Source organism: Xenopus tropicalis, chromosome 5 (genome assembly GCF_000004195.4).
Source record: "Xenopus tropicalis strain Nigerian chromosome 5, UCB_Xtro_10.0, whole genome shotgun sequence".
Lineage (NCBI taxonomy): Eukaryota > Metazoa > Chordata > Amphibia > Anura > Pipidae > Xenopus > Xenopus tropicalis.
In genome coordinates this window covers 44,376,009-44,439,538 of record NC_030681.2, presented here as the reverse complement: position 1 = coordinate 44,439,538, position 63,530 = coordinate 44,376,009, and the positions used below count along the sequence as shown (strand labels likewise).

Genomic DNA, 63,530 nt, shown 5'->3' with positions numbered 1-63,530 from the left:
TTAAATTATATATATATAATTTATTTTATATAATTACATATATACTATGTTTCTTATTGGCTGCTCCCAGTTAAAAAGTCAGCCTCCCCTACTATAATAAAATATGTGCAATAATTCTGCACTTTTAGCTTCTGCATAACAGCGATTACTCTCTCCCACTCTGCGCTCAGAACTTTAGCATCGGAGTGGGTCCAGAGGGGCTTCATCGTATTGCGCTCTCTGCACTAGTAGAGACAAATCTTCGTTTAAAAAAGAAAATTCAGCTATTAAAGTTACCAGAGGTGGCTTTTTTGTCGCTCCTGGTAATTGGCAGCTCACTGCTGCCTGAGGCAAGGTTCGTTTAAAATCGAACCTTGCCTCATGGCAGGAGCGGCCCTACATTAACCTGCTCCACTTTTCATCTGTGGTGTTGGAGTTGGTCATGGGCAGAAGAAGCTCTGTGCACAATGTGTTTTTTCTGTTTAAGATAAAGCAACAGAATCTGTTTTATGGTGGAAACCCAGACTTCCTTCCATACCTTCATTACATGATTTTTAAAAGTGATGTTTAATAGTTAAATGTAGGCGGTTGTAATTGCTTATATTGACCACTAGATGACAGTTTTATTTTAATTGTGGCCTTTTCAGGAAAGGCTCTTCTCCCTCCCTGTGATGTCAAGACCCCACCTCCCTTCCCCACCCCCTGTAAGATCTTTTAAAAGGCAGAAAGATTGCTGAGGTGCATAAGCCTAGCGTCAGTGTTCATTATAGACTGGTGAGTTGACAGTCTCTGCATGAAATAATAGTCAATGTTTGATATGATAAGAGACTGAGAATTTTGGTGGCATTTTTGTTGATAAACAGTCATATTTTTACAATATTCCATAGGTGAAAGTGGCATGATCTAATAAGTGAATGGATAAGAGGAGTGAATGACAGGGCAGAAACAAGAAACCAAGCCTTATCTGTCTATAATCCCCTCTAATATACTTGTACAGAGTAATCATGTCCCCTCGCAAGCGCCTCTTTTCTAGAGAAAACCTCGACAGTCTAACCTTATAGCTTAAATCTTCCATCCCCGATACCAGTTTCGTTGCAGTCTCTGCACTCTCTCCAGCTCATTAATATCCTTCTTAAGGACTGGAGCCCAAAACTGCGCTGCATACTCAAGGTGAGGCCTTACCAGCGACCTATAAAGAGGCAAAATTATGTTTTCATCCCTTGAGTCAATGCCCTTTTTTATACAAGACAGTACTTTATTTGCTTTAGTAGCCACAGAATGACATAGTCAATGTTGTGTATCTGTGCCAGTGTTATAGTGCCAGGGCCTGAATATCTGCCATCAGTACCCACTGCTCCTCATGGCATATAATGTGCTGGTTTTTTACATACAGACTGCGTCTCACTGTATATAATGTGCTTGTTTTGTATATAAAGACTGCGTCTCACTGTATAACGTGCCTGGGATGTCACTACCCACTGCCTCTCTCTCTATAAAGCTAACTTAAACACATCTAAAGGGGTGGTTCACTTTTAAGTTAACTTGTAGTATGTTATAGAATGGCCTATTCGTAGCAACTTTGCAATTGGTCTTCCTAGTTAATTTTTTATAGTTTTTGAATAATTTGCCTTTCGCTTCTGCCTCTTTCCAGCTTTCAAATGAGGGTCACTGACCAAAAAGTATTGCTCTGTGAGGCTACAGTTTTATTTTTCCATGCAGGCCCCTTAACTATTCATATTCCCATCTTTTGTTTAAACCACTACATGGTAAATAAGACCCTAGCAACCAGATAGCTGCTGAAATTCAAAATGGAGAGCTGCTGAACAATAAGCTAAATAATCAATTAAAACATCATATTAAAAGTTAATTTAAAGGTGAACTACCCCTTGAAGCTAACTAACTCACAAACACAAATGTATAGAGAACCCCTAACAGAAGTGCACGTATGAATGCTTTTACATCCTAAGCATTTTAGGGTTAAAAAAAGCACCCCCACCCGCACTTTTCCACAGTATCCCTGGGAGTCAGTGGGAACGGCAAGAGGTAGTTGGGAGGTTAATTTTTTACAACAGCAGCGAATCCACTAAGTCTCACATTAGCTTTAGGTCAGTCTATATATGGCCCATATTTAGCCTCCCCAAACAAAAAAGTCACCCTTCACCTATGTATAGGCTTGATGAGAACCTATGAGTAGCGGTGGCCGAAATAACTTGGCAGGCATTGATTCACGGCGAATTTCCGCATTTCACCATCTTGGGTACTATATGGTAGGTCACCACAGAGAACCAAGGGGAGGTTTACATTGAGAGGTGACTCCCTGTATGGTCCGGGAGGCTTTAGGAAAGAGGAATGCTGTGTGAGGAACAGAGATAGAGAGAGAGAGAGAATCTGCAGAAATATTGTGCATTGTGTAACTATATCTTTGTGTCAGTTTTTAGAGGGGAGGGGTGCAAAGAGATAAAATAAGATTAGATTTATTTTATTATTGTAAAAAGTTAGGCAATGTTCAGGTCCAGCCAGCAGGTAGCGCCAAACCCCCTTGTGGAGTACGCATCCAGTGCCCTAGTCTGTAACCTGCCTCCCTGAAAGAAGCTGTTAATAAAGAGTTCCTGGTTCATCACAACTTTGTTTATCTGCCTGCTTCTTATAGTAAAGGCCATTCACACATATCTGACTGTAATGGGTGTCTGCCAGTCAGGGGTAGCCTTGTTGCAGGCTATCTTGTCATATATTAGTAAATCATGCCCTTCCCGGGAGTTGCATGATTGAGGCAAGTTACAGTGGCTTGCAAAATTATTCGGCCCCCTTGAACTTTTCCACATTTTGTCACATTACAGCCACAAACATGAATCAATTTTATTGGAATTCCACGTGAAAGACCAATACAAAGTGGTGTACACGTGAGAAGTGGAACGAAAATCATACATGATTCCAAACATTTTTTACAAATAAATAACTGCAAAGTGGGGTGTGCGTAATTATTCAGCCCCCAATACTTTGTAGAACCACCTTTTGCTGCAATTACAGCTGCCAGTCTTTTAGGGTATGTCTCTACCAGCTTTGCACATCTAGCGTTTGGGAACAGCAGTTTTCAGATCTTGCCACAGATTCTCCATTGGATTTAGATCTGGACTTTGACTGGGCCATTCTAACACATGGATATGTTTTGTTTTAAACCATTCCATTGTTGCCCTGTCTTTATGTTTAGGGTCGTTGTCCTGCTGGAAGGTGAACCTCCGCCCCAGTCTCAAGTCTTTTGCAGACTCCAAGAGGTTTTCTTCCAAGATTGCCCTGTATTTGGCTCCATCCATCTTCCCATCAACTCTGACCAGCTTCCCTGTCCCTGCTGAAGAGAAGCACCCCCAGAGCATGATGCTGCCACCACCATATTTGACAGTGGGGATGGTGTGTTCAGAGTGATGTGCAGTGTTAGTTTTCCGCCACACATAGCGTTTTGCATTTTGGCCAAAAAGTTCCATTTTGGTCTCATCTGACCAGAGCACCTTCTTCCACATGTTTGCTGTGTCCCCCACATGGCTTGTGGCAAACTGCAAACGGGACTTCTTATGGTTTTCTGTTAACAATGGCTTTCTTCTTGCCACTCTTCCATAAAGGCCAACTTTGTGCAGTGCACGACTAACAGTTGCCCTATGGACAGATTCCCCCACCTGAGCTGTAGATCTCTGCAGCTCGTCCAGAGTCACCATGGGCCTCTTGGCTGCATTTCTGATCAGCGCTCTCCTTGTTCGGCCTGTGAGTTTAGGTGGACGGCCTTGCCTTGGTAGGTTTACAGTTGTGCCATACTCCTTCCATTTCTGAATGATCGCTTGAACAGTGCTCCGTGGGATGTTCAAGGCTTTGGAAATCTTTTTGTAGCCTAAGCCTGCTTTAAATTTCTCAATAACTTTATCCCTGACCTGTCTGGTGTGTTCTTTGGACTTCATGGTGTTGTTGCTCCCAATATTCTCTTAGACACCCTCTGAGGCCGTCACAGAGCAGCTGTATTTGTACTGACATTAGATTACACACAGGTGCACTCTATTTAGTCATTAGCACTCATCAGGCAATGTCTATGGGCAACTGACTGCACTCAGACCAAAGGGGGCTGAATAATTACGCACACCCCACTTTGCAGTTATTTATTTGTAAAAAATGTTTGGAATCATGTATGATTTTCGTTCCACTTCTCACGTGTACACCACTTTGTATTGGTCTTTCACGTGGAATTCCAATAAAATTGATTCATGTTTGTTGCTGTAATGTGACAAAATGTGGAAAAAAAAAGCTGAATACTTTTGCAAGCCACTGTATTTAATTCTAACCTTAGTGGAAGTCATGTGATTTAAAGGGGAACTATTGTGAAAATTAAAATATAATATAAGAGGTGTCTTGTGAAAATGTGAAACTTTCTAAATATAATCAATAAAAAATTCTGTACATTTTCTAAAATAAATGTTACTCTTAACTATCCCCCTTCAAAGCAACCTGTCTTTCTTCATTCCTCATGCAGACATCTGGGTCAGATTTTGATTGACAGGTAGGTCTAATACATCTTTTGGGGAGGGGGCATCCCTTCCTAGCACATGTGTTAGTAATAACTCGAATAACTGACTCCAGCACAAACAAAATAACTGACACATGCTACATGTACAGAAATAGGATTTTTCTAAGAGCTCTAACACCTCTTCTAAGTAAAGGGTGCAACCCCCCCACCAAGAAGATGTATTAGACCTAACTGCAAATCAAAACCTGACTCCACCTGCTGCATAAATAGAGAATAAAGAGAGACAGATGATAGGGGGTGGCGAGTTAAGGTGTCCCTCAACAGGACAGAGTTTTTAATTCATTGTATTTAGAAAAATTCCCCTAAAAGGGATTTTGTCATCTCATTGCATTGTGCCTGAGTCTGTGCTTTCAGAAGGAGCCAGCGCTACACATTAGAACTGCTTTCAGGTAACCTATGATTTCTCCTACTCCCATGTAACTGGAGGAGTCCCAAGCCAGACTTGGATTTCTTCCTATTGAGTGCTGTTATATCTATTACTTTTAGCAATGCAGGTGCCAGGGAGCTGCTATCTTGCTACCTTCCCATTGTTCTGCTGATCGGCTGCAGGGGGGGGGGATATCACTCCAACTTGCAGCTCAGCAGTAAAGTATGACTGAAGTTTATCAGAGCACAGGTCACATGGCTGTGGCACCCTGGGAAATGAAGAACATAGCTAGCCCTATATGAAATTATAATATTAAATATTAAAAAATCTGTTTATGCTTTTGAAAAACAGATTTCAATGCACAATTCAGATGGAGAAGCTCTATTAACTGATGCATTTTGAAAAAAACATATTTTCCTTTAATAATAATGTCATCACCTTCTTTGCCTTGCAAAAGTAAGGGGACCCCAGTTGTACTGATATGTCCTTCATACATTGCCCACTCTCACAGGCATAGATCTGCTGTTATAAATCTCTTCAGTTTTATTTGTATTACCTGCAAACTATACTCATTGTTTGGTCACTGATGGGAATGCATGGTTCCTATGTCGGTATTTCTTCCTGTTCCTTTAGCAATGAGGTGGAGTTCCCAATATGAAGCTGTTACTCTACAAAAATCAATAAAGGCTAGAAATCTGGGTGCCTAATACATTGTACATTATACACAGACCAACCCTGCTGTTTCAAAGAGAACCTATCTTTGCTTTTCCTGGTATGAGAAGGCATGACTCAAACCCAATCAGTTTCATATAAAAACCTTTAACACAAAGGTCCAATGCCAGACAATGAAACAACATCCACAGGATAATAAGGGATAATACATTCTAAAGTAACTCAATATACCTTTATTTTTTTTTAATCTAAGCAGCAGACATCATATGTTGAGTTGAGTACATATTCAATAATCTTGCTTTTATAATCATTTCTCAAGTGTAATTGTCCATTCAACTGAAAAAAAGTCACAAGGAAGCTGGGAGAATTTATTAATTAAGGTACACGCTTCAGTGAAAGTAAAAGGCAAGCTGATGTCATCTGTTTAGTGTAGCACCTAGCTCTCAACATTCCTAAAGTTAATAAAGTTACAGGCTGATGAGCTGGGGAATGACTTGAGTAGAAATTCTATTTGCACTAAAGAGTTATCCCCTATTGAGTATCTTATAGCGTTACACATATTTAATTTTGTATCATCAAGAAATCTGTGAGTCAATTTAAGGCCAACTTGGGATCCTGGGAAATTCTATTCATTGTCCTGCCGATATGCTGAATTATGCTTTTGATGTCTGTTCCATTTGTTGAGAATACAAAGGAAGAATCATTAAAAGGAAATACAAGAAGAAAATCACCTACTCGGGAAGGAGGCCTTTTGTCGAGATCAGAAATAAAGTATAAGGGAAACAAAGGATATTTAGGCCTCTGGTGTGAAGATTGTAACATACAATTGAAATCCATTTTAGAGCTTAAAGGACTTAGCATTGAATGTGTTTTAGAAATAACTTTTGATGCAGGTAACTTCTGGGATATATTTATTCTCTCTCTAAGTCTAGATGTCAGTGTCTTTCGAGGATGAGCACTTGGTTTGCCATTTGGCATAACTTCCTTTTTATAGCACATCTCAGCAACTTCATTATCACTTCCTTTTGACTTGTTGCTTCGATCCATTTCAGGAGAATTTTGAGATGTGTTGTTGCTGCTTGCAAGCTGAATAGAGAATGGTTCTATCGAGCTGTTATCTTTTGCAGGCATATTGGTCATATAGCCATTATCACAAATGAATGTCCGTGGAGCAGGAAGATTTAGGGGTTGTGCTATTAAATTTGTCTTTTTGCATCTTCTTGTATCTTTTTGACAATCAGAAGTCTTGAAGTTAAGAAGCTCTATTATGTCATGAATGAGATTTTTCTTCACAGTGACATCATGAGAGCAGTCTAAAGACAAGGCAGGGCTGTAATTAACTTCTAAAAGCCAGGGCTTCAAGGTGTCATCAATAAGGATGTCAAAACCAAAGAGTTCAAAACAGTTAGGTGTGGGTGGTATATATGGTGCAATGGCCAATAGGGTCATAGTCACTATATTATAGATCTTTTGCCAAAGCAGAACATCATCCACATCTAAACCATGGAGATACGACCGGAATTGACCGAGTGTCCACTTACAGCCACTTCCAACTCTCTCTTTTTCTGTGTTGTACGATGCGCTGTATTTATTAATGCTAGTATTGGTTAGATGAGAAAAAACATTATCAAGGGAACTAAGGTCAAATTTTTCAGTTGCAAATCTTACCAAGCCTTCTTGGTAAACGTAGACAGTTAAAGGACAAAAACTGGTTACGCAGACATATATACGGAGGTCAAATTTGTAGCCAGAGATTAGTAAAGGGTTCGTTATATATTTCTGCACAATAACAGCACAGTCATAGGCTAGGTCCTTGATGTCCTGAAAAATAAATATTCCCCTTCCCCTGGATAAGTCAGTTGGTTTACAGATCCAATAGCTTGATTTTTTATCACGCCTCTCCTTAGTGTACTGAGCTACAAACGCTGTGTACTCATTTGGTAAGATAAAGGCTACTGGGCTGAACTCATAATAGGATGGACCATAAATTCCTTTCATTCTTTTTAAATGCCTTGCCAAGCAATCCTTCTTTATCATCTGTGAAGTCCTTGGATGATGATTGAGTCGCTGCCATGGCTTTATGCTGTCATGGTCAGATGAACAGAATGCTGACGATCTCCACTGCAGATTCCATGCAGTTTTCGCTTGATCACTCTCATCAAATTCTTCCCAGCCACGTTCAAGCAGCACATCCCGTACCACCTGGGGAGTGCTATCATGAAGACGAAACACAAGAGGGCTTGATGTTTTATCATCTTCATCTCCATCTGCCATGGTGCAGTCAACTTCCTAAAACACCTTGTTAAGTACAGAGAAAGAAAACACATCATTCTGACTTGTAATATACTTTTCAAGAACATTTTAGAAAGCAAATTATATTTATGAAAATTCACAAGTTATGAAAACCTTGAATTATGGTATAAGGCATAATAATACACAGTGTATACACATGACATAGCAGAAGCTCATACTCTAAAGGAATGATTTCTGAAAGCAGTTTGATGTGCAAAGTATAAAATTTTGGATGCTACCAGGGATAAATATAATGTGCATAAGGACAAAGTACCGTATATACTCAAGTATGTGCTGAAAAAGGAACCCTCGGCTTATACTCGAGTCAATTACTAAGGGCAGCAGTGGATTACTTGTCCAACCGGCCCCATGCGTTGCGCAAACCCCCCCCTCCCACATGCGCATGTGCGCTCTGCACATTCACAATGTCTTGCCTCCTCCAACATATGCAGGGCTCAGACACAGCTCACATTTGCAATCCTGCTGAGCTATTCTGTAAACTGGAATATCCCTGCCACCAAACAGTGTACCTTGTTTCACAATGACAGCACATAGGTAATGGATTTCAAAGAAAAAGAGATATATTGTATGAAAGGAGATATATTTCTAGGGCTTTGTTTGTTCCTGCAGAGAAAATACATTGATCTTTTTGCTTTTCTGGGAATTCCTATTTTAAATGTCTCACAGGCTGATTAAAAAAACTCTGTTTATCTCTTTGCCAGTACCTCTCTGAATGTGTCATTGCTCTGTTTTGGGGATTACAAATTATTTTAGCAGTGTACATTTAGGGAGGGCTGGCATATGGGGCACTGTCCCTGCCCACACATTGTACAGGTATGGGACCTGTTATCCAGAATGCTCGAGACCTGGTATTTTTCAGATAAGCGATCTTTCCATAATTTGGATCTCCATTTCTTAAATCTGCTAGAAAATCATTTAAATATTGTTTACTTACTCGTCTAGCTAGGGCTACATCAGTCTGGGACTAAAATAAGCTAGTGCAGGGGTATTTCTTTACTACATGTAACTCCATTCAGCCTGGAAATTTTCAAGCTGCTAGTAATTGTGCTTAGAAAGGTTAGCGCTCATTGCCTTCTCATTTTCATGTAACATTAATATAAATATATTTGTTAACACATAAGTGTTCTGGAGATATATATTATATACATTATATATTTATGTAGCATTCACAGGGGGTCAGGCTGAGTGTCCTTTTATTAATTATTTGATTATTGAAACTTAGCAGTAGCTGCTGCATTTCCCACCATAGGATTATACTCGAGTCAATAAGTTTTTGCAGTTTTCTTAGGTAAAATTAGGTACCTCGGCTTATATTCGGATCGGCTTATACTCAAGTATATACAGTAAGTTGCTCATGCAAGCTACATGTACATTGGCAGTGTGCCTCTCTATTTCTAAAGCACTTACCTACTTTGCTAGGTAAAGTGGCTGTATTTCAAACAAGTGGATCATGCATCCTTGAATAGGTGTGACTTTATCAGTTAATGGTAACTCAGATAATTAATGTCTGTTTGCAAACCTCACAACAAACCTCACAGCATGCATATAATCTTTCATCAAAATACCCGACTTAATCTCATAGGTGCAGTTTCCATCATTCCAAACACAGACGAGTAGGTGGAAAATTGCTGGTCACTGGGTTCTAACATTACACTAGCTTCTGTGGTTGGTCCCATTGGAGACTATTGATTACAGTTTGGGAAAGTTGCCCGTCTAGCCCTAAAAGGATACGTCATTTTGAAGCATGAGTCACTGCTTATTTCAACTGTGTTCTGAAAATTATATGTTTCTAACTGGCACTGTTGGGGGTCCTTGAATGCTTTTTTAAAGGGCCAGTAACTGAAGTTGCCCTAAAATAATACCAGTACCCCCTCTGATTTGTGTCATTCCTGTGCTTGTTTCCTCTTGCGATGGGTAACTTTTTTTTCAAGTGATAAGAATGCTGGCAGTGTTAGTTCCATTGATGTCTGAGGCCCTTCCAGCAACGCCAGAGAACACCTGTCTTTCCTGCCACGAGGCAAGGTGGATAGCAAAAAGTTACCAGGGGCGGCAAAACGGCCTGTGCTTTTAATGACAAGCATTATATTCACTCCCGTCACTTTGCATAGACAACAGATGTGCTTTTTTCATGTGTTCCATAAGCCTAATAATTACTAGGGTTTGGCTGGGTTAAAGTAATGCCCTGGATAAAAGTAATTCTAAATAGTTTAAAAGAAAATAAGCAGTGAAAAAAACAAAACTTATGGTGTCCTCCTTATGGTTTTGGAAAATATACAATTGTGACCAGTTGTTGTGGCCGCTAGGAAATATGTCATCACTGCTCTCTAGTAATCCTATTGCCTCAATTTGAATAAGTGAATCAATGAATTTTGGCCATCCTTGTGACCAAGTCAGTTGATTTGATTCTGTTTAAATCAGCCTAGGTTCTTGCCACTGAGAAGACATTTGCTATAAGGGCCGTGACACACGGGGAGATTAGTTGCACCACGATAAATCTCCATTGTTGCGGGCGACTAATCTCCCCACAATGCCATTCCACTGGCTAGAATATAAATCGCTGGTGGGATGGCATACGCGGTGCACGATTTGCCGAAGTCACCAAAGTCTGGTGCTAAAATAGCCATTACTGTGCCTAGAGAGTGCTTTTGGTCCCTTTCATTTAATGACATTTGCTTTTTTTTGCTAGTTCTAGATTTTATTTTAAAAGCAGCAAATATTTCTATAATTTAAATTTTATGTCTATCTGTAACAACTGTGTATTTACAGTGTAATATATAAAGTGTGGAAGAAGGCTGTGGAAGCAGCCGAAACGTTAGATGCACGTTTGAAATAAACAACTTTGTTTTTCAACTAAGTCCTGAGAGTGCGATATTTTCTCCAGCTTTGTCCTATACTATTTGTTGAATACTGCACCCAGGCTCCCTTCTATTGATATACACGTGAGTGCCTGATAACTACTGACTTTTATTTTATATATATATATATATATATATTATATTATATATATATTATATATATATATATAATATATATTAATATATAATACACAAGAGCCATGAATATCCTGTGCATTCTATCCTTATAAATTATGCTTTAGTGATCAGTTGTCATCAGTTATAATCTGTGCTTAGTAATGTAATCAGTTATAATCTGTGCTTATATAAGGATAATAGTATAAAGATACTATAAGTCATTTAGAAAAGCATAAGGCTGTAGTGCTTTTATATAGGTCATGGACCTCAAGGTGACTTCAAATATCCTCATATCTTACAGTTGAACAGCTTTTATCTATTTAAACTCTTTTGTATATTTTATATAAATTGCAGTTTGGGTAGCGACATGTTCCTCCCTATTATTTCTTATTTTAAAAAAGCACTTATGCTAAGAGTTTTGAGTGTTATAGTTTAACAGCAGCCTGAGGGACTTTTTATTCATTAAAGCACAGTGTATTGGTTAAATTGAGAGCCCTCTCTCTGTAATGTGTAGGTATCTGTCTATTCCCAGACCCACCACTTCTAGCATTCAGGCAGCCCCCAAACCTAAAAAGATTAATAACAAGAAGTGCATTAATACAACCCAACAAAAATGAAACTTATCCCTATGGCAAAAAACAATGCAAAACCTGCCCACACATCTGTAAATGTATTATTCATTCATGTATGTGATACTGGTATTCCAGAGACTGAGATCTATGTATTTAAGAATGTTTTTTTCCGTAGGGGGCCATAACTGTTTTTGAGACCCCAGATTCAATGGTTTAACCTGAAACTATTATGCTTTTTTCCTCCTGCACTTAAACAAATTAAATCTGTATTATTTATCCCTGTTGTCTGGAATACAAATGGCAAGTGCTTTGGCTTAACTCATGTGTTACACCTATATACCATGCCTATACATACTGTATGTGTAAGCAGGTACAGAGAACATAGGGAAAATCAAAAAAGCTCCCAGGCTTGAACCTGGTCCCCCCTGAATAATAGGGACTAGGCAAAGAATATCACTTATTATTGTGTTATGTATAGTGCAACACATTCTCATGATCTGCACTCTGTACTCAAAAAGTACCCCCTAGTTACACAATTATGGAAGCTGTGAGTGACTCTGGGCTTAGCCTATAATTAATTTCCTACAAAGCTAGCATTAGTATCTGTATACAGGCTTAGTCTAGAAAAACAGGTTGCCTTTGGTTGAAGACTTTGCCCTCCCCTGGAAAATTTTCTCTGGATGCCCACGGCATTGGCATCAGCAAAACCTTAACATAATAATATAACATAATAATAGTTTTACCCAACTAATTTATATAAAACTTTCACAACATTCACACAGATCCTTTTTATTGACCAAAGTTTACACAGGCAACAGTTGCCCAGCAACTTTACTTACTATGATTGGCAAGCATTAATTTACAGGTATTTAGTATGGATAAAGCAACTGGGAAACCAAGGTTGCTTTTTGTGTATCCATTAAATAGGTATTGTAATGAACTCTTCACTGAACTTGCAGCAGGTATAGACACTACAGGTTGCTAAGGGCAAAACAGTATAGACAACAAACCATACAGCTGCTACAGGACCAAACAGTACAAGGCCAATGACAGACGAGATTAGTTGCCTCTAGCGGTGGCAACTAATCTCCTCAAATGCTTTCCTACCGGTGAGAATGTGAATCGCCGGAAGGAAAACATATATGTCACTTCAGCTTTCCGAAGTCGCCTGAAGTTTTGAAAAGCTGAAGCGACATATGTGACTAATTTCCTTGTCCGTCATCACTCTAAAATGTGAAGAGGGCCCCAGGGTTATAAGCAAACACAATTTGAGAGGGCTGTGTTGTTCTGTACCATTATTATGCTCACTTTATACTCTTAGCGATATGCCAGCTATATAAAATAATTAGGTGGATGCTGTAGGACTGGATCTGCTCTACCACAATAAGCAGCAGAATTTTCATATTGCTATAAATACAAGGGGTCATTTATTAACCACACCAAACATTCAAAGTACAATTTTGGATGCAATTTGTGACATTTTCCCCCTATTTCCAAAATGTACTCAGTTGTGCTTGACATTAAACAGACGCAATTGCTCTGAAAAGTCCAGTTGTCTTTATTAGTGATGAGCAAAATTAACGGTTATGTAACAGGTACGTATTTGTGAGAAAATTCTGCATTTCACCATCAAAAAATATTTTCACAAGAAAAAAAAAAAAAATAGCTGTGAAAATCTTCACCACAAAAAATGTCCATAGACTCCAATGTATTCTGCACGGAAAAAGTCAATGTGGAAAAAGTTGCAGCTAAAATAAAGTTGCCATGAAAAAAGCCTCTAGACTCCAATCTGTTTAACATAGAAAAAGTATTATTTTAGCTTTTGTACAAGCAAAGGAGCTTGCAGCAGGAACCACAAAACATTTTTAGGTATTTCATAAATGACCTCATATCAGTAGATATTATGTGCAACTGGAACTCTAGGGATAAATATTTCCCGCTAAAAAAAGAAATGGAACTATAATTACTGATTTAGATTAAAAAAACATAGCTTTACAGTCACTTCAAAGTTTATAGAATGCTGTGTTTTACAAGTCAATAGAAATGTAAATTTAATCCATTATCCAGAACGCTACAAATTACGGGACGGCCATCTCCCTTAGGCTTCATTTTATCAGATAATTCAAATTTTAAAAAATGATTACCCTTTTCTCTGTAACAATAAAACAGGACCTTTTACTTGAGCCCAACTAAGATATAATTAATCTTTATGGGAGGCAAAAAGTCGTAATGGGTTTATTAAATGTTGAAATCATTTTTTAAAGTATGGTGATTCAAATTACAGAAAGATCCCTTATCCAGAAAACATCAGGTGCCAAGCATTCAGGATAACAGGTTCCATACATGTATTTGGATGGATAGCATGGTTTGTATTAGAGATGTACCAAATACAGGATTTAGGTTGGGATACAGCTAATATTTCGATTAATATGAATCCAAACCCTTAATGTCATGTGACTTGAAAGTGCCGGACGACTCAAGGCAACAAATGTTTGCCTAAACATTATGTGGGTTTTCCTGTTTTAATCTATATGTAAATTAGGCTTCAGGTTAGTGAGGTATTTGGATGAACCTTTTGGTTAACCAATATACTGTACACTTGTAAATGTAAATGCTATTTGAAAGTGATATTTTTCTAGCTGTTTATATTCTCTGTAATACCAGTTCTGACTCAGTGTACACTGAGACAGTGTAGCAGAAACTGGCTCCTTCTAAATTTTTTCAATATTCAGAAGCAAAGAGCAAAAAGGGGTAAAGAATACTACAGGTATGGGATCCCTTATCCGGAAACCCGTTATCCAGAAAGTTCCGAATTACGGAAAGGCCATCTCCCATAAATTCCATTATAAGCAAATAATTAAAATTTTAAAAAATGATTTCCTTTTTCTCTGCAATAATAAAACAGTACCTTGTACTTGATCCAAACTAAGATATAATTTATCCTTATAGGAGCCAAAACAATCCTATTGGGTTTATTCAGTATTTAATTGATTTTTTTAGCAAACTTAAGTTATGGAGATCTAAATTACGGAAAGATCCCTTATCCGGAAAACCCCTGGTCCCGAGCATTTTGGATAACGGGTCCCATACCTCTACTTCCAATTGTAATTACATATTTAAATTCCCTTTAAACCAGAGAGAATGTTGAATTCATCTATACTGGAAATGTTTCCTTTCATTATACAAGAAACTGTTTTTGGGTGACATCCTCTGTAACTAACAACATGATATTCATGGCAATAGTTGTACACTGCAGTCACGCTTAAGGCTTAAATGGTTAAAAATGTAGATTTCAGGAATAAAACTCCAAGTTATGGTAAAAATCCTAATACAGAAACCTTCAGTTCTCAAGCATTCTGTATAACTGACTGTAGGATGCACATAAAGTTCCATGGGTGCAGAGAAAGGCTGAAATGGAAAATGATTATTGTGAAACTGTGCATAGGACAGCATGGTCAAGCTAATAATATATCCCCATTAATGTACAGATATATCTATTATTTTAGCTATGCTACATTTAAGTTGCTATTGTCTCAGTAGTGTAATAATAATATACATGTTGTGGTCTCTCACCTGAATACAGAACGTCTTTGCCTTGCTTCCTTGGTGTTCTCTGTCCCCATAGCACCTATTGACCTGCTATATGTTAGCAGCAACTCTATAAATTCTTGCTGATCCTCTTTAAGTGCCACCCTCTTGCACGACACCAGACAGGTTGCTATGAAACTCTGTCTCACCACAAGTGACAAAGGGTTCTGGATTTCAAAGAAAACTGCTGACGGTAAAAAGAAAAAAAAAGTACATCCCAGTGACTCATTATGGGAAAATAAAATCAGTAAATACAAGTGTTATTATGTTATATTGACTCAAGGTTTACATGGTCAGTTGTTCACTTTCACTCTCAATGTAAAAAATGTATGCATGCACATATTGTCAAAAAGGTTCTTCACACTTTACACTAATGTTCCTGAATGGCTGATTTAATAGCATAATTACCTTTGTATGGTGGTGGTATAAAAGGGGCAACCCCAAGCCTGCTCCCCTGCCTGGGCCGAATCTCCACACATTAAAGCCTCAGTGGCTTTAACGTGGTTGCAGCCCCAATGTCCCCAAAGCTCCAGTCCAACACTGACTGTACGGCAGAAGCAGTAGCAGTGCACTGTTACCCCACCAGAATCAGATTTTTCAACTGCCCTCTACCTTCTAAAGGGGTAGTTTACCTTCAAGTTGAATGAAGTTGAATGTAGACTTTTAGTATGTTATAGAATGGTCAATTCTTAGTGACTTTTTAGTTGGTCTTTATTTCTTACTTTTTATCATTTTTGAACTATTTGCCTTCCTCTTCTGTGTCCAACTTTTAACCAACCCTGGCAGCAAGAAAACTATTGTTTTGTGAGGTTACAATTGTATGGTTACTGTTACTTTTTATTAATACACTTTCTATTTAGGCCCTCTCATATTCATATTCCAGACTCTTATTCAAACAACAGCCTGGTTGCTAGGGTAATTTGGACCCTAGATACCACATAGCTGCTGAAATTCCAAACCAAAGAGCTGTTGCCCAAAACGCTAAATATAAAATCACAAATAAAAATGAAGACCAACTGCAAATATTCTCAGAATATTACTCTCTATATTTCATACTAAAAGTTAATTTTAAGGTGAACAGCATTGCAAGATGAGCTTTAACAAGGCTAAAATGAGTGTGGAAATAAGGAATACAAAGATGAATGGACAGTATCAATAATATTTTACATATACAACAGCCCTTCTTATGATATATGGCTCAAACAAGTTTGGCAAGCAACATTTTATGTTAACCTTGGGTCACTAAGCTCATTTACAAAGATTCCCTTTCTGCATTTAGAGCTTGATACTACTGCCATCTTGTGGTTCCACACAATTTGCAAACAATATTGATAGATTAACTAAACCCACACCAAATTTTTTAATCAACCCAGGGGCCCCCTTCCCAATCTCATCACTGGCCAGGAGTTTAAGTCCAGCCCCCCCCCCCCCATTCTAACTATTTAATAGCAGATGCCAACAGGGTTTGCAGCTGCTATCTTCATCCACTTGTCCAGTGTCATTTTAAAGTGATACTGACACCAGAAATTAAATCTTTTTTTTACATCTATCATAACATTGTCTTTGCAAGAACTTTATTATTTTGCCATAAAAGTATTTGCCTGATGTGTTTACATTACCTGTCTGATTCCCTATGTTCTTCTATAAGGGGGTGGCCATATTTGTCCGTTTGCATTGGAAGCTGTAACTGACAGGCTAAGAAGGGACAGTCAGGTTGGCAAAACAGTCAGGTTTAGGAACTTCAAGTAACAATTACTTACAAAAGCAAACCTGTCAGCGGAAAACCGTCAACATGACTTATAGGTAACTTTTTATGTAGATTCAGATTTTGAAAGGCAGTTTTTTTGTGTCAGTATCACTTTAATAAGAATTTTTCTGCCAAAATAATCTGGTCCTAGCGACCACTGCACATGGTCCTGGTCTGTGATTGCTGCCAAGGAGGCATACATGGGATGTGACGTATCCAAACATGGCAACCACCAGCACTGCTGATTATCGAGGGACCCTAAACCTAGCAATTAGGTTGGAAAGGGGGTTGAGGTCTCTTTGCATGGGCGGAGGGGTGTTCTGGTTAAAAACAGAGGGTGAGTGATTTATTTCTCCTTTAATACAGAAGGTAAATTTAGCAAAAAATAAAAGGTTATCAAAACATCAGTGTAATAACGATGCACCAGGCCCCCATACAGAAAGATAAATCTTCAGAGGGGCCCGGCCCTCCATCCAACTGCCTGCCCATATCTCCATCTCTCTTACCTACTCAGCATGTGTATAGGTGAGATCTGGGATGGAGACTTCTTAGATCTATAGTGGACTGCTTTCACTATAGTTATGCCCCTGTGTCGAAAGGATTATAAAGTTCTGATGCAGTATCCTGTCAATTAATAAACCAGAAAGAGATTCAAAATAAAAAGCCCAGATCTTATGGTATAAGCAGAACTCTTTACAAATATCAGTGAGTTTGCATTTACTATTAAGACCACAGGTCTTCTTAAAAATCTTTGAAGGGAAAAGACCAAGGAGAACCGTTATAGGCTCCACAGACCTTCAGTTGAAAGGTTTAATGAAAGGTTTAACTTTTTTAATTTTCTCTTTCCTGCAGTGCATTCCTTCCTGCCTTGAGAGGCAAAAAAGGAGAAAACCAATATAGGTTCTATTGACTTTCAGGTCAATAGAACAAGAGATCTGCAGTGCATCAGGTCCTGCTTTGAAAGGCGAAGAGAGAAGAGAACCAGTATAGGTTGTATAGACTGTCAGCTGAAGGTAAAGAAACATTCTATTGAAAAGCTGTTAGGAATAGAGGGTTGTCTAACAGTTCACTTCCAAGAACATACAGGCAGGTCAATTGGCCTAATATCGCCCAGCCATATTTATATATAGGCACTCGAGGGCCTGTGCCTAGGGTGCCTACATATAGGGGCTGATTTACTAACCCACGAATCCAAATGGGAAAAATTCCGATTGGAAAAGGAACATTTTGCGACTTTTTTCGTATTTTTGCGACTTTTTCGTCGCCGTTGCGACTTTTCGTAAATTGTCGCGACTTTTTCGTAACCATTACGAATTGCGCAAATTGTTGCGACTTTTTCATAGCTGTTACGATTTGCTCGTATCTTGTCACGACTTTTTCGTATTGAGCGCTCGTAAACTGCGGGCAAAACTTTCAGACTTAGCATGATTTTGGAAGCCTCCCATAGGACTCAATGGCACTCTGCAGCTCCAACCTGGCCCAAGAAAAGTCACGATACTGAAGCTTGAATGAATCCGAAACTTTTGTACTCGGCGCAAAGGCTACGAAAAAGTCGCGACAATTCGCGCAAGTCGTAACACTACGAAAAAGTCGCGACATTTTGCGAAACAGTCGTAACGGCTACGAAAAAGTCGCGACAATTTACGAAAAAAACGCGAAATACCGATCATTACGAAAAAAACGCATTCGGATGCCTTCGGACCATTCGTGGATTAGTAAATCAGCCCCATAGTGGGGTGACCCTCAGGTGCCTATTTAAATACATTTTAAAAATTCCTCCAGCCGCTGCTTGAGAGTTCCTGCATAATCCAGTGACAAAGCTGGGGGTGCAGAGCTGTCAGATCAGTAGATTAAATTCATGTGGGCTCCATGACATGCATGTGCACAGCCACACATTTTCAAAACCTGGAAGTGATGTCACTGCTCATGCACATTATTATTATAAAGCGCCAACATATTCCGCAGCGCTGTACAATAAGTACGCACATAAACTGTTCTGGATCTGCTGGACCCACATTGCGCACAGCACACCTTTAACAACGGGAAATGTTTATGTGCATACATACACTAGATTTTTTGTGCAGGACAGCTGGAAAAGTGGGGGAAAGCTAGAAAATAGAGGGAGTGATGGGACACTGGGGCAGGGAGTCAGAAATCGGTTAATTCCTGAGAAAATAAGGGGGGTTGACAGGTCACTCGCAACAGAAGGTGTCAGTGAGGTCAGCGCTGTATAGACCTAAATACAGAGTGTGAGCACCCCATTGCCAAACAGGCGTAATATTTATAATAATAACATCTAAATGTGGTTAAAAGGAAGGATATCATCACTGGTGTTGTTTCAGCTCGCACTTCAGCAAAGGTGGCAAAAAACCATCTCTGGTAAATGTAAGAGCTAAACTTTGTACCAATACACAGATGCACCTCACTTGCATCATAAATTAACCCCTTTGTATATATTGGAATAACTTATTATTCAGGATCCCCAATTTACACTCATAATTGCCTAATAACTGCTGGGTCTCCTGTTGTTAGTGTTGCACTGAGCCTCAGTCGACTCACAATTGCACTGATAGAGAAGACTTGGGCCAGTTTTTAGTCACTTGCAGCCAGGCACACACTGGGATTCAAACCAGGCCCTGGCATTTCAAGTACAGAGAGGCCTAAACGGCCCCCACCAGCCCACTAAATCATCTTACAGAAGCCCCTCTGGCATTTGACAGAATCCACAGATTGCCAAACTGCTGCTTAACTTCAACTCTCAACATCCCTTGCAGCTATATCGGTAACATCTAATTCAGAGCTGTCAATTTATGTCTAGGGGGAATCCTGCGGCACTCAACGTCACTTCCATAGGCATGCGCAACTGTCTCATTGAAGCCACCATATGACACCCATGCATTAGCAATTGCATAGTATGACATCTTCAAATGCTTACTTCGCATAAGTGCCCAGAAATTTGAGCAAAACTTCAGGAGACTGGGCAAAATGGGGAGAATGCCATGGGGTGATGGGAGACCAGGGGAGAGGAGCCTAAATTGGGTAAGGGGGGTGACAGAACTGCCAATGTGCACATCCAGTACACTGTCATTTACACAAATACTTATAGGATACTTAAATGCAGAAAAAAAAATAATCACCCACTAAAATCTACATTGGAAAGTCCCATACACATGGAAGAAGCACAAAGTGAGCCATGTAGATCAATCTCTATGTGTCTGTGCGGTATATGGGTATTGGAAGCTATTGTAGCAAATTACAAACCAACACATGCAGCCAGCTGGGAAACTGCAGGGGGTGCCAATCAATAATTCACTGACCCTTTCTCATAAGCAGCTGGCAGTCTCCAAGGGACAAACAGCTTAGCTGCACACACAGCACCAATTTGTGCTCCTTTATATTGAAAGGTTGATTTCTGAATGTAAAAATAACCCTTAATATACAGCATCCTATAACTAAGAGCGACCCAGTGTTGTATAAAAATCGCGCCAATCAACATTTACGCCAGTCACTCCCAGAAATGCCAGCTCACGATACGCAGGTCAGTTTGTTACATGACTCAGTCGCTCTGCCCCACTGGTTCAACTGCAACTTTCAGTATCCTGGAACAGTAATAGCTGAGCAATCATGCGAACTGTAGCACAACTTGCTGCTCGGCTTCCCCAACCTGTCAGACGCAAGCGGGCGGGGCTATCGGAAGAGCTGAAGCGTAAATAAGTGGGCGTGGTTTTGTGGGCGATGTCACTCCGGAGAGGTGGGCGGAGCTGTAGCTCACTGTTCCCGGTGTTATGGCTGTGGGCCCCGTGAATGAATTCTCCGGGCGGAAGAAACAACAAGAAGAAACCGGTGACCCCAGCGGCGGAGACTGGTCCCGGCCCGCCGACGCCTCCTCCTCCTCCAGCAGAGACGCAGGTCCTGCTCGCCCCGCCCTCACTGCATAAGCGGAACCTTTACCTGTTCTCCTATCCCCTGCTCGCCGCTTTCTCCCTGCTACGCTTCCTGGCTTTTCAGCTGGGGCTGCTGTTCGTTTGGTTTTGTGAGCGGCTTTCCCGTAGGGTCATGGCGGACAAAGGGAGTACGGCGGCCCGCACAGCAGCGGCTCCAGCTCAGGACAGGCCCCAGGAGCCTGAGGTAGTGAGGAGCTATCACCAGCAGGCCTTCCAGTACATCTCTATGGCGCTGCGCATCGACGAGGAGGAGAAAGGTGAGTATTCTGCATGTTTAGAACATTACATGCACCAAGACTGATCAGGGGCTGTACTGGGAGGGTCACAGCTGGAGTTATGGCTTAGTGGCAATTGGCTGCCTGTCAAAGTCACTGTTATAGTCTGTATACAGCCAAGCACCTGTGTGTACATCATTACATGGAGCTGCTACAGAACCTTTTGTACTCTGGGGGGCAGTATAAACTGCACAGCCTATTCTGCTGTGGTGGGACAGGGTTAGTAATGGAACCCTTTGTACTCTGGGGCAGTAGCTGCTATGGAACCTTTTGTAAGCTAGGGGGCAAAATAAGATGCACAACCTATTGCACTCTGGGTGGGCATTAATAGTTCTAGAACCCAGGTCTCAACGGGCCTTCAAAATAGGCTCTGGCGTTTGAAGTGCACAGAGGCCCAAACAGCCCCCACCAGCCCAATAACTAGTAACTGTCTATGGCATCTTACAGCAGCCCCTCTGGCATTTGTCAGAATCTACAGATTGGCATTCCAAGCTTGATAGAACATTTTCAACTCTGGGACAGTAGCTGCTACAGAACCCTTTGTTCTCTGGTGGGGCAGTAGAACCTTTTTAGGAACACCTACTACCAATTATAGCAATAAGTTGGTACTACAGTCAGTTTTGCAGTTTCCCTGCTAGATCAGATTAGGTTGAACAGACCAGAACCTTATATGTGTCAGATTATTCAGCCTGCCCAATGTCAGAGTGGAAGATGGGTTCTAGAGTATGACTGTTGTGCAAATTCGCAGCACTATTATAGGACTATTATAAAGGATTCTTTATTGTAAAAATGACAGCCCCTACAGGCATCAATAGAACAGTTTTATAAGATTTTTGGGACATGTAAAGTGGCTCCCCTATTAATGGATATTGGATATGGGTTCTCGCATTTGACATGCTGGATAATTTTATTTGCATGCACCATATCTGTCACATAACAGTATGGCATATTAGCAGGTAAGGAAGCAAAGTGGGTCCACAGCTCTTCTGTTCTTGCTGTTTTGATACTTGTATAGTTTACTATGTAAAGTAAAAGTGATTATGACTGTGGCATAGAGGTGTGTTATATAGGTATGGATGTTTAGGGGAAAAAAATATTTTATGTTTAATAATAAAAGGACTTATATACTTTTTTTGTTTGGGTGACAGGTCCCTTTTAATAATCAGAGAGGGGATTTAATGCTTTTTGTGGCTCTCTAGGTGAGAGACAAAAGGCCCCAAATTGCCCCTTTATTAACTTTGACTTGATAGTACTGTTATTGAAATTTCAGATACAGTAAGTTGTTTGAGGTACATTGGTAAGATTTATTTGACACATATGTGGGTTCTTAACAAAGCCAAAAGTCAGAACTACAGAACAAAAAAAACCACAGGGTTTTAATAGACTTTTTGACATAGTAGCATACATCATAAGAAACGTATGCGCATAAGCATTGCCAGTTTACCAAAATATCTGTTTCTACGCTCCTTGTTTTCTACAGCATAGAAAACAAGGAGCTGCTCTTTGCCAAATGTGGTTCTGACCCAATGCCATACTAGACATAACTAAGGCTAGATGGCAAGGTATTTTCTGGCATTTTGTAGCAACAAAAGGCACCATGTCATCGGATCCAACACGGTGCAATTCGCCAGACATGGTCTATTAAAAGTGAAATTCAAAAATAATTATAGTGTATGGTGAGGGTCTCTAGTGGATTGTGGTCCAATAGACACTAGTGTTACAAAAATCTATTGCCAATTACAGGTATTGAACCCTTTATCCATAATGCTCAGTACCTGTGGATTTCCAGATAAGGGCTTTCTGTAATTTGGATCTCCATACCTTGAGTCTACAGGTAGGGAATCCCTTATCTGTAAATCCTTTATCCAGAAAGTTCCGAATTACGGAAAGGCCAGCTCCCATAGATTCCATTATAAACAAATAATTCTAATTAAAAATTATGTCCTTTTTCTCTGTAATTATAAAACAGTACCTTGTACCTCATCCCAACAAAGATATACTTAATCCTTACTGAAGGCAAAACAAGCCTATTACGTTTATTCAATATTTAAATGATTTTTAGAACACACAATTTATGAAGATCCAAATTACGGAAAGATCCCTTATCCGAAAAATCCCAGGTCCCAAGCATTCTGGATAACAGGTCCCATACCTGTACTAAAAAAAATAATTTAAACATTACATAAACCCCAAAAGATTGTTTTACCTCTAGTAGGGATTAATTATACCTTAGTTGGGATCAAGTACAAGGTACTGTTTTATTAGTACTAAGAAAAAGGAAATTGTTATTAAAAAATAGAATTATTTGCTTAGAATTAAGTCTACAGAAGACGGTCTTCCCGTAATTTGGAACTTTCTGGATAACGGGTTTCCTGATAACCAAGCCAATGTCTGTAATGAGTAATTATACTTTTTTTGTTCCTTCCTATTCTTTTAAGTGTAGCAGATGTTGAATGCTCTGAATTACCCCAGGGAACAAAATGGAACCTATTTACTGCATGAATTAAGGCACATTAGAACACCAATTAGTACAGTAAGACCTTTTGTGCCTTAGTGTCTTAAGGAAGGCCCTTTTTTGGCAGCTTGCCTATTCTAGGCTGCCCCAAGCTCTGCTGGTGTAAGTAAGTGCTGGTAAGTCACATTAGGTGATTATCGATTTTGACTAGGACCAGACAGGCCCTAGTCAAAATTGGCACTGGCGACTAATCCTCTCCAAATGCTTTTAAACCCACAGTAATGTTAATAATAATTATGTAAGTAATAATGCAGTAATGTAATTTAGGCAACTTTTGAAAGCCAAAGCAACTTGTATGTAAATTAAAAGATGTGTTAGGTGACAGAACTATAACTAGTGCACTGTTGTACATGTTTCTGGTTGCTAGCGCAACCGTTCTAGTTAGTTATAGCATTTTAATGTGTAAATGATGTCAATTAGAATATTGGAAAAGCAGCCCACACCAATAACCTTTCTTTTTTTAGTTAGCATTTCTTTGTGCCTAGAATTGACCGTGGGGCCAATGAGTCAGAGAGGAGATTAGCCCAAGTATGGCTGCATTCAGGCAATGTACAGTTTTCTTTGTACAGCAGTCTCAAGTAAATATATGCTTGGATCCATACTAAGTATGAATTTAACTCTGGTGACACAAGCCATGTTTGTCTTTTTAGTACCTTGACTATTATAGTCTTTTGACAAGCATTCTGTGTGACAAATAGCCAGTGTCTGCTCTTTCTAGAAATTTCTTCCATTCATACTAATAGAAAAAAGTATGCAGTTATACTGTGTTAGGGATCCTGGCAAGAATAACCTGTCTCTTTTTTTTTTTTATAGAAAAATAAAATGAATGTAAACAGCCTATAAAGGCTGTATTTTTCCCATTAGCCCATTTATGCACATTGTATTTGAAGAATTTTTAGTCAACTTAAGTAAAACTCAATTTTTCCCCCTGTGAATACATTTTTTTATATGATTTCAAAGTTAATGGAGTCTACTTTTTGGTTTGTTGTTCCTGGATGTCATTTAAAACAGGTAAGAAGAATCCGTTTTTGCCAGATTAGATGGAATTTATTGAAAGGTAGAAATGCATCTGGTTTGTGTTTTTCCTACCGTAACTGTAAACATTGAAATATGAAACCTATAAAGTATTTGTTTTTCACGTACTTCTAAATAAAACGACCATTGTATATTTTGGTGACATATTTTAGTAAGTGATTGCATTTTGTGTTTAAAAATATATTGTATATTGCCCATATGTAGAGCACAGTTTTACAGCCTTTTAATGAAAATTATATTTTTCTTATAGTATGTGCTATTGGCTAATTGCATATTTAAACCATTTTAAGTCCATCCTTCTGACCCTTAGGAGACACTGTCCTCACACAGAAACCAGGGGCACGCCTACATACTAGGTTACATCAACCAATGAATAAACAGGCTTTTACCCACTCTTCTTCCTGTTATAATTTGCATTGTTCCCTGCAAGGGCATCTGTGAGTAACAGACGGAACACAAAAAGGTGGTTCGAGTCAACAGATGTAAAAAGGGAAATATTTACTGATATGTATAAAGCTATTGGATAAGGATTACTTATTACAATATCCATTTATCTGTTGGTTATATTTTTGTTCAGAATGTATAGTTCTCGTTTAAAATGTGTGTAGTAAAGTTTTACATCCCAAGTATGAGATAACAAATACCTTAATATTTCATTTCAACTCCAAAAATAATACTGACAAACTATAAGGTTGAACTGATATATCTGCCGTTATTTATCTTTTTATGTATATTTTTCAGTCTTATGGTCTGTGTAGAGTTGTTAGTTCAGTTCTTTATAGAAACCCTGAGCCTTTGTATAATGCTGTGAATTCTAAAATAGATTGAGATAATTGCACATGAATGCCTTGTCACAAGACATTGGCTCAGTATGTACCGTAAGCCATATAGAACAGCCTGAAGCCTCTTGCTGCCCAGACTGATGACGTGCTGTTTTTTTTTTTCTTTCTTGTTCCCTCCCTCCTTTGTTAAAGATATATTGTACAGTCAGGAAGAACCTAGATAACAGATGTCAACCAAAAAACTGAACAGTCAGCCAATATGAAGTCTAATTAAACCTAACGTATAGCTTTAATACTTCTAGTTATGTAGATATATAATGCATGATGCAAAACCTATTACTGCTAATGTTGATTGGGTTGAAACAGAGACAGAAATATGAATAGAGGAGGGCCTAAATAGAAAGATAAGTATAGAAAAAAATAAATTTAGAGCCTCACAGAGCAATAGTTTTTTGGCTGCTGGGATCAGTGACCCCTATTTAAAAGCTGGAAGAGTTAGATTAGTGAGGCAATTTAAAAACTATAAAAAACTGAAGAAAAGTAAATAAGAATAGGCTATTCTATAACATACTAAACGTTATCCAGATGGTAAACCACCCCTTAATAAAGTATCAATTAATTTTGACACAATCATGAATTATTGTTACTATAGTATAATTCACCTGCAAATTGTAGCATCCAATAAACTTATGTCACATGTTTTCTTAGCTGGCACAAAACTGCAAAGAAAACATCAATGCAAATTGATCTGCACCCTGTTCAGTAAGTACTGAAAAGCCTTACACGGGGGTTGATTTCGTGTCAAAAATGCACTCTTGCATTTCAGGGCCCAAATCCTCCTCCTGTGAGAATTGGCAAGTGGATGCAGTGCTTCTGAACAGGCTGTGGTGAAGAGAGTATTGTGAGAAATTATACATCTGATATTAAATTGTGAAATACAATGTTATAATGATCCTTCTGGGTTGCAGGATTACACAGCTTGGTTACAAAAAACATTTCATTATGAATTGGGAAATTAAAGTCTCTGTAAACGCAAACATTTGTGTGTTTTATCTAGTATAAATAAATCTAGAGCAAGTCCAGTTGCTTAATATTTATTTATACAGGTATGGAACCTGTTATCCAGAATGCTTAGGACCTGGGGTTTTCCGGATAAGGGATCTTTCTGTAATTTGGATCGCCATAACTAAAGTCTGCTAAAAATCATTTAAATATGAAATAAACCTAATAGACTTGTTTTGCCTCCAATAAGGATTAATTATACCTTAGTTAGGATCAAGGTACTGTTTTATAATTACAGAGAAAAAGGAAATCATTTTTAAAAATTTGGCAGATGGCCTTTCTGTAATTCTGAACTTTCTGTATAACGGGTTTCCGAATAAGGGATCCCATACCTGTACTAGATATACTATGACCTGGATGAATGACAGTCTTCATAGTCATAGTCATTTGTGAGTTTTGCTGTGGCGCTATTATTATTGTTATTTTGATTTAAAACACTAAAGCCTTAAACTTATGTTTGCTGTTTCAGCCAAAAAAAAGTGTTAAAGATGTTTATAAATATAATGTGCTGTTTCCCTGCACTGGTAAATAAACTGTACTTACAGAAACACAAGTAGAGTTTATATAAATAAGCTCAATAGAATACAACAATGGGTTATTTAAATGCCATGCATGGCTCTCTACAGGACTACTGACTAGCGTTTCTCATGTTAAATACAACACTTAACGGATGCAAACTTTAAATGTAAATACAGTGAAACCTTGGTTGTATATACCCTGATTTTAAGTTTTCCCACATTTTACAACATTTTTTTGTATTCCCTGAATTCACAGACCAAGTTCTTACTCTCCTGTACAAGGTTTGTGGCTCATATGTGGAGGAAATCCCGTATGCAAGCAGGCTTCATCCATTATTTATCCTATTGTCGTGCCTCAACTCTGCCTTGTCAAAGGCTAAACAGGAGTACTGCAATACCCTTATAAACAATAATAAATCCAACCCGCAACACCTGTTTTCTATATTCAATACCCTTCTCCATCCCTCATCAGCCAATCACTTAACTTTATGCACTCTCGCCAAGACTTTGCTAATTTCTTCAAAAGCAAAGTCTATCGGTAGTCAGATTCCCACCTCTACTAACACCAACCCACTCCTCCTTCCTGATCCCACGGGGCAGGGACCTCCATCCTCTTGTCTCTTAGATTCTTAACTTATTGCGACTGTACCTTGTATTTATTATCATCCTTTATATTTATCTATTATTTTAATAACCCCTGTTGTATTAAATTATTATTATACTGTACAGTGCTGTGTACATAAATAGGGATTTATAAATAAAGACATACATACATTCGTACATATTAAAACAGGTGAGTAGATGGGTCTGGAAATGTAAAACCATACCTTAATATCTTTATAGCTTTAAGTTTTTCAGAGTGAGTGGAGCTCCCATGGTGACCAATTTTCCAAAAATTGAGTTGTTGGTTCTGAATAAGAGCAATATTGTATTCGAAGCATTTATTGCTTTCTATTTTGTGGTAAATCTCTGACCATGAAAGAATAATGTTTCATTTCCATAAAGAAGCTATGGATATACGAATTTTGAGTTCGCTTGGGGTTCCCTTCAAAGGGTTTACCTAGTAAGAAGGTAATAGTGTCCAATTGAATGGTATTATCAATGGTATTATCAGTGAGCTGTTTTTATCTCTTGCCATAAAGGTTGTTTATAAGGACAGTTCCAGAATATGTGCGGCAGGGTACCAAGCACATTACAACACTTCTAACAAAGTGGTGAGACTTCAGGAACATTTTACTGGATTTTAGACCATTTTCTTTTGGTTGCCTGAGAAGCTTAAAAGGGGGGTTCTACTATACAGTATTTTAACTTTTTACTGGTCTTTTAAGTAATTGATATTCTGATGTTGTTTTTTTTTAAAGATCAAAAGGAGCAAGCCATTCAGTGGTACAAGAAGGGTATTGAGGAACTGGAGAAAGGAATAGCTGTAACTATAACTGGCAAAGGTAGGCAATATTTTTAGTAATATTTACTGTTTGGACTGCCTTTGTCAAGTTCTGTCTGTAATAAATATGTCTGTTTAATATCCATCTGGAAAATTTTATAGAAATGTTATATATTAGTTATTGACATAACAATGGAAATTAAGTTAAAATAGCAATTAACTTTCATGCACATGAATACTGTTGATTCGTAGCACAAATTCCCTTGACAAATCGTTTCATATCAGTAAATGTTTATTTTCTTTGGACCTAGCAGTTTGGAAGCTGCCATAAGTTAATCTGTTTGCACATTTTTTTGTATAGAACAAATCATTTTGCTAATATAGGTATGGGAGCCATTATCTGGAAACCCATTATCCAGAAAGCTCTGAATTATGGGAAGGCCATGTCCCATAGACCCCATTTTAATCAAAAATCAAAATAAATTTTTTTTAAAATGATTTCCTTTTTCTATGTAAAAGTGAAATAGTACCTTATATTTGATCCCAACTATTATATCATTATTCCTTATTGTAGGTAAAATATTGGGTTTATTTAATGCATAAATTATTTTTTTGTAGAATAAAAGTATGGGGAAAGATCCCTTATCCAAAAAAGCACATAGGTCCTGAGTATTCTGGATAACAGGTCCCATTCTTTTGTAGCCGCCTGAACATTATTGCCCTATTTACATATTGACTGCTACCCCTTTTCAGAAAGCAGTGAACAACCTGACTGGAAGGGCTTCTATAAGAGTGAGAGAGTCAGTTTTTATGGGTGCACCCCTGAAAATCCTTTGTTAATAAAAAAAAAATTATATCCCCAGGAAATCTGATGCTGAGGGTGACAGACATTGTTTAAGTTGCTAGTAAGGGACAGCTTACTTCCTTTTTAACTTAAGTTTTATGAATAGGACTTATATTGAACATACATTTTAGCAGTTGTTTTAATGAAAAATAAAATATATATTATATATATTTCCCCTGATGAAGACAATTATGGTCGCATTGCTATGTATCTTTTGCAGTAATAAAAAAATGTTTCTGCTTTTTTTTAACTTTGGTTTTGAGTGTGCTATCCCTTTTGATGTATTTATCTATGTATTTGGGATCATTTTATTTACTGATTCCTGTGGAATAGCGCCTAACTTATTGTTTGATTTGAATGTGCGCCTCCCACTTCTAACAATTCAGTCCTGATTAGCTCAAGAAATAAAAAAAGCCATATATTTTTTCTAATTATACTAATATGCAAATGTATGTTCAGCACAATCTCTATTCACTGAACTCATATTGAACAAGGGGATATATTGCCCCTTTAGGGGTTACTCCCATAAAGAACATAAATGCCAATGTGGAGAGAGAGTTTCTGTGTACCTACACTACATTCCTGCACTCTAAGGCTAGTTCTGCACTACACAGGCCAAAATATTACCCATCCACTTAGAGTGGTTTTTAAAGCAAAAATGCATACTTGCCCATTTTTGCCCTGAACTCTGCTCCTTTAGTCTGCACCCAGAAGGACACAGTGCCTGTCCAGGGAAAGGCGCATAAACGGACGTGAGTAGGAGGGAGTTTAAGCAGAATAGCAGCCTCTTGCAGCATTAGCCTAAGGGAAATTTAAATGGGACAGGGAGTTGATGTACCTTACAGAAACAGATTTATCTGGTGACTCCACTAAACAGTCATTAGACAGGTGGCATCTACGGAAAAAGTGATATTTATACCCTCTATTCCAACAGTATCCTTTTGATATTTAATATTTTACATTTGTTGGCAGCATTCATCATTTTATTTTATTCTTACATTTATAGGTGAACAATATGACAGAGCCCGTCGTTTACAAGCTAAAATGTCAACAAACTTGTTAATGGCAAAGGATCGCTTACAGCTACTAGGTATACCTTTAAGACATTTTACATTATTGTTACTATAGTTATAATTGCTATTATTTAGTAGTTTGTCATATTGGCCAGGAAGGACCAATTTGTCTTCAATCCCCTAAATATAAAAATTCCTTTATTAATGTCAGAGATATTTCATTGGCCAGTCTCCATTTTTGTCACATCTCATAACTGCAGAGTTTTTCTCGTATACTAGTGGTGAAATTTTTTTTTATGTAGTGTTAAACCTCAAGTACTTGGTACTTTGTTTTAAAGCTGGCTTGTTTTAAAATTCTGCTAAAAAATCATAACATGGAAAAATAACCTGTTGTAATGTTCTATATTTTCCTGTTAAAATTGAGTATATTTGTATAAAAATAAGTAATATCTGCATTTTCCCTGTTTTTTTCACCTGCTGTGTTGGTGAGATGAATTAAAGTAAACATAATTAAAGTAAACATAAATAAGAAATGTTCCTTATGTTCTGTATTATACTCTAATATATTTACAAGAGACGGTTAACTTTCATGCATGGTGTTTTAGAAGAAATATCTAGAGAAAGTGGCAACTAAAATTGAATCCAAATCCAAAACTTTTGCTTGTAACCAACTGACTTTTCTTTTGTATGCTTTTTTTTCCCATATGCATAGTATTTCATACTGCATGACTATTGGCTTTTGATCTTTAATGCTTTAATCCACTTTAAGTGCTTATCCATTTTTATACTTAATACCTATTGTATCTTCCATTAAGTTTAGAGATATTTAACCCACGGCCCTCCAGTTGTTTTGAATAACAGGAGGAAATGGGACATCCTTCTTGTAATCCACTTGAGAGCATGTGATTTTGTGCTGCATTTATAATTTCATGCTTCTAATCATGCACTGAATTGCTTCAGCCACTAAAGCTTTTTGTTCCCATAAACATAGGCTAGATGTTACTAACTGCAAACTCATTGGAGGGATAAATATTGGAATGAGTGTTCATACAAAAACATAAAAGAAAATTTAGCCCCTGCCGAACCATGACTTTAACACAGGCCAATATTAAGAGAGAAACAAAATCGAAACTGAGATGACTGAAGTTTTATTAAACAGCCTCAATATTAAATTAAGGCCCGAAACCTACTAACTGACTTTGACCTCCAGACGATTTCTATGCCTGGTTCCCCCCTTTCCCCCCACCCTCCCCAGGTAAAATGACACAATCCAGCACCAAATTACCCGGACAACAGACAGACATTCTCTGATGCCTCTTATTTTTGAATTGTATAAGGCTATATCACAAACAATACATAATGTTAATAATTTGCAATACTGTATGACATGCCTTTATATTCCTGTAAACCTTATTCAGATAATATCTTGTCATAAATGTTGGATTGTCACAAAACTCAATAAAAATGTTAAAAATTAAAAGAAAATTTAGCACTCCTAATGAGGCATGATGGTGGTACAGTTCTCACTGCAGCTATTGTATCATCAAGTTATAAAACTATATGTTAGGTTGTGTTTGAAATATACAACTCTTGTGTTATAGTAGATATTTTGACTTTCAGTGGTGACTTTACTCTACTTTGGTTCTCTGTATATAGCTATGATGTATAAATTCATGTAATTGTTCATATAAGAAGCTTACTGAGGTTTTGCTTCTGTTTGTATTTATACATTGTAACCCATAGAACACACTTTATATTTTGTGGAACCCCAATAACAAAAATGTATCCCTTATATTAGATTCTGCTTTGGTTTTAGTGGCCAAGTTGCCTCAGTCTTGGATTTGCTTCACTGCTCACCACACACACATGACTCCTATGTTTACAAACATTAGAGCTCATGTGGAAGGGAGAATGAGCTATCCCCAGCATAGTTTAATTGGTACCATATTCGTATACAGTGCACAGTGTGCTTGTAACAATATAAGCAAACTCAACCTATAGCATTATAATTTACAGGCACCTACTTCCCAGTAGGAGGAAGATTAATGATATGCTGCCCTTTAAAAAGGTCTGCTTCATCATTCACGCTTTCTTTGCAGGATTGCATAATACTAAACTTTTTGTATGTGTTAGGTTATAAGTGCATGTAGGATCCAATGCTGCTAAACTTGCTTATTCATAAAAATGGTACAGACATTTACTCCACCTTTCATTACTTCTATACTTGAGAGTGAAACAGAGCCAAAGATTTGCTTTTAGGCTGTATGTGCCATATGGTGGTTACCCCACTCCTGCTGTTTTGTCAGCTGTCAGATTGCTCTGAATACACCATTGTTTTGCTTATGGCCTTGCCTCACCACCTTCCCCTGCTCTTAAATAAATGGAGTGGGCATAGTAGAGTCTCTGACAGCAAATTCTGCACCAGGGTAATCTACTCTACTAGCTACGTTAGCAATATTTTTTGTGCTTTTAAAATAAAATTCTTAATTTTATGGACATTGTAGCATAAGCCTTCTTATTTCAATGCACATAAGACATGGAAAAAGGTTGTGCACCATTAATTACAGTACTATTATGTAAATCCATTAAAATTTAGTGGATACCTCGTTTCCACAAATTAGTTATATTTTAGATGATAACTTTTAATCTATAAATGGTTCATTAGTGTCCTTTTGCAACCTAATGCTTTGATCCTACTGCCAACATCTCAACCATGCTGTCAGTAGTGCATTACTGACCCTGGGTGAAATTGGACAATTATAGCAGGGCAACGTTATCAAAGTTTGATAGCACAAGTGTGTTGGTTGCAGCCAAGGAAAAAATGTTATATAGTTGATATAAACACCTGAAAGAAAAATAATACAGATGTATGGAGCAAAATTATTAAAGACTCACTTTAGTTTATTTTTGATAGTAACCCTAAGGCCAGTTTTAAAGCTGTTAATTGTAACAGGCAGCATGCCTATCTAATTTTTCCAGAAAACCAGGCTGGACCAGCTTATCCTGAGCTGTGCATACTAGAGCACCTACAATTTAGCATAGGCTTACTTTGATTTTGGGTTTCACAAGGCCAATCTATATTAAAGGGTTTGTCATATTGAAAGGGTCATAATAGATTTCCCTTCAAAGAATAAGGACAATTGTGCATGCTTTTTTCTTTCTTGCTAGCATGTGCCTTCTCTAACCTGCTTTGCTTGCTGCAGTTCTTGTGTACATCATTTTGATGTCTCCTAATTTAACTTTCTGCATATGCAAAAAAACAAAGAAAAGCTACCTTCTCTATCCTAAGTCCAGCGTTGGACTGGGCTGCCAGGGCACTGGGAAAAAAACCCAGTGGGGCCCCGCGGCCCAGACCTGATCCCTGCAGGGCACTCCACCGCCGCTATATTATAGGAACAAAACCATGCTGCTCTAGTAAACTTGCAAATGAACTGGCATAGTATCATTTTAAAAAGACATGCTTCTTATTTCTATAACTTTTCTTTTCAGTTTAACTGGCTATTGTGAATATTACTGGGAAAATTTGACTAAATTAATAATTTTAAGGAAACAAGATTGTCCTATTCTGACAACAATATAATTTGTTGGGGATGACAAATGTGGGTCAGAAGAATAAATTTAATAAATGCTCAGTGCTTTAGTCATTGATATTTTCAGTTTTATCCAGGCTTTTGGCTCAGTGGCCTGTGTGTTAATTGCACATACAGGCATTATCTCCACTGAGATTCCTCTCTGTTTATTGCTTGTAGTCTAAAGTTTAATAAACACAAGGCATAACAAAATAATTTCATGCCGAAAATATTTCTAGGCATCTGTCCTTCATTTTGAATCTGCATTACTGTAAGGATAATTGTCACAGGGTGGAGAAAATGTCAATATGGTGCCCTGTGTGTGCAGTAACTAAGATGAATGCCATCCTCCTGTCTATCTGATTTGGATTTTGATCTCAAAATGCTGTATGGTCTGAGTAATCTGACTTATTCCTGATGGGCAATGTTTAGGTCCATGTTTGACCATTTTGGGATATAGTCTTCAAAACTCTCAGTAATACAGGGCTGGCTCCAATTCAGTACATTGTTGCTCCTGTGGCAGAAAGGTTATTTTTCCTCTGAACCCTGGAGCCATGTTGAAGTGGAAAATTGTTTTTTTCCCAAGGTATGAATGCCTATACAGGTATGGGATCCCTTATCTGGAAACCTATTATCCAGAAAGTTCCAAATTAAGGACATCTCCCATAGATTCCATTTTAAACAAATTATTCTGATTTTTAGAAATTATTTCCTTTTTCTCTGTAATAATAAAACAGTAACTTGTACTTGATCTTAACTAAGGTATAAGTAATCCTTACTGGAGGCAAAACAAGCCTATTGGGTTTATTTAGTATTTAAATTATTTTTAGCAGACTTAAATTGTGGAAATCCAAATTACAGAAAGATCCCTTATCAGGAAAACCCCAGGTCCCAAGCATTCTGGATAACAGGTCCCATACCTGTAGTAGTGTAATACTAGTGGGGGGTTTTGTTTTTCTGGCATCACCTGTTTTGAGACAGATGATGCCATAAAGAACTGTTTTAGTTTGATATCACTAAGCATTCTTTATAAAGTTATGATTAACTGGTTGTTATTTGGTGTATTTTATATGAATTATTAGTGATGAGCACATTTTTTCGCCAGGCATGGATTCACAGCGAAATTCTGCATTTCACCATTGGGAAATCAAAGTTGTGTTGGTAGCTGCATTTTGCAAATTTTTTGCTGTTTCGCTCAGCACTATAAATTATACACGCTTAGGTGACAGGTTTATTGCATATATTCTGCTGTTAATAGGACGCAAACCTCTGTGTAAGTTTTAATAAATTTGCTTAGCAGAAGGCTCTGTTTTTTGTATATATCAGCTGTTTTAGTAACAATAAATAGCTAAACATTCAAAAGCCCATGTGTTTAAAAGAAACAGGTTTAATTTTGTAGACAGTGGGTAGTCTGCTATCGCACTGCTTGCATTTGGAGCCACTTGCGATTTTTGTTTATTGAAGCTAATAGGTTATCAGTAACAAGCTGCTTGGTGAGATAATCTCCCTTTTGCATTGTGCACACAGCAAGGGGCTTGTCCCTTCACAGTAAGTTTTTTAGCTTTTTAAACAAGTTTGGGGAAAAGATAAATTCTGTATATATACTTGCAATATATAAAAACAAAATTGCTCTTTAGTTCATTTGTGAGCTCTCTTGGCCATCTCTGCTCACTCAAGAAGAGATAGACCTGGCAATTTTCTCTTTAATTTATGCAATAGACACAGCACATCAAGAATTGGGTAGCCGCCATTTGATGACCTACATTATAAATGAGGGTTGAAGGTGTTATCCTGAGTTTTAAAATTAGGCTAAGTGTCCCATAGGCAACACGTGCATGTACTTTTTGTCAACAAAGCAAAGGTGAGATTGTTAAAGGGGAACTCCAGCTTCTGAACCAAAATTTGTTAAAGAGCCCCACACAACACAGAAACCCCTAATATAACTATCACTGTAATCTGTTCCTCCAAAAAGTATCAATAAACACCATTTTTTATGTGCTGAAATCCTGGAGGGGAGGAGGAATGTTGATGTTACAAATTGTAAAAACTTTTCCACAGCTTACAGACAGCATTATTATTATTAACATTTATTTATAGGGCGCTACCATATTCCTCAGCGCTGTACAATAAGTGGGTTTCATACATTGGATATACAGAGTAACATATAAAGCAACCAATAACTGATACAAGAGGTGAAGAGGGCAACCAGATAGCTGCTGAAATTCCAAACTGGAAAGCTATCAAACAAAAATTGAAATAATCCAAAAACAACAAACAATAAAACATGAAGACCATTCGAAAATTGTCTTAGAATGTATGTATGTACGTATGTATAACTTTATTTATAAAGCGCCACAAGGGTACGCAGCGCTGTACAGTCTTACAGAATACAAAATTACACACAGGAAGGACAAGTGATATAATAAATAAATACAATAAATATATATATATATATATATATATATATATATATATATATATATATATATATATATATATATATATATATATATATATATATATATATATATATATATTATATAAAGTGCCATGTGGTATGAGACACAGTAGGAAGGAGGTCCCTGCCCCGTAGAGCTTACAATCTGAGTGGTTGGGTGACATACAAGCACAAACTGGAAGGTAAGAGTGCATCAGGTATGGGCATTTGCCCTTAAGCGCAGGACTGGGCAAAATAATGTCTTAGTGCTCCAGAAGGTAACAGGTGAGTTTTTTCTTAAAGAGAGTGGGTGAGTTTTCCCTACGGAGGGATTCAGGGATAGAGTTCCAGAGGTAAGGAGCAGCGAGATAGAAAGGTTTAAGACGAGAGAGCGCAGTGGGTGTGGATGGTGTAAAGAGACGGAGGCTCTGAGAGGAGCGGAGGAGACGGCCAGGAACATGTAGGGAGACCAGTGAAGAAATGTAGTGAGGAGCAGAGGAGTGAAGGGCTTTGAATGTTAGCAGAAGGATTTTGTAAGCTATCCTTTGCTTGACAGGCAGCCATGCTAGTGAGCTTAATTGAGGGTGAGCTGGATCCCTCTTAGGAGAGAGCAGGAGGATCCTGGCAGCAGAGTTTAAGATTGATTGCAGGGGAGAGAGGTGGGAGTCTGGGAGGCCGGTTAGTAGGAGATTGCAGTAGTCTAAGCGGGAAAGGATAAGGGCATAGAGTAGTGTTTTAGCTGTTGCTTGTGAAAGAAAGGGGCGTATCTTGGCAATATTACGGAGGAAAAAGCGGCAGGTTTTGGCAGTGTTATTAATATGGTTAGAGAAGGAGAGAGACTGGAGAATAACACTCTCTAGATCATATGTAAAGTTAATTTAATGGTGAAGAGCCCCTTTATCAAATCATGAAAAACCTGCATATTTTTCAACTGGATGCATATAAGTTGTGTTTGGATAGAGTTCCCCTTTAATGGAGGCATGTCATGCACTATATGCTGCAGAGAAATTATTAGCATCTGCTTGCAAGTAGTACACAGACACGTATAATTCTCTCAAAGAATCGGTGATTAAACATGTTCTTTCATTCATCTTTTTTGTTTGGCTTCATGTTTTTTTTGTTTCCTTCCCCTTTTCCTCTGTTTGCGTAGCAAAGCTGAAAGCAGATATACAAGGTCAGCACTCGCAAATGGAGGTCTGTAGTGACAATACTAACTTACCATGCCGCAATGGACTTCTCAAGCCAGGTGGGTTTAGTTCCATGAATGCCTTCTTTGATTGATTATCATATATAGTTTTTTTATTTGGTACTTGGGAGAACTTCAGCATACTGTACAATAAGACAATATATATTCCTATGTATACGGGGATGGAACCTGTTTTGCAGAATGCTTGGGACCTGGGGTTTTCAGGGTAAGGGATGTTTTTGTAATTTGAATCTCCATACCTTAGATCTACTAAAAAAATCATTTAAAGGAACAGTAACACCAAAAAATGAAAGTGTATAAAAGTAACTAATATATAATGTGCTGCTGCCCTGCACTGGTAAAAGTTGTGTGTTTACTTCAGAAAGTCTACTATAATTTATATAAATAAGCTGCTGTGTAGTATGGGGGCAGCCATTCAAAGGAGAAAATGCACAGGCACATAGCAGATAACAGATAAAACACTATTGTATTCTACAGAACTAATCTGTTATCTGCTATGTAACCTGTGCCTTTTCTCCTTTTTTCCAGCTTGAATGGCTGCCCCCGTGGCTACACAGCAGCTTATTATATAAATTATAGTAGTGTTACTGTAGCAAACACACCAGTTTTACCAGTGCAGGGCAACAGTGCATTATATTTTTATTACTTTAAAGCTCTTTCATTTTTTGGTGTTACTGTTCCTTTAAATGTAAAATAAACCCAATAGGATTATTGTCCCTCCAGTAAGGGTTAATTAGATTTTAGTTGGGATCAAGTACAAGATGCTGTTTTATTATTACAGAGAAAAAGGAAGTAATCTTTAAAAATTTGAATTATTTAATTACATGTACTCTATGGGAGATACCTTTCCCATAATTTGGAACTTTCTGAATAAAGGGTTTCTGGATAACTGATCCATACCTTTATTAAATTTGTAATTTTTATATCAGTTAAGTGTAGTGTTATTTGGTACAGGGTTTAGCCCTCAGGCATTCTTTCTAGAAGATTGGTACAGGTATGGGATGCCTTATCAGGAAACCCATTATCCAGAAAGTTCCGAATTAGGGAAAGGCCATCTCCCATAGACTCCATTATAAGCAAGTAATTCTAATTTTTAAAAATGATTTCCTTTTTCTCGGTAATAATAAAACAGTACCTTGTACTTGATCCCAACTAAGATATAATTAATCCATATTGGGGGCAAAACAAACCTATTGGGTTTATTTAATATTTGAATGATTTTTAGCAGACTTAAGTTATGGAGATCCAAATTACAGAAACCCCCAGGTCCTGGGGTCAAACGATCGAATTATATTGGTGGCAGTGGGGCAGTCGGTTCGGGGACTGCATCAACGAGCCAATGCCTACCCCGATCCGACTGAATTTTCTAACCTGGCCTATCAATATCTTGGCAACTTACGGCCAGATATCGGTCGGGCAGGCCCCTCGTTTCTACCCCTACACGGGCCGATAAGCTGCTGAATTGGTACAAGGGACCGATATCGCCAGCTACAATTGGCCCTTGTATGGGGACCTTTAGATATAGGTTCCTTGGGTATTGTGTGTGCGTGGCAATTAAATTAGGGATGCACGAAACCAAGTGTGCAGACACATCCCTGTGCAAGCCACTCTGGTGTTTATTCACTTGTCTGGGTCTGTAATGGCTGCTCTTTGCAACCTTTTAGTTAAACTAGAGGAGGGCTAATGCTGCCTATCTACGGTGCCATTTTGACTACAAGCTCAGACTTTTTACACACATATAATATATGACTGCATAGCTAACGTTGTTTGTTTTTGATTAGTACATCTAGTTTTTGCCTGTTAAGCTTAATTTTTGAAATGGTATTTGAAATCAAGAAGAATAATTGTTCTATTCTATGAGTGTTAAAGGGTAGTTTACCTGTTTAACATTTGCAGTTGGGCCTTTTTTGCATGGGTTTTTTACTTGAAATCTTTGTTGTGCAGCTGTGAGGCTTGGAATTTGAACTGTTAACGTTTACTAGGGTTTGATAACCATAATGGCTGAAAGTTTTAATGGCCACACCCACATTGCACACCCACTTAATTGTTCCAAATTTTTGCTATAGTTTATACAGGAGCAGTGGTCAGCTCCATGTTGTAGCTCCCATCATTCCCAGCTACAGTTAGGTGATCCTAGGGGAGGCCAAAAATAAGGCCACCTTTGGGGAGTTTTAACCTTAAAAGCAAGCAAGTAAGTTGAAGGCAAAATTTCCCATGTACATTGAAGCAGTAGAATTTCTAATGAATCGGATAAAAGAGAGTGTAGGACTGGCCAGACCAGGGATGACTCTGATGTAGCTGGCCAGCTTGAATGTGTTGCAATATATGGACAAACAATCTGTTTTGTTTAGTAACTTAATATCCTATGTATACTGATAATGGACAAGTCAGGATGCTAATGATTTTGATGAGGAGTGATTCAGTAGAGAAGAGTGTGTTGAATGGGGGAGTGGGTGTTGGTGTTGAAGTTTGTACTAGGTTTTCCCTGGACAGTGCTTTTTGGCATAACACTCCGGATAAAACAGGCATCAAGCACTTCTGCACATTAGCATGTTGTTGATCTGATGTTAGAAAACAGATGTAAACAGAAACAAGTAATGCGTTTGCATCTCCTTTTTCTTATTACTCACTCAGTGTGGTCAGAGACAGCAAACTCTGCTTGGGGGACCTAAAAAGCTAATTACTTGGGGGAGTGTAGATTTCCCTGACAAATATCATTTTTTTTTTTTTTTTTTTAAAGTAAGTAAATCCTGTTAAAAGTATTTCAGTTGCATCTAATATCTGTTTTCAGGTGTTAGTCCAAAAACAAGCAAACTCCAACTTTCTGTCTCAGACGTATCGGGAAAAACATTGTACAGTTATTGATACTATTCTCTCTGTACCATAGGCAGTCGGTTATCTTTTGACGTGGTTGAGTTAAAATTTATTTAAGCATATTATGAATTTATATGCAGGTTACTTCAAATAAGATACCACATACTAGAGTACTCTTTAAAATAGTTTCCTGTCCCCCTAAAGTTCACATTTATGTTTTTGTATGAGCAAGGAGCAATGCATTGTAACTCAAATAAATTTAGTTTTTGTGTGGAAGATGATCTATAATGGATAAGCACATTCTCTGTGGCTAAATGGAAAAAATTGTATATATACAAATACAGTAACTAAACTCTATTTTTTTTTCTCAGCCGTTTGATGCTCAACTAAATTTCACTGTCTTTAGAGTGTATTCCCAGTGTGCACTTCATAGGATCTTTTATAGTCCTTGCCCATGAGCATGTAAAAGCTGTGAACTGGCATTTTTCTTTATAAAACATAACCCTAAGACAGATTTTTACATGATTTTAGGTACAATATGTTTAAAGGGTTTGTTCACCTTTAAATTAACTTTTAGTGTGATGTAGAGAGTACTATTCTGAGACCGTTGTTTTTTTAATTATTTAGCTTTATGTTTAGCAGGTCTCCAGTTTGGAATTTCAGTAGCTATCTGGTTGCTAGGGTCCAATTTAATCTAGCAACTGGGCATTGGTTTGAAAGAGAGACAGAAATATGAAGAGGAGGGCCTTAATAATAAGATAAGTAATAAAAACTAACAATAACATTGTAGCCTCACAGAGCAATTGTTTTTTTGGCTGCTGGGGTCAGGACCCCCATTTGAAAGAGTCAGAGGAAGGAAAAACTAACACAAATAAAATCTTCTGTATTGGGGGGTGAGCTGGTTTGTGGTTTGGGAGCCTAAACCACTCCAGGTTCCTACCTGTGGGGTAAATTAGTCTCATTCTCCCATAACCTGTCACAGGATTAGTTTTTATTGCCATTTGCTTTATTTCTGATTTGCTTTCTCTTTTCAGAAAAAGGGGCTGTTCCCAAAAAAAAAGATCCACCATCGATTTCAAGTAACTCTTATTCTCGTGTAAAGGCTGCTCCTAAGAGCGGGTCATTGGGCAACAGAATACCTAACTGTACTGGTGTATCATCTTCAGCTAGGCAAGCTGGTCCAAATGCACCTTCTAACAGGGTAAGAGCAGGAGATGGGAATTATTAAACCATAACATTCCTGGCAGAATTACTTTTAAAGGAATAATTTTATGGGAAAATTTTTTGGTTTTTTCTTTTTAAAAAAGGCATCAGTTAATAGAGCCTCTCCAGTAGAATCCTGCATTGAAATCTGTTTTTCAAAAGCGCAAACAGATTTTTTTTTTTTTTTATTATTTAATTTTGAAATTTCACATGGGGCTAGCCATATTCTTCATTTCCCACGGTGCCACAGCCGTGTGACCTGTGCTCTGATAAACTTCAGTCACACTTTACTGCTGACCTGCAAGTTGGAGTGATATCACCCCCTCCCTTCCCCCCTAGCAGCCAATCAGCAGAACAATGGGAAGGTAGCAAGATAGCAGCTCCCAGTAGATATCAGAATAACATTCAGTAAGATGTCCAGCTTGGGAGTAGGAGACAGTTACATGGGAGTAGGAGAAACAATAGGTTACCTGAAAGCAGTTCTAATGTGTAGCACTGGCTCCTTCTGAAAGCTCAGACTCAATGCACTGATATGGCTGCCTACACACCAGTTTTACAACTTAGAAAAATACATTTGTTGGTTCAAGACTAAAATTTTAAATGGTAGAGTCAGTTATTTGCTATGTAAACAGTAGTTTAGAAATAAAAAGTACACCAGAAAAAGCATGACAGAATCCCTTCAGCATTTCCTTTTAGGCTATAATGTTTGTTGCTGTTTTTTAATCAGTTAAGCTACCTAGGCTTAAATGTGACTTGTAAACTTAAAAGTCCTGGAATGTTGATTGGGGGAAAAGTAAATAGTATGCACTAAAACTATAAAACACTTTCCAATTTCTGCCCTCCCCCCATGTAACCCTTTATTTCTTTGCCATATAAGGGCCTAGCCATCTGTATAGGATGGGATCTAAACCAAAAAAAAATAACTAATGTAAATTTATTCAGAATGCATCTCTGAGCATATTTGCAATTTACATTCATTTTTTAATTTAAGTAGATAGCATTATTAGACTGCTTATTCTAGGCTGTTCAGCTGAAAACCTGCGTAGCAGTCTAATTGTCTAAGACTGATCAATGTCTTAAAACCCTGTTAAAATAGAAAATTGGAAAAGTGCTCAGAGGACCAATCTTAGTACGTTTACATCAATTCAAGGGCTTAGGTCCCCTTTAAAGGAACAGTAACACCAAAAAATGAAAGTGTATAAATGTAACTAAAATATAATGTGCTGCTGCCCTGCACTGGTAAAAATTGTGTGTTTACTTCAGAAAGTCCACTATAATTTATATAAATAAGCTGTTGTGTAGTATGGGGGCAGCCATTCAGTAGAGAAAAGGCCCAGGCACATAGCAAATAACAGATAAAACACAATTGTATTCTACAGAACTTTTACACAGTAGAATCTGTTATATGCTATGTAACCTGTGCCTTTTTTCCAGCTTGAATGGCTGCCCCCGTGGCTACACAGCAGCTTATTATATAAATTATAGTAGTGTTACTGTAGCAAACACACCAGTTTTACCAGTACAGGGCAACAGTGCATTATATTTTTATTACTTTAAAGCTCTTTTATTTTTTGGTGTTACTGTTCCTTTAATAGCATCATGTTTGAAACCATACACTGGGTGACCCACAGCAAGTATTTAAAAATATATGGTAAAAGGTGAAAAAAATGGCAGTTTAGTTTTATTACATATACAGGTATGGGACCTGTTATCCAGAATGCTCGGATAAAGGATCTTTCTGTAATTTGGATCTCTATAACTTAAGTCTGCTAAAAATCATTTAAATATTGAATAAACTCAATAAGCTTGTTTTGCCTCTAATAAGGATTAATTACATCTTAGTTGGGATCAAGTACAAGGTTCTGTTTAATAATTACAGAGAAAAAGGAAATAATTTTTAAAAATTAGAATTATTTGCTTATAATGGAGTCTATGGGAGATAATTTAAGAATTTGGAACTTTCTGGATAACTGGTTTCCGGATAAGGGATCCCATACCTGTATATATTTTTCTTTTTCTTCCCATTAAGAGTTACTTTGAGTTTTACCAGAAGAGGGCGCCCCAGATCCTTTGTGTGCAAACATGGGATGCTTGGAGCTTTACTTGATTTATAGTGGGAAGCTTATACTGAGCAGCACATGTTTTTTCACAGTCCAAATATCTGGTTATGGGATTACTTTGCTAGTTTTGAAATAGATATCACAGACTACTAAAAAAAAAATTGCTTCTTCCATACATTGTGCTAAAATGCTGTAGTGTGGTCTGTTTTTAATGTTTTTATTTTCTATTTGATTTTAAAGGGAGCGGCAGGAAAGAACAACACAAGAACAAATAAACCAACAACACCCACTACTGCAGTACGGAAAAAAGACATGAAAAATTTAAGAAATGTAGATAGTAATCTTGCAAACTTGATTTTGAATGAAATTGTGGATAGGTATGTTCAGTTTCCTTCATCATGTTTGTTTTAATTACCCATAAATATGTTGTGTCTATGCATGTGGTAATATGGTTATTGTAGTCCTGTTGACCATATGAATCATTAGGGATCCATTTATTTTCTTTGCCATTTAAGATATTCTCTACACCATCACCAAAGTTCAAAGGCAATTAGTAGTTTTCCTTTCCATACATTTCATTGTTCTGTTTTTACATACAGAAATCCTCATTGTTGTTAAAGGAACAGTAACACCAAAAAATAAACTGTATCAAAGTAATTAAAATGTAATGTAGTGTTGTCCTGCACTAGTAAACTATAGTAAATAAGCTGTGTATCCATGGGGGCAGCTATTCAAGCTGAAAAATTGAGAAATAGGTTTGGTCGTAGTGAGGCAGATAAATTAGCAGTGCACAGATAATCCCCCTGCTTATTGAACAAAACAGATATTACAATGAGAGTAGTGATTGTATACAGGTAAAAATAATCTACCTCTCAAGGACCAAACATGGCGTAGCTTCAGTTTTCTTGTTTGCAGTGTTTAGCTCTGAAAATAACTATTGATTTTTCATGATTAAAATGATAGGGCTTATGCTAAACATACTATTTTTCCTATTTAGGGATTTACTGCTACTTTAAAGAAGAAGGATGATGCCAAATTTTAGGCGCCTCCCCAGTGATTGTAATCACCTACCTGAGAACCCGGGCTGGTGCTCCTGTTAGCTGAAAACTGTACCTGTCCAGGGCACTTCTGTAGGAGCTCTACGTCACAATCTTTTCCTACAATCACAATCATTTTCCACAGGCCAGCACGCGTGCAGTAAATTGAAAAGTTTGGCTTTTTACTTTTCACTCTACTGGGCATGTGCCCCCAGACTGGGGCTAAAGAGAAGAAGAAATCAAAAAAGATTGCAACAAATAAGCTCCTGCAGAAGTTTCTCAGCCTGTTTAAAGTTTTTTTTAGAGAACCAAATCACCAGCCCGGGTCTCAGGTAAGTGATTATAATTACTTGGGGTGCTCCTTTTAGGAGAAAACGGCACCAGCCTGTGGACAAAAGATATCAGCGCTGCACTGGCATTTTACTTACCTTCTGACCAGTGTTCCAGGTGTCCCTTGCAAAATCCCTGTTCACGCATGCACAGCAGAGTTAACCTGCACAATCTACTCTACTGCACACGCGCAGAACACCAAAGGGATGAAGATATTGAGGTATTCAGATGCTGTTACAGAGCTTAGGTAGCTTTTCCATAGGCTGGTGCAGGAGCAATGGCCCAAGGAAAACCTTAGTGATCTATTTTAACTGGGAGGGGAGGGGGGGGGGTCCATTCAAGAAACAAATTAAAGATGCAGAAGACAAAAACCAGATATACTATTTTTTTTAAGCTGAAAGACATATTTTTTGTTCTTTTCTTGTAAATTTATTACATACTGTGTTGAAAAAATATTCTATGTCGTCTGAAAGCCTGTAAGACATTACTATTGCACCAGTTGCACTGGAGTTGAAGTTAGCTACTTTTATCGGCCGTGCCTGGCTAGGTTTAGTTAGTAAAATTTTAGGGTAGCTTATGCAGTTTGACTTGCTCACTCATATTTTTTATTATTGATGATGCATTCCAGGGTGGTGGTAAAAAAAAAAAAAAGTTTAAACTGTGCCATATGCAATTTTTTTAATTAGAGGGAAACAACTCAGCAGTTTTTTTTACCCACCACAGCTTTATAAAATGCTATTAATTTTATGTGTTAAATTTTCATGTTTATAAATAAATCCTGTGTAGTGCTGGGCGGTATGACCAAAAATTTATATCACGGTATTTTTCAAAATTATATCGGTATCACGGTATTTGACGGTATTTTTTTTCCCCCATGCATGATTAGGTGACCACCCCAAACACCCGCCACCCGCACCCCCCCCGCCACCCCAAACACCCCCCATCCGCACGCACCCCCCCCACCCCCCATCCACACGCACCCCCCCACCCCCCCATCCGCACGCACCCCCCCACCCCCCCATCCGCACGCACCCCCCCCACCCCCCCATCCTCACACACACCCCCCACCCCACCCCAAACACCCCCCATCCGCACACACCCCCCCACCCCAAACACCCCCCCATCCGCACACAACCCCCCCCCACCCCACCCCAAACACCCCCCCATCCCCTTCACATAAATATAACCCCCCACCCCACCCCATCCCACCCCCCCCAAACACAACCCCATCCCCTTAACATAAGTATAACCCACCCACCCCCACCCCAAACACCCCCCCATCCCCTTCACATAAATATAACCACCCACCCCACCCCCCCCAAACACAACCCCATCCCCTTCACATAAGTATAAACCACCCACCCCCACCCCAAACACCCCCCCCATCCCCTTCACATAAATATAACCCCCCACCCCACCCCATCCCCTTCACATAAAATATAATTACTGGCCAGGCACCCCCCGACAGCTCACATTGGTATCCGACTCTGAATGCGTCCTAGCGATGGCGCTTTTGTAGAGTGTGCGCGCTGACGTCACGTGCGCACCCGGAAGTATTCAGCACACCGGTATGGGGGTATGTAGAAAATTCATATCGGTTTCCAAAAAAAAACCGGTGATCGGTTTTTACCGGTATACCGCCCAGCACTAATCCTGTGACTTTATTTTCAATAGCACAGCCAAAATGTTATTTTTCTTCTTTTAGTGGTCCTACTGTCAAGTTTGCTGACATTGCTGGACAAGATCTAGCCAAGCAAGCCTTGCAGGAGATAGTTATTCTTCCTTCTATACGACCCGAGGTAACATCTTAAAGACAGCCCTTAAGTTTTACCAAAAAGCTACACAATGAGTATGGGGAAATAAAATCTGCTATTCTGCTTGGTGATTATATTAAAAGGCAGCATAGTAGAACAGTGGTTGGCATTGTTGCTTTGCAGTATTCGATTCTAGGTTTGATTTCATCGTCTGCATGAATTGTGTGTTCTACCTATATATGTTCTCTGGGAACACTATAACATACCAGAAGGTTAATTTGGCTCCTATTAAAACTGAATGAATTGTATGCAATAGGCATCTTAGACTGCAAGCTCCACTGGAGTGGGGACTGATGAGCAGGAAATGATGTATAATTTCTCAAGTGCTGTAGCATTATAGTAAACTAAAGCTTTTACACACTTTTTATGGTTACAGTAAGACCAAAGTTCTCTTTTAAGAACTGACAAGTTGTTGCCTAAATGAAAATGCTGCCATTATGTTTCTAAAGTTTTCATCCATCTAATGCTAAACAGCTGGCAGTTTGCCATCTCTGGGCACCGAATGAAACCTAGCAAGCCTAGCAGGCGTGTCCTGAAAAACAAAGGCAAATCAAGTAACAGCAATTCTTCATTAAGACAGCAGTTCTTGTTATAACAATGACACCCAGACCCAAATTAAATGTATTTAGAAAAGTAAGGTAGATGCCCAGACTGATTTTTCACATGATTTTCATGATAACGTACAGTTGAGTCTATACCCTAATCAGATATGGTAAATAAGCTAAAATAAATTGCTGTCTAAGCTATTACTTTGAAATTACCTCATATAGAAATAATTTAATACCCTATTTGACTTAAAATAGGCAATGTATTGTAACATAAATGAGTGAATCTGTAAATACCAGGGCTGTTGCTTCTGACTCCAGTTACACAAATTTGCTTCTGACTCCACAGCTCTGGTAAAAATTAAGTTTCAGCATCTTTAGAATAAATGTATGTAAACTTTAGGACGCAACTGTAAGTGTGTCTTAATGTTTATGAACCAAAAGTATCTCTGTATATTAAGGTAAAAAAAAAAAACACATAAAACTTCCTTTGTTTTTTTAATGTTTCAAACCACTGCAATTTTTTTCCCTCCTTGAAAATTTTTATATTAAAATTTTGAAAATGTTATTCACTAGTTATTTACTGGGCTAAGAGCGCCTGCACGAGGATTGCTGCTGTTTGGTCCTCCAGGGAATGGAAAGACTATGCTGGTAAGCAGTTTCTCTTTTCATCTTGTTTAATATTAACAACCTTTGGGTTAATTCCACTTGCCTAAACATGGCAGTTTTCCAAATATCAGCACGCTCAAATGGCACTTATCTAAAAGTCATGTAATGTACATAATAGTGATGCACCGAATCCACCGTTTTGGGATCTGGCCCATATGCAAAATAGGCCACGGAAGGGTGAAAGAGAACCATGTACAAAGTGCTTGTTGAAACATTTTCAACTTCCTGTTTATGTGACATAAAGGTCACGTGATTTTAAGGATTCAGATTAAATTTATCCAAGCACGTGGATTTAGCTGGATCCAAATTCTGCTGAACTGAATCCTGGATTCGGTGCATCCCTAGGACATAATGCCACCACCTGCCATCTTTATTTTTAAACCATCTTTCAACCACTTCTGAGTTCCTCTGTGAGTAACTCAACTTCAGCCACCTTAACTCAAATCCTGTGTCTTGGAGCACTGGCATAGTTTCTAGTTGACACAGTCTTGCCCTTTGTGGGCCAATGTCCTAATTGTTGTGAATAGCAGCAGTTTCAGCCTGTGCTTTTAAGTTTCCCATCCACTTCGATTTTAGCTCTCCAGGACAGGGATAAAATGCGATGCTTAATCTTTGTATATATATTTATTGTAAAACTATAGTGCTACATATATAAAAGTAAAACTAGTTAAATAAAAACATACATACTGGCATAGGCAGGTAGCTGTTTAGCTTAAGAAAAAGCCAAATAAGGCTTGAAACTTTGCTTCTGTCCTTGAAAACAAAGGCATACATTTTTTAAATGAAGCACTGCCCATTACCATTTGTTCATTTAGGCGTGCAGCCTCCTGCAGTGTCCCCCCACCCAGATTCAGAACTGGTTTAAGATATTGGCACACTGTAGCAAACCTGCATTCATAAATATATACATATGTAAAATTAAATTCAAGCAGTATCCTAGAATATTGGCACTTATTCCCGAAATGCATTGGTACTGCTACAAAAAGGTCTAATTTACAAAAATAGGTCGTAAGTCATACAGGTATTGGAATGCTGGAATGCTTTAGAACTGCTTTAGAAGCACAATACATATGTAAATATGTAAACACATAAGTTTTTTATCAATTTATGCTAGTTTAGTTAGCATTGTGCAAATCCCCTCATGCATCAGATCTTTAGGGCTCTGGCACACGGGGAGATTAGTCGCCCGCGACAAAACTCCCTGTTCGCGGGCGACTAATCTCCCCGAGTTGCCTTCCCCTGCCATCCCACCGGCGAAAATGTAAGTCGCCGGTGGGATGGCACACGCGGTGGCGCGATTTTGCGCATATCGCCGAAGTTGCCTCGCGAGGCTTTTTCGACGATTTGCGCAAAATCGCGCCACCGCGTGTGCCATCCCACCGGCGACTTACATTTTCGCCGGTGGGATGGCAGGGGAAGGCAACTCGGGGAGATTAGTCGCCCGCGAACAGGGAGTTTTGTCGCGGGCGACTAATCTCCCTGTGTGCCAGAGCCCTTAAGCGAGACGTAAAGTAAAGCCAAGACAAACATTTTATTGTGTGCTTCGCCTCTGTGAGCACCAGGCCTGTGTAACAGTATGGCACATCATTTTTCAAACAATGTTCAGTAAGGTATTGTGTACATAAAAAATCATTTTAGTATGATCTAGGATATGGTTTTCTAGTCAAATGGTCTTTTTTTGTGCTTTTTGTGGTGTTTGAACTGTTTTACTTTTTGTTCAGCTTGTTAGTCTGAAATTTAAGTTATCGTATAGCCTTCTACTTGGTTGCTATGGCCAGTAGGTCAGTAGAAACCAGGCAGCAGACTAGAAAAAATTAGCTGAAAAAAGGGCTGAATAAAAAAGTAAAGATAATTTTAAAAATTGTTGCCTTAGAATGATCTTTTGCTTCATAGTTATCATGCTTGCTGTCTCATCACAACATAACCGTTAAAACAAACAAAAATATTTAAAATTATTTTCATGCAAAAAGATACATAAAATTTTTTCTTTTATAGGCAAAAGCTGTTGCTGCTGAATCAAATGCAACATTCTTCAACATAAGTGCAGCGAGTCTGACTTCAAAATATGTAAGTAAAATGATATCTTTGTCAAGTTTTTTTTTTATTAGTATTTAATATATATATGTCTTTATATATTCTGTATGTATTTTTATTTATATATATATATATATATATATATATATATATATATAAACTTTATTGCAGATGGGAAGGCATTTTGGGGAGATTAGTTACCCATGGTAGCAGAGATTAACAGTAGGGGACTAACCTCCCTGTGGGCCATGCCCCTAAAGATACAACAGGGTCTCTAGCAAGTATATTGATAAGTCCTTCATATTTTATTATTGTAGATTTTGTGACTGTATGTGTATTTTATCTTTAGGTGGGAGAAGGTGAAAAGCTGGTGCGTGCACTCTTTTCTGTGGCTAGAGAATTGCAACCTTCCATTATATTTATAGGTAAGTTTTTTGGTTTTTTTTTTTGCTTTATTATGTGACCTTTTTAAGGTCTTATTTATGTCACATTTCTTTTATAAAAAGTAGGTCCGGGTTTTGTTGATTTGCTGTACAAGCAAAAAGATGATGCGATACATAACTAACTTTATGTTTAGTGCAGTTCATGCAGCAATTTATTTTCATAATAAACTTCCTAGTAGTTGCTACAGAAAATTCATGGGCCAAACTACCATATTCCATATGGCATAAAATCAGTCTGCCTAAGGCATGTTATCTCTCAAAGATTGTATTGTATGCTGTACAATATTTATTATTTAGTTCTGTTCAGATATATAGGTGACATGATGTTTTCTGTTATAATTGATTGCTTCTTCAGACATACCATTTTACCCCCTACATTGGCTAGGTATAACATCTCTTGTTGGCTAAATTTGGGGTTCCATGGAGCCTTTTGGTGGGCTCCCTTCAGACAATGCCCTACAGAAAATGCACAGACCTACCTAGTAAATTATCTAGGTTTGGTAACTGGCTGTGTAGAGCTAGAGAAGAAGCAGTTTAGAAAATATTGCATTGAACTAACAGGCAGAATACTGTCTATCAGCTTTACTTCCAATGCCAGAGGGTCCCTTTAAAAGATCAATAAGCTATAGAAAGAGTGGACTGTCCGTTTATCTCTGGGATAGCATTTCAGTTTATCTGTCTTACATGTTTGTTTATCTGTCTTTTATACAGTTGCTAACTTTTATTAAACATGCATTATTGGACATTGATTGAATAATGACATACATTGAAGCCCTTTAATGCATTTTTGTAATAAATACCAGTTTTGTAAACAGTTTTAAATACCCATCATGCATTTAATTATCTTTTGAACTCTGAATTTTATGACATTTATTTCTGCTGTCACAAGTATTTGTTTTTATTAAAAATGTCTTTGATTATAAAAGTGTTCTGCAAAAAGTTTTAAATTGTTTATATTAAAATGTGTGTGCCAAATGCTGAGACACAGAGTGCAGCACTGGAGCATAGGTGACATCTACTTTCCTTTCATACACAGGCTAAACTCTCCCAACTCCAGTGCTGGTATGAGTATTTGCCTTGGTATTCATTCAGTGGAGCATGGAAAAAAACAGAAAGTTGGTGTAGTGGCTGCCATGTTGTCCAGCATGGAGCATGCATTAAAGTGGACCTGTCACCCAGACATGAAAAGCTGTATAATAAAAGTCCTTTTCAAATTAAACATGAAACCAAAATTCATTTTTATATTAACACATTGAATCCCATTATAAATGCATTTAAAAATCCCAGCTGTCAATCTTATACTGCCTGCCCCGCCTCTATGCCTTAGGCATAGAGGCTGGGCATACAATTACTTAAACTTTCCATTCAGCTCTCACATTCTCCCTACCTTCTCACTATCTGATTGTGTAGCCAGTGCATGGGCAAGGGCATCAGATCCCCCATTCTGGCACATACACAAGATTTTGGAGTGATACAAAGCTTGCCTTAATAACAGTGTCCACGAAATGGCAGCTGCCTGCTGGCTCTGATAGTATATTCCCAAGACTGAAGGAAACAAGATTTATATCCTTTATATAGTATGTTAAGTAAATTTTGCTTAACAAACACACTTTAAGTACAGGGGCAGAGGATACTTTGAAGCTCCCATATTTAATATTGCCAGTTTCACTGTTAAGTTCTGCCTTTATGTTCTACTATATATTTTTTATTGACTGACTGCTATTTTTCTGCAGATGAGGTTGATAGCCTTTTATGTGAAAGAAGAGAAGGGGAGCATGATGCAAGCAGAAGACTGAAAACTGAATTTCTAATAGAGTTTGATGGTGTAAGTAATAGCCAATCTTGTACTCCCTGTTAAAGGTCTGGTTCAGCTTAAATTAACGTTTTAGCCTGATGGGGCCAGTGTTATTGTCAGAAAATATCCAGTGAGTCTTTATTTTTATGGTTTTAAAAACTTCTCAGTAAAGTAATGAAGTATGTTTAAAGGTGTCACTATAGGATAATTACAGCATTTGTAGCATAGTGAGACCCAGCCCCAAGTAATCTATTAGTAACTAGGCACAGGTAACTGTACAGTACTTTTTCCCCAAAGACACAATACCATGACATAGAAAAAAAACTTCAAGACTTTCTTCATATTTGAAGATAATACTGTGTGGCATATTTTGCTGAAGTACAGAGAATAAATATCTTGTGTGCAAGAAATAATCTAGTAAATATAAATTGGGAAATTTCCCAATGTAAAAGCTTGTTTCCATTTTCTGCTTATAACTTATTGGTGACTTTTAATGCAGGTACAATCTGGGGGAGATGACAGAGTTCTTGTTATGGGAGCAACTAACAGACCACAGGAACTTGATGATGCAGTTCTCAGGTGCTCCATTTTTTAATGAAGTGATTTAGTTTCATGTTTGAATTTCTTGATTTCTTCATTGTGCTCCTTTATTATTTTTTTTTCTAGTCATTTTTAACTAAACTTCCCTGATATGACAGGAGTGTCACTGCTTTTTTTAAAAAAAAAAAAAATCTAGCACACATTTACATCTGACTTCAGCATACACAGCAGTGCATAGTTGCCACTTGCACTGTTCACTTAGTCAGCATGGAAGTTTTTGGTTACTGAAGAGAAAACCAGGAGCAGTATAATATAAACAGATAGGATGCTGATTATTTATTCTGTGTGGGTACAAATTTTATGACAAAATTTGTGATTTTACAAAATGTTGTAACTCTCACTTTATTTGCAGGAGATTCACCAAGAGGGTTTATGTATCTTTACCAAATGAAGAGGTAACTGTTACTGTTTTTAAGCATAATAAATCAACCTTATTTTGAAATCCTTGTTAAATGATTATCATAATTTATTACCCCTATTTAAACCCTATTCAATGTTTGACACCTTAACAGTAGTCTAAATGCTTCGCTAAATTAGTATTATAGCACTGTTAACTCCCTACCGGGCTCATATAGTCTAAAGCTGGCCATACACGTGGCGATCTAACGATGTTTCGTGCGACCATCGGTCGCACGAAACATCGTCAGATCCACCACACACAGTCAGGGCTGAAACAGCAGATAAGGAGGTAGAAAGAATAGGATTTCTACCCCCTTCTGCCGATTCAGCCCTGACGGCAGATTTTGGTCAGGCACCTTCTATGGCGCCCGATCAAAATTTTCTAACCTGGCCAATCGGCGAGTCGTCCGATATCAGCAGCTTCCTGCGATATCGGTCGACTCGCCGACATGCCATACACCCACCGAATATCGTACGAAACGAGGTTTCGTACGATAGTATCGGTGCGTGTATGGCCAGCTTAAGTTCTTTCAAATTACTTCTGTTACTGAGTTTACAGAGGTATTTTAGAAATTTCCCCACCCTCCACTGGCTTCAGCAAGGGATGTTAGCAAAAAAAAATAAACCCTGAAAAGGCAATGTCAATAGATTACTTAGCCTCCTGTTCTCATGTCTAAGTGCAACTGAAAAGCATGAGCTAAGGTTTACGTTAACCTGCTTTTAAGAAAAAAAAATGACCAGCAGTATAAAGTCATCAGGCTTACTTTGTTACTTTTGTTAGAATATGAATGTACAATTTTAAAAATTATAATACATTAATATTTACATTTTTTATTTGTAATATTTTAGACTAGACTCTTACTTCTCAAAAATCTTCTGAGTAAACAAGGTAACCCACTTAATGAGAAGGAACTGACTCAGTTATCTAGGTAAGTACTACTTAAGTGGGTAGTTCACCTTTAAGTTAACTTTTGAATGCCCTTTGCTTAGCAGCTTTCTAACTGGTACTCAGTATTTATTTTTAGTTGTTTTGTAGTTTTTGCTACCTTATTTTGCTTAGTTTTTTACAGTTTTCTTATGGGTTCATTGACCCCTGAACCCAAAAAATATTGTTACAGTTGTATTATTACTTCCCTCACATTTAAACCACTTAAACCTGGTTCTAGGGTAAATTAGAAACTAGCAAACAGTTGCTGAAATTCCAAACTGGAGATCTACTGAGCAAAAACATAAAACAAAAAATACGAAATAAAGATGAATTGCATATTTTCTCATCTAAATATAACATAGTAACCGTTGATTTAATTCTGATGATTTGAATTAACTCTGCAGGTTTGCAGTCCTCTCTGGAAGATTACATTTTTATTTGAATTATAAAAAAAAAAAAAATCCTCATAATATTGCCAAGTTCTTCTTAGGCTAAAAACTTTTCAAGGGATTGTTCAACTACTGCAAAGTCCTACCCAAAGAAACATACTCAATACAACTGTTTAAAAAATGCACACTTTTAAAGTACGGTAACAAATAAAGTTTGTGCCTACCAATCCCTCTGGGGAAAGGGTCACTGACCCCGGATTAAATGTGGAGCCAGCACATGTACTGTAGTGCTACTCGCTGATCTCTTCCATTCTGGTTTCCCCTTCTACTTTGCAAATAGGTGAACAACCCTTTTATTGATAATGCATTTTATGTAACCTAAACAGAAAGATGGGTATATGACTTGCATCTACAGTTAGTTAATATATACTCAATCACCTCAAAATCAATAAAACACCTTGCTAATAATATCAAATAGTATAATATATAACTACTACGTATAGGACCCATTATCCAGAATGCTCAGGACCAAGGGTATTCCGGATAAGGGGTCTTTCCGTAATTTGAATCTCTATACCTTAAGTCTAAATTATAAGTATTAAGTCTAATAAATTAATAAAACATTTATTAAACCCGATAGGATTGTTTTGCATCCAATAAGGATTATTTATATCGTAGTTGGGATCAATTACAAGGTACTGTTTTATTATTACAGAGAAAAAGGAAATCCGTTTTAAAATTCTGAATTATTTGATTAAAATGGAGTCTATGGGAGACAGGCTTTCCGTAATTCGGAGCTTTCTGGATAAGGGATCCCATACCTGTATTACATAGTAATCATTGCTGATACTAAGTAAAGTAGTAATAGTTTTGTAGTCACATTACTTAAAGCAGAATATTGCATCTTCATTATAGATAATTTTCCTATGATCTAGTTTGAACTGTGTATGCAGCTTCTTTAGATTAATGTGCCTGATTGTCTAAATTCAAATATGATAAATCCTTGAATAACCACCTTTTAAACCTGATTGCTAGAATAAAATGAAATGTTTTTATCCGAATGATCTAGTTCATTATTTACACCAATATTTACTGTCATGTTGTGTATTTTTCCTCTAGGCTGACAGAAGGATACTCTGGGAGTGATATAACAGCTTTGGCAAAAGATGCTGCTTTGGGACCAATCAGAGGTAAGCTTCATTGCAGTATTTTAATTAGCAATCTAATTTAGATAAAGTATAGCATGCTAGGTAGAAAGACTGTCTTTTTTTGTGTGCTGGTATGGGGTCATAAACGTTCTCTTCCTAATAATAACAACATATCACATTTTTTCTGTTTTACAGAGTTAAAACCTGAACAAGTCAAAAATATGGCTGCTAGTGAGGTAAGCACTTGATGGGGCTACTTTACAGCTCATTGCTATTTAAGAAAAAAAAAGTATTTTTCTTCAAAAAGAAAATTTTGCAGAAAAAAACATTTTACTCATTCCAGGCCAGACCTACCCAGATGCCATAGAATTCAGTGGGAAGTGTATTTTGTAAATCTTGTGTGTGCTAAGTTGCAGTTTGTCCTGTTTCCCCCAGTTGCTCCAACCAGTTGTATCATGTCCCCCAGTCGCAACAATGTTCCTTTGGTCCTCACCTCCAAAAGTCAAACATAATAAATACAAACAAGCCCTAATGTTGTATTATCCACAAATTATAAAAGGAACGCAAATGATCTGTACTCATGGGCGTCCACAGAAGGGGGCAAGAGGGGGCACTTGCCCCCCCCTGGAAAAGTAGCAAAAAAAACCTTACTTTCTGCACTGTCTCCTCAAGCCCGTTTTTGCTGTGCTCCGATTGGATCTTTCTTCTTGTGGATTCTCCAATCAGAGCACAGCTTCCTTGACAGACAGTAAAATTGACCAATCAGAGCACAGATGCACACAGGGATCGGGAGATTTTGCAAACTGGAAACAAATGAAGACTGAAAAGAAGAATCTGCAGCTGTAACTTTACCTGAGAACCAACTCTCAACTTTTGCTGCAGATTTCATCCCACAGGCACTATACACAGGTACTATACACAGGCACTATACACAGGCACTATACACAGGTACTATACACAGGCACTATACACAGGCACTATACACAGGTACTATACACAGGCACTATACACAGGTACTATACACAGGCACTATACACAGGTACTATACCCAGGCACTATACACAGGTACTATACCCAGGCACTATACCCAGGTACTATACCCAGGCACTATACACAGGTACTATACACAGGTACTATACACAGGTACTATACACAGGCACTATACACAGGTACTATACACAGGTACTATACACAGGCACTATACACAGGCACTATACACAGGCACTATACACAGGCACTATACACAGGCACTATACACAGGCACTATACACAGGTACTATACACAGGCACTATACACAGGTACTATACACAGGCACTATACCCAGGCACTATACACAGGTACTATACACAGGTACTATACACAGGTACTATACACAGGTACTATACACAGGCACTATACACAGGTACTATACACAGGTACTATACCCAGGCACTATACCCAGGCACTATACCCAGGCACTATACACAGGTACTATACCCAGGTACTATACCCAGGCACTATACCCAGGCACTATACGCAGGCACTATAAACAGGTACTATACACAGGCACTATACACAGGTACTATACCCAGGTACTATACACAGGCACTATAAACAGGTACTATACCCAGGTACTATACACAGGCACTATACACAGGTACTATACCCAGGTACTATACACAGGCCTCTGTTCTGCCTCTATACAGATTTCAAATGGGGGCCAAAAATATTGCTCTGTGAGGCTACAATTTTATTATTATTATAATTTTGTATTACTTATTTTTCCAAGTAGGCCCCTTAACTATTCATATTCCCATCTCTTGTTTAAACCACTACCTGGTTGCTAGGGTAAATAAGACCCTAGCAACCAGATAGCTGCTGAAATACCAAATGGAGAGCTGCTGAACAAAAAGCTAAATAACTGAAAAACCATTAAAAATAAAAGTGAATTTGAATGCGAACTAGCCCTGATCACAAACACAAATGTTTGCAGATCCCCTCACAGAAATGCGCGTATAAATACTTTAACATACTAAACATTTTAGGGTAAAAACAAAAAAGCCCCCCCCGCACTTTTGTACAGTATCCCTGGGAGTCAGTGGGAACGGCAAGAGGTAGTTGGGAGGTTAACTTTTTACGCCAGCAGCGAATCCACTAAGTGTCACATTAGCTGTAGGTCAGTCTGTGTATGGGCCATCTTTAGCCTCCCCTAGTATCATCCTGCAAAAAAAATATATATATTTATATATATATATATAGGATGATACTAGCTTACTTGCCCCCCCTTGGAAAATTTTCTGCGGACGCCCATGTCTGTACTCCACTATCTAAAGCAACCGTTCCTGAATGGTGGTCTTTTTTTCAGCTGCCAGCTAAAATCACCACACTACTCTTTATGCATTCCCTTACTTTAGTTGCCACGGATCCTTTGCTTTTTAAACATTAAACCACTTAGAACATGTTTATTAAGAAATAATATCTTAGGAAAACCATTTTTTCCCTAAAACATATCAGCTAATAGAACTTCTCCAGCAGAATCCTGCATTGAAATCCATTTTAATTATATTTAATTTTGAAATTTCACACTTTCCTGCTGAGGTGCAAGTTGGAATGATATCACCCCCCTCCCTTTTCCCCCCAGCAGCCGATAAGCAGAACAATGGGAAGGCAGCAAGATAGCAGCTCCCAGTAGATATAAGAATAGCACTCAATAGTAAGAAATCCAAGTCCAGCTTTAGGACTTCTCCAATTACATGGGAGTAGGAGAAACAATAGGTTACCTGAAAGCAGTTCTAATGTGTAGCACTGGCTCCTTCTGAAAGCTCAGACACCCACCTATATTACAACTTAAAAAAAATACATTTGTTGGTTCAAGAATAAAATATTAAAAGGTAGAGTGAATTATTTGCTATATAAACAGTGTAATTTAGAAATAAAAAGTACAACCAGTACACCATAAAAAAATAATTACAGAATCCCTTAAGATTACCCATACTCTATAAGTGTATTCAATACAAGCAGTGTCCTTCTTACAAATACTTTTGTTCAGAGATATACATTTAAAAATTCTAACTATAAATACACTTAAAAATCTAACCCATTTGATGTATTTAAACACACTTTATGGAAGGCATTTATACTGCCACCTAGTAGTTACACATACAATGAATTCATTATTTCTAGTAAGAAATCAACAAGTCAATAAAACAAGATCACATAAGCCTAGAAACTGTTTACATCTATATCTATCTTTTTAAATGATATATCCATCTTGTTTCCGGTTGGAAGATTTTTTTCAATATATACTTATGGCGTAGTAAGAATGAAACATTATTGTACAAAAGAGCTGTCTTACTCATATATATAAGATGAATAATATCCCTGTTGCAACATAAAAGAATATGATAAGTCAGCTTTTTTCAACCACTGTTCCTGTGCCGCGAGATGTTGCCTGGTGTGCCGTAGGCAGGGCCGCAATTTTTACTTTAAAAAAAAAATACGGGCCCTGTCATTGGTTGCGCCCTGTGTGTACGGGTGACGTCAGTACGCACGGGGCGCAACGTTATAAAAGGGCCTGTGTGCGGTCGCGTGTAGGCAGAAGTGCAGAGGCGGCGCGCGTGAGGGGAAGATGCTGCTGAAGCCGCTGAAGAGTAAAATGCTGCTGGGCACCAATGTATTAGGGGGGGCCACGGGGCACACTGACTTATGGGGGCACTGCTGCTGGGCACCAATGTACTAGGGGGGCTGGCTCTTGGCACCAATGTACTGGGGGGCACTGCTGCTGGGCACCAATGTACTAGGGGGGCACTGCTCTTGGCACCAATGTACTAGGGGGGCACTGCTGCTGGGCACCAATGTACTAGGGGGGGCACTGCTGCTGGGCACCAATGTACTAGGGGGGCACTGCTGCTGGGCACCAATGTACTAGGGGGGCACTGCTGCTGGGCACCAATGTACTAGGGGGGCACTGCTCTTGGCACCAATGTACTAGGGGGGCACTGCTGCTGGGCACCAATGTACTAGGGGGGCACTGCTCTTGGCACCAATGTACTAGGGGGGCACTGCTCTTGGCACCAATGTACTAGGGGGGCACTGCTGCTGGGCACCAATGTACTAGGGGGGCACTGCTCTTGGCACCAATGTACTAGGGGGGCACTGCTGCTGGGCACCAATGTACTAGGGGGGGCACTGCTGTTGGGCAACAATGTACTAGGGGGGCACTGCTGCTGGGCACCAATGTACTAGGGGGGCACTGCTGCTGGGCACCAATGTACTAGGGGGGCACTGCTGCTGGGCACCAATGTACTAGGGGGGCACTGCTGCTGGGCACCAATGTACTAGGGGGGCACTGCTGCTGGGCACCAATGTACTAGGGGGGCACTGCTGCTGGGCACCAATGTACTAGGGGGGCACTGCTGCTGGGCACCAATGTACTAGGGGGGCACTGCTGCTGGGCACCAGTGTACTAGGGGGGCACTGCTCTTGGCACCAATGTACTAGGGGGGCACTGCTCTTGGCACCAATGTACTAGGGGGGCACTGCTGCTGGGCACAGAGTTAAATTTTTTAACATTTTCTAATGGTGGTGTGCCTCGTGATTTTTTTCATGAAACAAGTGTGCCTTTTCCCAAAAAAGGTTGAAAAACAATGTGATAAGTCACCAAGGAGTTCTATGAGCATGAAAAAAGCACAAGACCAAGTGCTTTTATACAGGTCATGAAGCTCCAAGGTGCCTTCTAATTTTCTCATATTTTACAAAAAGGGAGTACATTATATATTTTTTTTTTGTCTTTTTGTATCCTAAAAGAAAAATGTAATGTGCAATCCACCCCACCCCAGAACGGCCATAGTAGAAATGTGGAAGGTAACTGGAAGGGTACTGCTTTGCATGGGAATAGGCACAGCATCCCTATGACTTTAATAAGATAAGCTATTTAGATGCCCTTTTATTAATAGTCTAGACATATTATGCATCACATTTAAAACAACTGCTATCACTTGTCCTTAAACCAGTTTTTTATGTAGTCGGAATTACTATCATTATGAACTATTAAGTGTTTCTTCTTTTCATGATTTAAAATGTTGCTTTGCGTGCTCTGTTTTTAAGGATGATTATGCACATATGTTCAACATAAGGCTGGTAAATATTCTCTGCCTGTTTAAAATAAATCTGTAATGTCTGGTATTTGTTGTAATGAACAGTGCATATGGGTCATTACCATTTATTACACCGATTCCGTTACCCTGCATTCTGCAGAGGCACTGTTGATGGAAAGAGGGATGATTTAGTACCACAAACGTATTTATTTTTTTCCCGAGCTCTCAGAAGGAGGAGCTGACGCTAAAGTCTGTCTGAGAGCCCTCTAGGCCAGTGCTGTCCAACTGGCGGCCCGCCTCTGTGTGGCCCCCCACCTGTCTGGCTGCTTTGATGGCTTACTCTTGTGTAAGCTTTAAATGGTATCAGTACTGTGATTAACTCCCCCCCCTGCATGGTTCTCACCTCAGATTCAGGCTGTAATCCCCCTGTATTGTTTAAAAATGTAATCCCCTGTGTTGTTCACACCTTTTAGTTTCTGCACTGTTCACCCCCTGCAGTGTTCACACCTCAGGCTCAGGCTGTAATCACCCCCATTGTTCCCCTGTTCACACCTCAGGAGCAGTAGAAACCCACAAATAATCCCTGCACACTACAAAAAGAACATATACTGTGGTGGTACTGCAATTATAAAGTTTTTTTAATATATAGTTATTGTGCAGACTGTAGGAGCAGTGCCAGCATTGTGTCACTGTAGGCTGCCTGTGTGTGCCATACACACAGGCATCATAGGGCAAGCAGAGTATGGCACACACAGGCAGAGTATGGCACACACAGGCAGAGTATGGCACACACAGGCCAAGTATGGCACAAACCAGCCAAGAATGGCACACACAGTGAAAGTATGGCACACGCAGGCAGGGTAGGGAAGGCAGAGTATGGAACACACAGGCAGGGTAGGGCAGGCAGAGTATGGCACACACAGGCCAAGTATGGCACAAACCAGCCAAGAATGGCAAACACAGTGAAAGTATGGCACACGCAGGCAGGGTAGGGAAGGCAGAGTATGGAACACACAGGCAGGGTAGGGCAGGCAGAGTATGGCACACACAGGCCAAGTATGGCGCAAACCAGCCAAGTATGGCACACAGGCAGGCAGAGTATGGCAGGTTTTTGCTGTACTACAACCATTAATATGGGTATGGTCATGTGATAACATGGGTGTGGTTTCAAGTGGGTGCAGTTTCAAAAAGGGGAGTGGTAAAAACTGGCTTCCATTATCGGCCCTCCACCATGCAGGTCAGAAAAATTCCGGCCCTCGGTACAACAGAAGTTGGACAGCACTGCTCTAGGCAATCTCTTGCATTGCATCAACACCTTTAAGAGATTTGGCCTACAAATTGTTCCATTTTTTGTATACACAAGTATAATATATTGTCCTGTACTTAAATAGAGCGGAAATTTGAGTTGTGTTCATATGCAGTAAATAATGATTTCTCTTTGTTTCTTAGATGAGAAATATAAAATATTCAGATTTTCTAAGTTCATTAAAGAAGATAAAGTGCAGTGTGAGCCCTTCAACCTTGGAATCTTATATAAGGTGGAATAAGGAATTTGGCGATACTACAGTTTGAAAGACAGACCATCTTATTCAGGGATTAAGCGATGCTGGATGAGATTGTTACGCAGAAATTCACCGCCAAGAAACTTTGCGTATCTTTTGCTTTCAAAACAAAGAAAACTTTAAAAAAAAGCAAACCTCAGATGTGTGCACTAAACTTCTAGAAACTGAATGAGCGAGCAGAAGAAAAGTACTTTATACAAAAAGCTGGCGATATTAACAACTCATGGGGCACTAACTGTAACTTTGAACGCTTATAACTGCAATTACAGCCTTTGGTTGAAAAGGAACCTTCACACTGTGTGCAAAATTAAGGCTACTCGGAGGAAATGTGGCATATTGGTACTGCTTTCTACCAGTTTGGCTGTGGGAAGACCTGTGCCTTTTCTTTATGTTTCAGGCTTATTTGTGCCTGCCCCTTGTTTGTAATAAATTAATGTTAGACACTCCTTCATACGTACTAATTGCAACTTTTTGTAAATTTATAGAGTTTCTTTAGGGTTGGGTGGTCAGGGGAAAAGTTGACATGCTTAACGTTAAAGAGTTTTTTATTTCATTATGTGCCAAATGCAAAGACAGAATTGGTTAAAAACGGACTGCCTTACTTGTGCAATAACACCAGTGGTATGGTTTATTAAGGTGACTGAAATCATTTTAGTTTTTCCCTGTAAATGTACTACCAAGAGTAATTTATAGAGTAACCTGGCATAATGATCAAGCACAACTTGCATGCACAGCGGGTCATTTTGTTTCTTTTTTTTTTCCTTTATTGATGGTGTTAGATCAGTTCTCCTATTAAAAAGCAAGGGTTGGTCAACTGTGATTTGTGTTTATGTTTTGTTCTTCTCTCCAAACCTTTCTAGAAATACAATTGGTCAACTGTGATTTGTTTTTTGTTTTTTCTCTCTCTCCAAACCTCTCCAGAAAATACAAAAATGTTAGATTTTTTTCATAATTTTTTTTTCTATAACTCATACTACAGCACTTATGTTTTGATGGATGGAGTTCAGAAGGCAAACTTGTCCAAAGTCTCTACATTTAAATGTAATTTAGTCACATGTATTGTGAGTGAGCCAACAAAAGGTGGAGGTTATGTAGGAAGTCATGGTACCAATCATTTCATAAATATGACGACATTTTGAGACCTTTTGTAGTGTTACCTTGATGCGGTAAAATTCATTTGTCATAATTTTTCCCATTTGAAAATGATCCCCTGCAGATTATAACTGAACTGTCATCTCCTGTTGTGTGGCGTATGCAGCTTTGACACTGTGGAGCAGATCAGTCTGTGGAACCCAGCTGTTTGAGGATTTTTTTCTTATTTTTTT

The 63,530-nt window shown here is 38.4% G+C and overlaps 2 protein-coding genes across 6 annotated transcripts; one reads left to right on the top strand and one right to left on the bottom strand.

Annotated features, from left to right (window-relative positions):
- Window positions 1-5,792: 5,792 nt before the first annotated feature.
- On the bottom strand, window positions 5,793-20,408 carry ttll2 (tubulin tyrosine ligase like 2). 4 transcript variants are annotated; one of them, XM_031903123.1, is made up of 3 exons: window positions 20,326-20,408; window positions 15,013-15,214; window positions 5,793-7,880 (listed from the first exon to the last, which is right to left on the bottom strand). In XM_031903123.1, the coding sequence occupies exon 3, from the start codon at window positions 7,854-7,856 to the stop codon at window positions 6,174-6,176; it is 1,683 nt and encodes a 560-aa protein (XP_031758983.1). In that variant the 5' UTR covers window positions 7,857-7,880; window positions 15,013-15,214; window positions 20,326-20,408; the 3' UTR covers window positions 5,793-6,173. The 4 variants fall into 4 exon arrangements, 3 of the variants coding, with proteins under 3 accessions (XP_031758983.1, XP_031758982.1, XP_002942242.1); XM_031903122.1 differs by having other exon boundaries at window positions 15,013-15,211; window positions 20,092-20,382; XM_002942196.3 differs by lacking the exon at window positions 20,326-20,408 and having other exon boundaries at window positions 15,013-16,550.
- A 117-nt stretch (window positions 20,409-20,525) lies between these two features.
- Window positions 20,526-63,025, top strand: spast (spastin). 2 transcript variants are annotated; one of them, XM_012963010.3, is made up of 17 exons: window positions 20,526-20,975; window positions 28,267-28,350; window positions 30,140-30,223; window positions 37,303-37,398; window positions 41,208-41,374; window positions 43,677-43,813; window positions 46,509-46,602; window positions 47,739-47,813; window positions 49,827-49,898; window positions 50,215-50,290; window positions 52,042-52,133; window positions 52,603-52,682; window positions 53,056-53,098; window positions 53,952-54,031; window positions 55,539-55,609; window positions 55,763-55,803; window positions 62,093-63,025. In XM_012963010.3, exons 1-17 carry the CDS (start codon window positions 20,579-20,581, stop codon window positions 62,213-62,215), a joined length of 1,812 nt encoding a protein of 603 aa, XP_012818464.1. In that variant the 5' UTR covers window positions 20,526-20,578; the 3' UTR covers window positions 62,216-63,025.
- The last annotated feature ends 505 nt before the right edge of the window (window positions 63,026-63,530 follow it).

Bases quoted from the DNA above. Each gene is read 5' to 3' on its own strand.
- ttll2 (XM_031903123.1), bottom strand. From the start codon at position 7,856: ATGGCAGATGGAGATGAAGATGATAAAACATCAAGCCCTCTTGTGTTT.
- spast (XM_012963010.3), top strand. From the start codon at position 20,579: ATGAATTCTCCGGGCGGAAGAAACAACAAGAAGAAACCGGTGACCCCA. The intron at 30,224-37,302 runs GTATACCTTTAA...CTGTTTGCGTAG, and splicing joins GGATCGCTTACAGCTACTAG to CAAAGCTGAAAGCAGATATA. The intron at 55,610-55,762 runs GTAAGCTTCATT...TCTGTTTTACAG, and splicing joins TGCTTTGGGACCAATCAGAG to AGTTAAAACCTGAACAAGTC.